We start from the raw sequence: 61,420 nt of genomic DNA on the forward strand, positions 1-61,420 counted from the left end.
CAATCCTCCCAGTTCCTGCAGTAATTCAAACACCTTCTCATATTAAAAGCAGAGGCACTTCCTTAAGACTCAGTGCTTCTTGATGATACAAAGTATCATTAAGAAAGGTCGTCTTTTTTGTATCATGTTAGTGGACAAATGAACATTAGCAAAGATGTGAAAATATCATTAAAAATTTTTTTCCATGTAAACTTAAAATCTTACCTTTAGCCAAAGGTAAGATTGTTAAATATGACAAAATCTACCTCTCATTAGGTTGAATTTACAAACAAGTATTTAAACGCCTTTTCAAAGGGTTAACAAAAGCAACGTCTATCTAGTGGGTAACAGATGCACTGAAAGGGTCCAGGCTCTGCCACAACTGCATGCGGGTTATTTTGAGTCTGAAACCAACAGAACGTTGGGGAGAAGAAACTGTAAAATTGCATAGAGAAGGTTTACTTCTCAAAATGCTTTTCATTTTTAATAGAAATCCATTTCCTGCCATAATGGTTTGATTCCCATTCTAGTAAAGGTCAGGATACGTGCCTCTCCCCAGACTGTGCCACAATGGCACAAGTCTGAAACTAACAGGAGGCTGCTTTGGTGAGCCACTTCTGCATTTTAAAGAAAAAACGTCAGTGTCAGGGCTGGGGTTATAGCTTAGTTGATAAGAGTGCTTGCTCACGTGCACGAAGGCCTGGATTCAATCCCCAGCACGGTATAAACCAGGCATGGTGCCCACTGCTTGTAGTCCCAGCACTCAAGAGGCAGAGATAGAAGGATCAGAAGTTCAAAGATCATCTTTGACTATGTTGCAAGTTCAAAGACAGCCAGGGGTACATGAAATCTTGTCTTTAAAACACCAAGAACAGAGGCTGGAGAGATGGCTCAGTGGTTGAGAGTACTTGTTGCTCTTCCAGAAGACCTGAGTTTGATTCCCAGCTCCCATGTCAGGTGGCTCACAACTATGACTCCAGCTCCTGGGAATTTGATAGCTCTGGCCTCTGCAGGGGCCTGCACTCATGTACACATACTGACACAATTCACAAATAAAAACAATAAAAATTAATCTAAAAACAGCAACTGAAAGGACATTTAAGAATCAACAACTGGGCCGGGCGTTGGTGGCGCACGCCTTTAATCCCAGCACTCGGGAGGCAGAGCCAGGCGGATCTCTGTGAGTTCGAGGCCAGCCTAGGCTACCAAGTGAGCTCCAGGAAAGGCGCAAAGCTACACAGAGAAACCCTGTCTCGAAAAAACCAAAAAAAAAAAAAAAAAAAAAAGAATCAACAACTGGGGCCAGCATTCTAGCTTAGTGGGTAAAAAAAACACACGCTGCATTTGCTCAGCCTGATGGCCTGGGTTTGAGCCTCAGAATCCACAGTGGAAAGAGAACCAACTCCCACAAGTTGTCTTCCAACCTCCATATATGTGCTGTCTTAGTGAGGGTTTCTATGAAGAGACACCGTGACCACAGCAACTCTTATAAAGGAAAACATTTAGTTGGAGCTGGCTTACAGTTTCTGAGGTTTAGTCCATTATTGTCAGGGTGAGAAGCATGGCAACATGCAGGTAGACATGGTGCTGAAGAAGTAGCTGAGAGTCCTACATCTTGGTCCACAGGCAACAGGAAGTGAACTGTGTCACTTGGAGTAGCTTTAGCACAGGAGATCTCAAAAGCCCACCCCCACAGTAACACACTTCCTCCAATAAGGCCTAACCCAACAAAGCCACACCTCCGAATAGTATCATTCCTGTAGGGGCCATTTTCTTTCAATCCATCATACATGCCATGCCACATGCAGTTTTTTTTTTTTTGTTTTGTTTTGTTTTTTAGGTTTTTTAATTTTAAAAATCAACAGCTGAAGGATGAGGTATTTTCTCACTTGTCCTTACCTTCTGAAACTCAAAGCCTACCCCCACCTTCCCAAACTCAACTGCTTTAATCTCTTCTCCTTAGAAGACTCACAGCATGGGAAGATCAACTCTGACAGCCAAAGGATACTCCATGCTGAGACAGCCTCACCCAGGTGAGAAGAAGTCTCCTGAGCAGACATTTTCTTACACAGCCTCCATCATCTCTCCCCCATGTTAATCTGAAAGTTATTTGCTCTCCCAGAAATTGCCTCTTTCCCCCTTGGTTAAAATGGTGGATAGATTTCAAATTCTAACCTTGTGGAGTCATATTATGTTGTATGAAACTATTTTTGGGGAGACTTGAACAAACATCTATTCACCTTAAATGGAGAACTAGGATGGATCAATATACAGACAGATATCATCCAAGTTCAACTGCATGAACCAGTGAGTCTATTGGGTTACTTATAGGAATATGGGTGAGGGGTCACTTACAGGAGCAAAGACAGCTACATCCCCAAAGCCCGCCCCTACATGCGTGACCACTCAAGAGCTGGACCTACAGTCACTTGACTGGGACCAGGAGTCACTTGACTGACAGTGGCTTCTCTCTGGTGCCAACAGGTATGAATCTCTTTTAGGCAGTTCAACTTGGCTGAAGGTGTTGCTCAGCTGTCCTTACTGCTCATTTATACTTGGGAAATCTAGTGTATCCAGTCAGTTTCAGGGACTTCCTGAAGCTTTTGAGTAGTTTATTTGTTGAGTTTAAGGAGCCTTTTGCAGGGTGGAACATTTTACCTCCCCTTAGAACATACTGTTTCTAATGGAACTTCCCTTTGAGATGGAGAGTTTGATCTCAGAAGAAATTGTTCCACAACACATCTCTTTGTGAACTCCTATACAGTTAAACCTGTGTGTTTGTCTGCTCTCTTGTTAATCTGGCTTTTTAGTCAGGACCCCAGGAAGAAACTATAAAAGTACATAGAGAAGGTTTACTTCTCAATAATGCTTTTCATTTTTAATAGAAATCAATTTTCTGCCATAATGGTTTGATTTCTATTCTAGCAAATGTCAGGATAAAGCTTATGGAAGTATAGATACAATCTGAATTAGACACATATCAACACTTTCCTCGGATGTTATGATCCTTGCACGTTCTGGGTTGAGATAATGATATGAAATACAATTGGGAAAATGATAATTTAAAGATCTTTTGTATGTATTGTTCAAAAAGTATGTAAAGTCAAATGTCAGTGTGTAATACATAATGCAACATTTTTCAGGACTAAGTAACAAAATCATAAAGTATATGAGCTATTTTTGCTACTGCAACCTTGGGTATGCTAGACAAAGACCTACCACTAAGCCTATCAGCTTTAACTGTTACACCATCAAGACTTGTTTTAACAGATCTTAACACAAATGGCTCTCAGAAATTACTGAACTGTTGTATGAACAAAGAATGTTGGCCTGTATGTATGACATGCATATTATATGGTTTCTGTCCCTGGAGCCTGTTACTTAACAGTCTTGGGATTTCCTAAATGATAAGAGGGCCTGTAGCTTGAGTTTTTCCGCCTTGCCCACAGTCAGGACAAATCTCTGTCACCTGCCAGTCCCACAGCTGCTCAGACCCAACCAAGTAAACACAGAGACTTATATTGCTTACAAACTGTATGGCCGTGGCAGGCTTCTTGCTAACTGTGCTTATAGCTTAAATTAGTCCATTTCCATAAATCTATACCTTGCCACGTGGCTGGTGGCTTACCGGCATCTTCACATGCTGCTGGTCATGCGGCTGGCAGTCAGTCCTTCTGCCTTCCTGTCCTTTTATTTCTCCTCTCTGTTAGTCCCGCCTATCCTTCCTGCCTAGCCACAGCCGATCAGGTTTTATTTATTGATCAATCAGAACAACTTGACATACAGACCATCCCCCAGCACAGCCAAGTGCAGACCATCTCAGACACCTGCACTCAGGCCCATGGTCCTAATCATCCTCTATGCGGACCTGCTGGGTAACGCCACAAAGAACCCAAGAAGGGCTCCCACAGGACATACAGAACATCCCACAGCAAGGGCCTTTTGTTAAACAACCCTTTTTGATTACACCCAGTGAAGGAGACCCCATCCCAACAGTAAGGGCTTCCTCTCAGATCCTGGATGAGGCACAAACCATACCCAAATACCTGTTTTCACAGAAAGAGATCCTTTATTAAGCAGGAAGAAAAGTTAAAGTGACCATTTTCTGACTAGGCAGAAAAACAGCAGCAAATGACCTTGGAGGGGTCATTTTTTGTTTGTTTTTTGGTTTTTGTTTTTTGAGACAGGGTTTCACTGTGTAGCTTTGGAGCCTGTCCTGGATCTCGCTCTGTAGACCAGGCTGGCCTCAAACTCACAGAGATCCACTTGCCCCTGCCTCCCAAGTGCTGGGATTAAAGGCGTGTGCCACCACCTCCCAGCACAAGCATCATTCTTAAGAAGAGGAAAAGGCAAGGTCTGTGTTAGAATGAGCTAGGATGTGGTGGTAAAGGAGACAGAGGATGAGGGAGAAGGGGAAGGGGACAAGAGGAGGAGGGCAGGGGTATTTGTCCCAGAGGGACAAAGGGCTGCCTGTACATAGAGGAAAGACAGGTGTGACACACAGGCAAATGGCTGTTTATAAAGGTAAAAGGGTGGGGGGTTGGGGATTTAGCTCAGTGGTAGAGTGCCTGGGTTCCGTCCTCAGCTGGGGGGGTAAACGGGAAAACCCTGTGTTAGGGTGAGGTGTTTAATTTTAATTGGGCATGTTAATTAGGTGAACCAAAGGGGGCTTTTGATTGCTGGACTTTGGTATTCAGCCTCAGGAGGAGGAAGTGGCCAGATAAAGGACTAGACCTTGGTGGCTAGCTTTAGGAATGTAAGGCAGAGGGAATGGGGAGAAGGGCCAGGCCTTCCAGAGCCACATGTTCGAGTGGGTTAGCGTCCCTTCACCCAAGTTTATACTAATGTGACGGCTTGGGGTGTGGGATTAGGGCGGCTACACCCCAGCTCTCCCCCCCCCCCAATTACACCACCATCATCTCTAAAAGTATGTTTAACATTACACACACACACACACACACACACACCATGTTGAGTCCTTTTAGGTGACTTGTATGTACACAATTACAGGGTTGACCATCTGGAATTAGATAACCAATCAGGGGCCTCGTTCTCGAGAAAGGCTGTTTCTTCTTTAGAAGACAGAAACACTGACTCTGGGAGATGGCTCAGGCAGTGAAATGCTTCCCACGGAAGCAAGAGCAGTTTAAACTGATCTCTGGAGCCCACACTGTCACCCTGTTATTTCAGAGACAGAGGCAGGTAGATCCCAGGGGTCACTGGCCATCCAGCCTAGCCATATTGGCCAGTTCCAAGCCAGTAAGAGACTCTGTCTCAAAAACAAAAACAAGGTAAACCTGCCTGGCAAGATGGCTGAGTGAGTAAAGGTACTTTTTGCCACCAAGCCTGATGACCTGAGTTCTATCCCCAGGACCCACATGGTGAAAGGAAAAAACAGACTGCTGCAAGGTGTCCTCTCACCTCCACAAGAGCTCTGTGGTACACCCAGGTACACACACACACACACACACACACACACACACACACACACACACACACAGAGTTTTAAAACGAACAAACCAAGGTGAAGGGCAAAAGACATTGCTCTGTGGTTAAGAAAGTACACTTCTCTTGAACCAAGGTGAATGGAATCCTCAGGCACAACAAAACAACCTCTGGCTTCCATGTTTGTGTGTGTGCGCGCACACACATGCACACACACATATACGCAGTGGAGATGCTATGATTGTGAAGATTAAGTCAAGCAGCACACATATTGTGCTAACATCACACCAAGCACACAGTAGATCACATCGCACCAAGCACACAGTGGGTCCCATTAGACAGCAATGATTCTTCTTACCTATGAGATAGCAGATTTCTCCAACTTGTGACGCTAGGCTGATCCTGATGGAAAGTGGCAACCTCTTAATAACATGAGTGAATGTATTAGTCAGGGTTCTCTAAAGGAACAGGACTGATCGAATGAATCTATATATAAAGAGGATTTATTAGAGTGGCTTACAGGCTGTGGTCCAGGTAGTCCAACAATAGCTGTCCACCAGTGCAAAGTCCAAAAATCCAGTAGCTGTCCAGTCCACCAGGCTGGATGTCTCATCTGGTCTTCAGTATATGCCAGAATCCTGAAGAAGTAGGCTCGAACACCAGTGAGCGCTGGAGTGAAAGCAAGCAGGCAAAGAGCCAGGTCTTCCTTCTTCCATGCCCTTTAAATGTGTGGCCAAGATTTAAGGTGGCTCGTCCCACCTCAAAAGAGCCAGGTTAAATGATTTGACTAAGAGCGATCCCTCACAGGTGTACCCGGCCAATTGGGATTTAGTCCAGATGAGTCACGTCGACAAGAATAGCTGCCACTTTTCACCTTCTGCACAAGCTCTCTCTGCCCTCTCTTTTTTAGAAAAGTGGATAAAGGAATACCTAATACCTGACTAGAAAGCAGGTGTGTCATGGTTTGAATGAATGTCCCCATATTCTCCGGCATTTGGATACCTGGTCCCCAGTTGGTCACACTATTTAGGGAGGCTTAGGAGGTGTGGCCTTGCTGCAGGAAACGTGTCCCTGGGGGGCAGACTTTGAAAGCTGAAAGACTGGAACCATTTCTAGTGAGCTGTGCTCTCTCTGCTTCCTGCTGGCAGCAAGTTGGGTGTGAACTGTCAGCTGCTACCACAATTCCCTGCCACGATGGACTCTTCCCCCTCAAGAACTATAAGCCCAAATAAATCCTTTCTTCATGTACATGAGCACAGTGAAACCACCGAACAGGACAACCCCAAGGGTAAGAATAAAAGTTTATTGGGGGACAAATCGCCAGGCTGTCTCCAGAGTATACAGCGCCCAGCTGGGAGAGCAAGTAGGCTGTATATGGCCCCCAAGGCTTATGGTAGATCCCTTCAGCTGGAGAGATTTTTTTCTCCCATTTGGATAGAACAGGCCGGAAGGGAGGGGGTCTGTGCCTGTGGCGATCAAGTCAGTTTATGAGTAGCAGATGTGCTTTTGCCTGTGGCAGATGGCTGTTTAGGGAGGAATGAGGAAACTGTAGTTATCTGGTAAACAAGATCCCTGAGTCACAGGGTCTTTGAGAAAGGCCGGGGGCTAGGTTTCTGTTTCCTCTTGGCATCTAACCTGACTAAGGTCCAGTAGCCAATCTAGGGTAGTGACAGCTGCGTCACCACCTTAGGGGCCCACTTGGTGGCCTAACATTTCTGTAAGTTATCTTGGTCACAGTGTTTTTTTTAATCACAGCAATGGAAAAGCAAGCTGAAACAATGTGTATCCACACACTTGCCCTTACAGATATTCAAGCCAGGTCAGATGGAGACCGGTTACGTTAGTTACTTTCATGTCTGCTGTGGTAATGTTCCCGAAAAAAGCAACTTAGGGGGAGGGGAGGGGAGGAGAGGGGAGGAGAGGGAAGGGCGGGGCTTATTTGGGCTCATTTTAGGGGTTCAGCCCATCCTGATGGGAAAGATATAGTGAGAAGAGCATGAGACAGCTGGCCAGGTTGTTTTCACAGTCAGGGAGGAGAGGCGACGATGGAGGCCTGTGCTCAGCTGGATTTCTCCTTTGTTTTCAGTCAGTACCACAGCTCATATGCTGATGCTGCCCACATTCAGTGTAGCCCTTCCCACCCCAGGTTACCCAATCCTCACAGCCATACCCAGAGGTGTCTCCTAAGTGATTCCAAGTCCAATCCACTTGATGGTGAAGATTAATCATAGTCAATGTCTTTGCTGAAGCAAAACGTAATTAAGCTCAACCATCCCAAAGCAGCAACAAACTTGAGAGTGAACACCTTTCTCATGGGGCAGATCAGATAAGACCCGTGTGACAGTAGCTAAGTGTTTCCTTGTCCATTTCTCTGTGTGTCCTAGAGAGCCTCCGATGGTGCCCTCCCTCAAGGTACCTCCTCCGCCTCTTCTAGTTTGGAGCTGCCCAGTCCATGCATCATGATCTGCACAAATAAACCCTTTAAAATGTTTATCATGTTTTGGGCACAGGGATCTTGGTTCTGTCTGGCTTGATTCTGCATGGGTTTTCTTTTTCCATCCACTTGATGCAGTCTAGAGGATCTTGATCAGGTTTGTTTTCTCTGCCAGTTAAAGGATGAAAAGGCTGGAAAAAATGGGAAGCTCAACAGGCCACAGCCGAGAGGTCTCAAGCACTGAAAACAGAATCAGCAGTTGAGGTGTTAGTAGTCTGACCCGCCCCTTAGGGACCCACCCAGCATCCTCCTGATGCCATCCTACATTCCCTTTAAGAAAAAAACCCCTCCCCCTTTGTTCTCTCTCCTCCCCCTTCCTCCCTTCCCCACCATGAGGTGTACACATCTCGGCTTCCTCTCTTTCCCTCCCTTTCTCTTTCTTCTTCTCTTCCTCTCTCTCTCTCTCTCTCTCTCTCTCTCTCTCTATATATATATATATATATATATATATATATATATATATATATATATATTATACCCCTTTCCATGTGGATGCTGTGTCTGGGGTGTGAGTGATTTTCCAGGGTGCCACATCACCCGCCGCCATGTCTGCACCGCATGTTTCCCTCACCTGCGGGACACTTTGGTCCAGCCAGCCAGGGCCTCCTTTGCAGTATCATTATAGAAGGAAAACATTTACTGGGGGTGAGGAAACGTACGTACAACAGACATACAGAGAAAAAGACCCTCTACCAAGCAGAGGAGGACTTAGAAAGCCGAAAACGGTGTCTCTCCTCGAGGGCTTGGGGTTTCTAAATCCCTCAAGAGTCCTCCCCTGCTTTTGGTTGGTTGGTCAGCAGCTGTCATGTGACAGACTTGTGCTGATCTAGGCTTGAACTTGTGGAGCCAGTCCCTCAGCAAGGCTGCTGATGGGGACTAACGGCGGCCAGACTTCTGTCTGAAGTCACGAGGTTGAAGAAGAAGCCATCTTGGAAATTCACCACCTCCAGCCATGGCCCCTCTCCCTGCCTCCAGGAAGCCTAACTCCTGTTCTCTCACACTGAATCCTTCTTCCAGCAGGAGAAGGAAGAGATTTCCACATTCCAAACCAAACCCTTTGAGCTCGGCACCTCAAGTCCCTGATGACCAAAAGGACACAGAATACTTTCCACCTTCACTTCTATCCAATAAAATAATCCTTTGCAGGGTGCTGTACTAAGTTGACTGCTTTAGTTTCACAGAGTAAGGACTTGAGTTTCAGCTCTCAGGAAAATCTAATGTGCAAGAGAAGCAGTTCATGAAATGGCAGGAGCAAAGGCTGCCGGTGACGCTGAGAGGCAGGGTGGGGAAGGAAGGCTGGAGCAGGGTGGGAAGGTAGACGCCTGGAGCACAGCTTTAACCTCCTCCTGTTCTGTTTTGGAGTAACAACTAATCAAAAACACACTGAGCGTCCATTTTCTTGTGATTATTATTCACTCAGCCATGAGGCTGTCTTCCAGGATGATCTTGAATGGCGATATTGTACAAGTCCTGTTGGGGGAGAAACTGGTTGCTATCAACTTTGACCACAACAGATGTAAAATAATGGACTCCAATATTCTTTGGGAAAGTCTTGAGTTTCTTTTCCTGGAAACTAGAAAAAGACATCTTTTTTTATTGCTGTGCTTCTCTTTGCTCAGGGGTTGTGTGGTTTCCACTCAGCCTGGTCTAAAGAGAAAAGCTTTCTCCTGGGCGACTATTAGCAATGCAAAGGGAAGCGGGTGTCGGAGCTACAGAAAGGAATTCTACGGTGGTGGCCTGCCGCAGGTTTGCCTCTGTGCTTGCTTCCTAGGGTGAACTCATTCAAACCCTGGCTCTTGAAAAGATTAGGAGGAAGACACCGGGATTAATAAGGAATCTCAAAGCTGCTCGAATTCAGTAACTCCAGAAGGACTTTAAAAGAGAAAAAAAATTAAATATGAAAAAAGATGGAACGGTTCTCTTAAACAAATAAACCACTTTATTAAGGATCTGCCTTAATAAAATGGCCGACAGTTCCCCTCCTCTCCCCGGCTCTGGCGCCAGCAACAAAGAAGAGGCCAGGTTTGCACAGCTGTTGCCTTAAGAAATGAATAACAAAAGACTGAAACTTTAACCCAAACTTGGAGGGAGGAGGGAGACAGAAAAACCACTCATATCAAGGAAGTAAAGAAAGTGTCAGGAATCTTTGCAGAGTCAGGAAAACGGGTTTTCCAAAGGGCCGGCTTCTGCGCTTCCAAAGGGAATTGGGCTTTGGAAGTGGCCGTCTGAACAGCGGCTGGAGGCAGGGAGAAACCAGAGGCCGGGACTTGGGGGCAGAGGCGGAGTTCTGAAGCTGGAGAGCTGTTTGGTTCTTGCTTTGGATGCCGGGGTCGAGTGAAGGATAACTTCAAGGGCTGGCCTGCTGCTCTCTCTGACTTCTGGGGTCCGCCTTGGAATGGATCTTCCTGTGGGGGAAGAGTGGGCTCTGGGAAGGCCGGAGAGAGAAAGTCATCCTTCCTTTGCAAATGGTTTTCCAGGCTTAAAAAAACAGTAATGACTGTTCAAAATTCTCTTCAAAAAGGAAGGAGAGAGGAAGTGAAGAGAGGAGAGAAGAGGAGGGGGAAGGGGGTGGGTAATGAGTGTTTTAAACATGAAGTCTCTTGGGAGATACACAAAAGCTACTTCAGGGTATTCATTATTTATAAACCAAAAGACATCAAGGCATCCAGACAATAGACGCTAAGAGAACAAAGAATTAGAACATTAAGTCAGAAGTAAGGAATAAGGTGGAGGGAAGCTCAGGGGAGCAAACTCTCGTGGGGGTAGAGCCGGACAACGCGCCCGCTCTTCCTTCGATGCTGGCAGCCGTCCCCTGCGGCCGTCCACCAGGGTCATGCAGAACCGAAATGCAGTTTCATGGGTTCACATCTTTTTTTTCCCATCTGCCCTTGAGCTGCAGTAAGAAGTGTGGCAGTTCCAGGCAGTCCCAGTCGCATTAATTCAACAAACGTCCTTGGGATGCCTCCTAGGTACTGGGTCCTTCTGAAAGGTCTCGGAATCTAAAGGGAAAGAGAAATAGAAACAGACGATCTCGCTGCAATACAATAGATTCTGGTAGCATTCCCTTCCGTGGGTACTCAGGGGGCAGGGGCAGTTATAAGGCTAGAAAAAGAAACTGCTGATAGGAGAGAAGAAAGGGACCAGCCAGCCCTACTTCATGGAAGAGTAACACTTGGTGGGATTTAATGGGGAAGAACAATTTTCCATAGAAAAGAAGGAGTTCCAAAAGAAACCATGCACGAAAAAGAACAGGAAGACAGAGCACAGTGTGTCCAGGAAACCGATACCATCCAGGGGTTAGTGAGAAGAATAATTTAGGAGGGACTGGGAAATGGCTGAGTGGGTGTCATGTACACATGCTGGTCCAAGTTCAGCACCTCAGAACACACATGAAAGCTGAGTACTGAGGCTGGAGAGATAGGTCAGCAATTAAGAGCACTTGCTGTTCTCCCATAGGACTCAGGTTCAGTTCCCAGCACCCACATGGTGGGTCACAAGCATCTGTCTCTTTAGTTCCAGGGAATCCAAGGCCCTCCTCTGGCCCCTCAGGCACTACATGCAAGTGGTACCCAAATGTGCACTCAGGCACATACACTAAAAATCAATTGAAAAGTTCAGTGTTGTGGCTTGCAGCTATACTAAAGTAAGGCAGAGAGCAGAGGCAAGAGAGTCCCTGGGAGTTGACAGGCTGCCCTAGCGGGTACCCAACATCAGACATGGTCTCAAATGAGGCAGAAGGCAGGAGGGCTGTGGCACAGTGCACACTGGAGCGCACACAGGAACAGACACACATACAGAGCTCTCTCTGTCTCTGTCTGTCTGTCTGTCTGTCTGTCTGTCTGTCTCTCTCTCTCTCACACACACACACAGAGTTTAGAAATACAAAAGATGTCGAAGGCACTCAAAGTCTCTAGCAGTGACATCCTATTGGAGATAGAAGACAACAGAGTGATGTAATGTGGAGAATAAATTAAAGCTGAAATTAGAAGGAAGCTGTCGTAATCAGAGTGCAGGGGCCCCAGACATTTCAGTCAGTACAGCATTAGGGTTGAAGTCCCTTTTCAGATGCATCCTACACTCTTAAGCATCTAACTTTAACTTTTAAAAAAAGCTAAGTTCCTATCAGAGGATGCCAGAATTAATGAGATATGTATATCATCGTAAGGGAGAAACCTTACAAAAGCATGCAGAATAATGTTGACCACTGGCTATCCGGACCTCGCTTAGCTCAGTTGAGTTGCGTTGTGTGTATGTGTGTGGTGGGGGAAGGCCTGGACTAAAGCCCAGAGCAATGAGGGAGTGAGGTTTAGGTTTAGGAAATAATTGAAAATGAAGATGAGAAAGACGAGTGTGAGAGCATCGTGTGGTTGAGTGTGAGCAAGTGCTTAGCAGAGAAAAGGCCCTCAGCTGGCAAGAGACATTAATCAGACTGGTGGGTAAGGGGCTCACATCCTCCCAGGCTGCTTCAAAACGGCCGCACGGAGGCAGGGCAACCAAGTGTTTAGAGCTCGCGTGGTAAGTCAAAGGAAAAGCTAAATTAAAAATAAGTGAATTCTGCTACGAACCCCAGAGAGACTCTGGAGAAGCAAAGTGCCTATGAAAGGGGTGTTCAAGCAGGTAAGAATGCAGGACTATTGGCTGAAAACCTGGTGTAAGAAGAAACAAAACTCTAATCCATTCCCCAAGTTCCTCTGGCTAGGCCTGCCCCTCCACCCCCACCACCAGCCCGACAGGAGACGAGAAGCTTTCTTTTTGAAGAAACCAGAACAGAAGAATCTGGAGCTAGGCATGACGGTGCATGACTGAGGGGCCACACAGGACTCAGAAAGATGCCGAGCAAGTTCTAGGCCAGCGGGGGCTACCCTGTCTCAGAAACAAAACAGAAAACAGACTGGAGGGAGGCCTGCAACCAGGGGGTTTCCATAAAGAAAACTGGGATTCAGAGTGAAATCTCCAATCTGAAAAGCCACATGAATGCCTTTTTCTTATTTGTTCCCCAAATGAGGGATGTCTAGAGTATAAACATCAAACAAGAGACAAGAGAACCATCTTTGAGGAAAATGGCCACAGAGAGGAAACACAGAACTATCGTCTTAGACAGAGATTGGCAGAGCCTCTTCATTGAAAGAGTGGAGTTTGGGGCTGGGAGGTAGCTCAGTAGAGAGCTTGCCTGGCTTTCACATAATCCTGGTTCCAATCCCAGCCTGCGAATATACAGGTGCAGGGGTGTTTGCTTAATTTATAATCACAGCATCAGGAAGGTGGAGACAGGAGGGTCCCGAGCTCAAGCTCACGGGGAGTTTAGAGCCAGCTTGGACCATGTGACTAAAGGTCATAAGGAGTTTGGGGCCAGCCTGAACTATGTGAGATGTCTCAAAACAAACAAACATAAATGGTACAAGGTGAAAATGTCCACCAAATTTTCAAACAGTAAAGTTAAAGATGTCTAAAGGGAAATAAAAGTATTAAAAAGAAAAAAAAAAAAACCACAGAAATAAGCTGAGAAGTAAACATCTACAGGAAAATTCAGTGTTCAAGTAGCAGAACATTCCAGAATGAGAAAGAAATTATTGAGGAAAGTTACTGGAGTTGAAAGAGATTAATTTTAGACTGAAGGAGTCTGAATGGGGAGTACTGTCTTAGGGTTTTATTGCTGTGAAGAGACACCATGACCATGGCAACTCTTATAAGAAAATGTTTAATTGAGGGTAGCTCACTTACAGTTTCAGAGGTTCAGTCCATTATCATCATGGTGGGAAACATGGCAGGATGCAGGCAGACGTGGTGCTGGGGCTTAGAGTCTTCACTGAAAGTCACACTGAGGGAAGCTTGAGCAAAGAGACCTCAAAGCCTGTCCCCACAGTGACACACTTCCTCCAACAAGGCCACACCTCCTAATAGTGCCACTCCCTTTGGGACCATTTTCCTTCAAACCACAAGTACCAACAAATTAAATCCTATTTACACACATCAAGGCTTATTACAGGAAAACACCTTAAGACTTTGCGACATTCAAAAATACTAAATGCATGCAATGTATTTGAAACTGAAAGTGTGAAATCTGATGTGAAGCTTCACCGCTTCCATTCTGAATGCCTGTTCTAACTATATAAAGTCCACCAAGTTGTTAAACTTTGGGTTTGGTTCATTCAGGTGTGTGATGCTTTTATGTATTCACAAGTTTTTTTTTTTTAATAATAAAGTTTATAAAATAGTTTTTAAAAAACACTAAACGTTTACACAGAGAAAAGGCAAATCACACTGTCAGTTATCCTGAATGAAAGCATTCACTGCTCAACAACAGGTCCAGAATTCCCAAAGACAATAATTTTCCGTTTAGAATTCCATTCAAATTATCAGCTACAATTTGAATGAATGAGCAAGTCTCCCAAGTTTCTTCTCTTAGAAGCTTTCTCAGGAAGGTTTCCAAAGCAACTGTAGCCCCATCCCAGGTAACTATTAGAAATGCAAATTAGGGGACATCACATCAGGCTATTGAAGCGGAATCCCTAATCAGGAGGCCTTACTGTCTACATCTTCAGCAGCCTTGCTGGTTCAAGTTAAAGTCTGAGGGATTTTACCAGTGACTGGACTCCTCTGAGTGCTGTGGGATGTTAATGTATGTCCTGTGGGAGCCCTTCTTGGGTTCCTTGTGGCGTTACCCAGCAGGTTTGCATAGAGGATGATTAGGACCATGGGCCTGAGTGCAGGTGTCTGAGATGGTCTGCACTTGGCTGTACTGGGGGATGGTCTGTATGTCAAGTTGCTCTGATTGGTCAATAAATAAAACCTGATTGGTCGTGGCTAGGCAGGAAGTATAGGCGGGACTAACAGAGGAGAAATAAAAGAACAGGAAGGCAGAAGGAGACGCTGCCAGCCACTGCCAGGACAAGCAGCATGTGAAGATGCTGGTAAGCCACGAGCCACGTGGCAAGGTATAGATTTGTAGAAATGCGTTACTTTAAGATATAAGAACAGTTAACAAGAAGCCTGCCACGGCCATACAGTTTGTAAGCAATATAAGTCTCTGTGTTTACTTGGTTGGGTCTGAGCGGCTGTGGGACTGGCGGGTGACAGAGATTTGTCCTGACTGGGCAAGGCCGGAAAACTCTAGCTACATCTGAGAGTGAACCATAGACCATGGAGGAGGAAGACATAGCCAACATAACCCAATGGCTCAATTGGGGACAGAAGCTACATGGATATTCCAAATTACCACTAATAATGTATCATCCTAAAACTGCTCTAAACACTTACCATTAGTCAGTGTTTAAATCTTCCCAATGCCCTTGAAGATAGGCCTCCTTATTTCTCCACTTTTTTAAAACATGTTTTGGTAACTTATCAAGTTCACTTTTTTTTTTTACATTTTATTTCTTTTTATTTGTATTCATTTATTTAGTGTGCACACAGGTACGTGTGTAATATGGACACTCACTTGACACACTTGTGGAGATCAGATGACACTTTACAGGAGCTGGCTCTCTCCTTCTGTCAGAGGGTTCCCGGGAGACACTTGGGTCATCAGGTTTGGTGGAACAAGAGACCTAGGCTAATTTAGAGTCTGTTCAAACACAGCACATTCCAAGTAAAACAGTCAAAATGAACTTAGTTCAGGCTGGGGAGATGGCTCAGTGGGTAAAGCCCTGGCACACCTGAGTTCCCATCCCCAGAACCTTGGGTTAAAGGGAGGCATGGAAATGTTCATCTGTAATCCCAGTGCCTCTGTGGAGAGATGGGAGGTGGAGACCGGAGAGCACCCAGAAGCTAACCAGCCAGTCAGCCACCACACGAGGCAGCAAACAATGAGATACTGTCTTCCACAAAGTGAGAGATGGAGACCGCCATCCAAGGTTGTCTTCTGACCTGTCTGTGGCGTTAAAATGAGAGTAAACTAGATTATTAAAGGAAGGAAAAGTGGTGAGATTAACTTATAAACATTTACATTTGGCTAATTGAAATGTTTCTCTTACCCAACCTGTCAGGGGGTTCTTGTCACAAAGGAGACCAGTGGCTTTTGTCTGGAAGGTTATTTCCCTCCTATTGGTAGTTTTTGAGGAACCAGATTTTTGTTGTCCCTTGGCTTAAGAGGAGTGCTCCCACAGGACATGATGATGTTTGGAGTGGGGTGTGATGTGTCCTCAGCTCTTTCAGTACCCTCCTCACCCTCCCTCCTCACTCTCCCTCCTCACCCTCCCTCCTCACCCTCCCTCCTCACCCTCTCTCCTCTCCCTCCCTCCTCACCCTCCCTCCTCACCCTCCTCTAATCCAGACAGTTTAGCTAAGTCCACTATGGTCCCAAAGGATCACTAATATGGCAGAACTAGAGCTCAGAAATGATGAATTCTCGGCTGAGTTTGAGTCATCGTCTAGATGTAAACAACAAATCCAGACACACTGCCTGCTGCCGTAGGCTGAGGTCATTCTGTGTGGTCAGTGGACCCAGTCCCTGCTCTACAGTGGCTCCACCGTCATATTTATGTTCCCAGCCCCAGCTGTGTGGCTCCGGCTTCCTTATGCTGTAATGTGGCCTTATTTTAATTAAATGCAAGCTTATTTTCCCCTTCTGGGTTGAGTGGAAGGAAAAGCACACAGGAGCACAGTGCAGACACTGCAGAGAGACCCTAGTCCTGCTTTCTGATACTTTGTCTTCATTTTCTCCAAGGCAGGAAACAGAACTTTCAGCCTCAGGTCAGAGCTGAGATCTGGGCAGCCCTCCCTCCCGGACCTTTAGGAGGTACAGCCTGCAACATCTCCATGCACTTCTGGCAGGAGGGTGGCAAGAGAAAGAATTGTTTGGATGCTAAGAACAGAGGAAGACTGAGGCAAAACAAATCCAGTGACCAGAATTGTTTGAGAGACGGGCACATTTTCCTGTGCCTTCAGCTGTCTACAGCATGTGAAGTCCAGTTGACATAACCAACATGACACCATGAACACATTGGCTTTGGCAGTTATCTAAGGCTTGGTTAGCTACCCAAATCACAAATTGAAATACCAGGAACAGTGAGCAGGGTTCAAAGCAGGAAGATGGTCTTGGAAGATGGTCAGCATGAATGAACTACGGGAGACCATCAATGTAAATATACACACCTTAGGTCATTCATGCTGCCATCAGTACTAGAAGATTTTGTGTTAGTGTAACGATTGTTAGAAAGAGTCTCATTATGGAAATTAGTGGAATACAGGATGTCTTATGTAATGAACAAAATGTGAAATCAGCCAGGCCTGGAATCGGTACCCTGAAGGAAAGCAAGCACCGGAGTTTGACCTTCAGGAAAGCAAGCACCTGAGTTTGACCTTTAATGAACTTGAGTCTGATGTTAAGTCAGGAGGGATTGACCATGCCCACAGTTGACTGATATTATATCAACTACCCCAAGAAGAATAGGTTCTCCAAGTGGATATTGAGTTGGAATTTGGGTTCTGAGAAAGTTATATATAGAAAGTTTTCCCATTCCAAACAAGGAGAACAATTTTGGGTCTCTCTCAATTTAATCTCAGAGAATTTTTAATTTAAGACTTGACACCAACCCTGACACATTTCCCCCTCCAGACGTTCTAAGGAGTGACCTCATTGTCCCCAGGCTTTTCTTAGTGATCCGAAGTCTAGTCTGAAGATCAAGAGATGGATATTAATGTCTTGCTGAAAGGTCTTTTTCTGTAGGAGAAGTTCTCTTCACTTCTGGCATCAGATATGTGAATTTTTCCCATACCAAGCAATAATCAATTCTCTGCAGACACCTACTGGTGTCACACAATTTAACTCAATTCTGATACTATCCACCTGGTGACAGCATCAGATCTCATATGACCCCACCACTGCATGCATCTACCAAAAAATCTAAGTTCTTGCCTGTGTTTCAGCCAACTGGCTGTGAATCAGAGGTTCCCTCCTTGGCTAGAGATGCTCAGAGCATGTAGGGAAGTACTTTATACACTAGTCCTGGCTTACTATAAAAAGGCCCAACTTAGGGGCAAGAAAACAGAAAAGATGTCCAGGGCTGGGTGAAGGGCAAAGGACACAGAGCTGGAAGTCAGATCCAGGAATGCCACTCTCCGAGCAGAAGCTCTGAGATTCCAGAGTGCAAGCCATTCTGCTATGGAGCCTCTTACCAAACAGAAGCTCTCTAAGCCCTGCCTGCCCTTGGGCCACTTGTGAAAGCCTCATTACACAGGTGGAGTTGATTAAATCATTAATCACTAGTGATTAATTCAACACCCCCCAGCCCTTCTTCTCCCCATTTGGTAGGGGGTTGAGGGGGGCTGAAAGTTCCAGCCCTTTAATCACTAACTGGTTCCCATGGCAACCATCATGAGGTTACCCAGGCATCCCCAGCCATCAGTCATCTCTTTGTCATATGAAAAGATTCATCACTTTAGAGGGTCTATGTTTTTAGGATCTGTGTGCCACTAAGCAGGGGCAAAGACTATTTGTGGCAATCATTACAAATTACAATATCACACTATTCAAATCATGAAGAAATATGACTGAAATTTATAGGTGTATTTTGCAGTGGGGAAGAGGTGATGACAAATGAGATTTTATGTTGAATCTGCAAGTTGAATTTTATTTTCTAATATAGGCTAATGAAATCATCTTACATTCAGGAAACACCTAACTATGAGCCAGGCATAGTGTGGGGGAAGGCACTCATGTCTCCACAGTGAAATATTATTATCTGATTTCAATAAGGGGAGACAGACAATAATACCACATGCCAAGTGTGCTGCCTCTGCAGGCAGGTGTAGATCTGAAAACTTTTCCGGAGAATTTTCATTCACATTGGTACTAAAATCATCCAGCAGGGAATGACATTTCCAGGCCTGTTAGAGGATGTAGGAAGTCCAAAGTGAAGAGCCTGGGTGGACCAGCATTGGATGCACAGTACAGTCAGATGCTAAACAAATGTGGATACCTTCCTGAAGGGAGTGGCCTGTACAAGGTGAGCCACTCTATCATACAGTCCTATAGATTTCAAAGTGGTAGCCTAAGAAATTTCAGTGCTTCTTTGAATGTGTCCCCCAAAACGTCATGTTTCCAAACTTTGCCTTTGGTTACTTTATTGGCTTTCTAAGAAGGGGAGGAGACTCAAGCTAGGTCTCTGAGTCTGCCTCTGTATTTGATTTCTTCTGCCCTATTTCAATGCATCCAGGAAGCCCTCAATTGCTAGTGTCATGATTCTCAGCTTCCACAGCCACAGACTAAATAAAACTCTATTCTTTATACATTACTGAGTATTTTGTTAAGACAAAAAAAAAAAAAAACAGACCAAGGCACATGTGCTGTGGGATGGTCTGTATGTCAAATCTGTTGCTCTGATTGGTCAATAAATAAAACACTGATGGCCAGTGACCAGACAGGAAGTATAGGCGGGACAAGGAGAGAGGAGAATTGGGGAAACAGGAAGAAGGGGGGAGAGACACTGCAGCCACCACCAGGATAAGCAACATGTAAAGACGCTGGTAAGCCACCAGCCACGTGGCAAGGTATAGATTTATAGAAATGGGTTACTTTAAGATAAAAGAACAGTTAGCAAGAAGCCTGCCACCGCCATACAGTTTATAAGTGATATAAGCGTCTGAGTGATTATTTTATACGTGGATTGTGGGACTGCGGGGCTTGGTGGAACCTGGAGAGAAGCCCTCCAGCAACACACATGGTCAAGGCCCTGCCTATCACTCACCTTTCTCACCTTATTCTATCTTACTTGTTTTCAGTTTTCCTCTCTTTTCTACTTATAGCTTGAAAGTGGGACCCAGTTGTTATGTTTTAAGTTTCAAAACCATTTATACAAGCCACCAAGAATCAGTCACAGAAGGTCTTCAATGAAGGAAGGTTAATGACCCTGTTTATGTTTTAGAAAGTTGACTTTGGCTGGAAAGTAAGATGAGGAGTAAGGAAGGAGGCACAGAACAGGGTGGGGATTTGCCGAACTTATCAAAGGGCCTATTTTAAAGAGTCTAAGTGGAGATGGTGAGAGTGGAAGTGTGGACAGAGAGGGAGAGGAAGACAGTTGTGGTGGCTTGGATGAGAATGGCCCCCATTGGCTCATATGTTTGAACGCTTGATCCCTAATTAGTGGAACTGTTTGGGAAGGGTTAGGAGGGGTGGCCTTGTTGGAGGGGATGTGTCACTGGGGGGTGGGCTTTGAGGTTTCAAAGGTTTCAGCTCTCTCTCTCTCTCTCTCTCTCTCTCTCTCTCTCTCTCTCTCTCTCTCTCTGCAACTTGCAGATCAGATGTGAGCTCTCAGCTACTGCTCCTGAGCTGGACTGCCTGCCTGCTACTACACTCCCTTTGAAGGTCATCAACTAACCCCCTGAGACTATAGGCAAACCCCCAATTAAATGTCTTTCTTTTTAAGTTGTCTTGGTCATGGTGTTCTATCACAATAGAACAGTAACTAAGACAACAGTCAAGAGACCCATAGAGCTTGACTTGCCGCCAGTCTACAAGTGCAGCAATTTCTGACAATTGGGTAAAGTAGGCTGAAAACCAATACATAGTTACTCTTCCACTGGGGGCCTTCAGTAGTTAAGAATAGTTGCTTCCCTTCAACCATGGTTACCATGGTTACTATGAGGCGATGAGGCAGGACTTTTTTGTAACACTCCCAAGCTTCTAGGGTGTGGAAGCTCCTACTCTGTTGACTAATGAGATCTTGTAGATTGTATTAAATTTAGTAACTTGACCATGACTTATCATTTCCAGAAGACTGGTATATTGTCTTTTCTCTTTGTAGTCTTATTATCCTCAAGAGGCTGAGAAAGGAGGAATCTGAGTTCAAGATTTGCTTGGGCTACAGTGTAAGTTTAAAGTGAGCCAGAAAAATTTAGTGAGACTGTTTCAAAATAAAAATTAAAAAAACAAAATAAAAAAAATGGGGTGGGGTGGGCTAGGGTAGGGTAGAAGGAATGAGGACAGAGCTCCATTGAGGAATGTTGGTCTGGCATGAGCCCCGAGGTTCAAATTCTAGTAGACATAAAAATAAGAAACTCGGGAAAGTGAATTTAGTAGAAAATTAATTGAATGAGCCACAGATACTAGCATTATTCTTCCATTACATCATTTTTATTTTGTTCTGTGTGACACATGCTTTGCTAAGACGGTCTCTTACACTACACTGTCATAAGAGGACAGAGCTGACTCCTGACTCCATCATGATCTAGGACGTGGTGGTGAGATGCCCAGCCTTTATGCCATGGATTCCATCATTTGCAAAATACCTCTGCACAAAAGAAGTCTCGTGATTGTGAGGTACCAAGGAGGCAAAAGAATGTGATCTGCATGTGACCTGAGCCTAGTATTCCAACTGTATTCTTAGACAAGGAGACTACTGTCTGATAACTAATTGTGCACTTAATTTTCTCTATATTTGTATCTATTTTATTGGGGTGGGGGAGGCTGTGCCACACTTCAAGTGCTGAAGTCAAAGGACAACCTGCTGAAACCAGTCCTGGGGATCTAACTCAGGTCACTGGGCCTGGCAGCAAGACTTCTCCCCACAGAGCCATCTCACGGGCTTTGTGCACTTAGCATTCTGATAACTCTTACGATCATTGCTTTGAAGCTGAAAAGAGAGTTACAGGAGAGTACAGGACAGGAGACTTCACCCGGATCCTGCTGCATGAAGCAGGAACTTTTGACCTGTGAGCTGACAGACATGCTCCTGCCTCTGTAAACAGGTGGAGTAGAGAGATGGAAGCAGAAGCCAGTGGGAAGCAGGTGCACAGACCCTGTACGGCTGTACAAAGGCCACTGTGCCCAGAGGGCAGAAATGCCTAGCTGGATTAGGCAAGGATTACCATATAAGGATTTACAGGTATGTTGAGGATTGGGTTTTGCCCCAGGCTACACCATTGAGAGAACTTAACAGGAAGCAAATCGTCAGTTACATTTTTTTAAATTGTGTTTATTTCAGTATATTAATTATACATAATAACGGAGTTCACGGTCATTTTCATAATGTATATAATGTAATTTGATCATATTTACCCTTTACCCTCTCTGGTCCCCCTTCTGCTCCCGATGACCCTTTCTTGCCAACTCACCCTTGTCCACCCCACCCCACCCCACCCCACCCCACCCCACCTCACCTCTGCTTTCATGTCATTTTATTTCGCTTATTTTGTTTCTACATGTGACCCAGTGAGTTTCTTTAGAGCTGCTTACTGGAGCGTGGGCACCTCATGAGTGGCTACACCACTGAAGGGAATGTCTCCCCTCCCCCAGGTGCCTACAGATGCTCAGGACGGGGTGAATTCCTCCCCATCCATGGCAGAGTGTTGACAGTCCCAATCTTGTCCATGTCTTAAGCAGTTAGTCATAGGTGCTATGAGTTCAAGACTAACAGGATGGAGGAATGGGTCATCTTTAATTCCGGCTCTCGGGGGACAGAGACAGGCAGATCTCTGTGAGCGTGTGGTCAGCCTGATCTATATCCAGGCCCGGATAGGCCACACAGTGAAACCCTTAAAAAAAAATGTTGCGCCATTGAGTACATTGTAAGTTTACATAGGATCACATTGAGTCTTAGTAAAAAATAAATTGGAATAAGACAGAGATGGATTGAGAGGAACCACATGAGCTACGTTAATAGATTTACAAGAACTTCATACACTCTCAATTGCAGATCCTCATACCAACGATTTAAATCAAGAGAGAAATCTAACTGGAACAGGTTCTGTTTACTGTTTTACTGGGACATCCTAGACAGCAGGATTAGCTTGATGCTCCAGGTTCCAGGCCTGTGCCTGGTGTGACCCAGACCACAAGACTTGATCTTCCCTGCACTGGAGCCATGTTAACTGGTTCTCTGCACAGGCTTCCCTGAAGTCGGCTTCCTTCAGCCTCACGGCACCGGCCCCTAGACACTCCGACCGTTCTCACACACTGGTGGGCCTCTAAGGCAGCAGAGACTCTCTGCTTTCCCTCTCACTCCTCGTTTCTTCTTTGTTTGTTTTGTTTTGTTTCAGTTTTTTGTTTTTGAGATAGAGTTTGTCTGGGTACCTGGCTGTCCTGGAATTCGCTCTGTAGACCTGGGTGGCCTCAGACTCAGAGATCCACCTGCCTCTGTCTCCCAAGTGCTGGGATTAAAAGTGTGTGCCATCACTGCCCGCTTGTTTATTTTGAATAAACTACAGTACCTCCTACTGTACCCCGACTGTATTCTGTTTACCCAGTACCTCCTACTGCATCCCAACTGTATTCTGTTTATCCAGTACTTCCTACTGTACCCCGACTGTATTCTGTTTACCCAGTACTTCCTACTGTACCCCGACTGTATTCTGTTTATCCAGTACTTCCTACTGTACCCCGACTGTATTCTGTTTACCCAGTACTTCCTACTGTACCCCGACTGTATTCTGTTTATCCAGTACTTCCTACTGTACCCCGACTGTATTCTGTTTACCCAGTACTTCCTACTGTACCCCGACTGTATTCTGTTTACCCAGTACTTCCTGTTGTATTCTGACCATAATCTAACTTTGGTCTCTTTTCTACCAACTATTTTCATTTCAGAAATTGATTCATTCCCTGGATTCAGCTTGAAGGTCAGAGTTTTCACCTGGCTCCTCCTCTACGTGCTCCAAAAATGCCTCTAAGCCAATTCAGAGCAAATGCGAGGATCCTGTCTCCACCCGACTTATATTTCTGTCTCCACCTCCCGAGTGCTGGGATAAAAGGAGTGTGGCACCACCACCCAGCTCTGTTTCTCTTTTAGACTAGTTCAATCTCATGTGGCCCAGGGTGGCCTTGAACTCCTGCTCTTCCTGCTTCCTCCTCCCAAGTGCTGGGTTTAAAGGCGTGTGCCACCACTGCCTGGCCTCTATGGTTAACTACTGGCTGGATCCACCCTTCAATCTCCAGAACACAAACAAAATATACACACACAAATAAGTACATAAATGAACATAAAACAAGTTTATATTTTTAAAAATCATGAAGGATCAGTCTTAACAAATGATTTAATCCACTAATGGATTCAAAGTCTGAAAAAACCACACACACCAGGAAGTGGAGGAACAGTGGGAGGTGGGGGCCTATGGAGGAAGCAGGTCCCTGGGGGCCTATCTATGTCAGCCATTGTCTTGTCCTGGCCACCTCCTGCTAATGCTCCACTCCGCTCTCTCTCCTCCTCGATGTGGAGAGACTAAACCTTCTGAAAGGAGGAGCTCACAGGGTCTTTGCTTTAAGTCGTTCCCTTCAAGTATTAATCAAAACAACATAGAGGAACTCCACAGCACGCTGCACTCCCACCAAGAAAGAGAGGACGCGGGAGGGTGAACGGGAAGGAGCCCCCACGGTCACCTGCATCAGGTGTGCTTCGGATTCAGTCTCAGTATTCAGGCCCCGCCCCCTTCCTTACACACAGCTCTGAGCATACAGGTAAATTTTAAATTAAAATATGAAATATAATCCTAGCAGGAGTCAGCCAATAATTCTTCCCTTTCACATGCACGCTCTCTCCTCCCAGAAGAAAACAATTAAAAGATTCCCTGAACTGACCAGATGCATTTCCATTTTTTTCTTCCCTTCTTTGTTTTTCTAGTCCAGGCAAGAAGGGCCCTCCCACGGAAATCAACAAGTATCTCATTGCCGGAGAAGAAAATCTGAAAAGCATTCACAGGCTTCAAGACAACATCTTTTGAAATCTTCCCTGGCACTTCCTTCCAAAGCACCTTTTTTCTAAAAACAGAATTCTCAAGAGTGACCAGAGCAAATGAAGATTGGGTGGGGGAAGAGAATCTTTCTGCCAAGTTGTGCGATGGACATGAATTAAAGTAACTGAAATGTGGGCCTGTGTTACTGGGATCTGAAGCGCTAGCATGTGCCCTTTGCCTAAACCATGCAAAATATTTTCAAAACAAGCACCATGCGATACTTGGCAGTCATATTATCACGGCTCTCCTAGGGAGGGAACTCGTCAAATGGAAACTTTGGGACTGTACTAAAATACAAACACTTGCTAAACTCAGCTCAAAATTAGCCGTATTTTGAGGCTGGAGTGCTGGCTCAGCAGTTAAGAGCCCTGGCTGTCCTTCCAGAGGGTCCACATGGCGGCCCACAACCATCTGTAACTCGATTTCCTGGGGCCCCTACTCCATCGTCTGGCCTCTGGGTGTCTTAGGGTTTCTATTGCTGTGAAGAGACACCATGACCCCAGCAGCTCTCATAAAGGAAAACATCTCACTGAGGTGGCAGCTTACAGTTCAGAGGTTCAGTCATTCTTGTCATGGCAGGGATATAGAGGCAGACATGGTGCTGGCTACATCTTGATCAGAAGTCAACAGGAAATAGACCGTGACACTGGGTGTAGCTTGAGCATAGGAGACCTCAAAGCCCACCTCACAGTGACACGCTTCTTCCAACAAGGTCACACCTACTCCAACAAGGCCGTATCTCCCAAAAGTGCCACTCCCTTTGGGGACCATTTTCTTTCAAACCACCACAGTGGGCACCAGGCACACTGTGACATACATGCAGGCAAAACATACATATTAAAATAAATCCTAAAATGAAAAATTAGACCTTTTTTTTTTCCTTTTCAAGACACCTTCTCACTATATAGGCCACCTGTGTCTGCCTCTACCTCCTGAGTGCTGGGATTAAAAAACAGTAGTTTCCTCTTGTATTCCAGTAAGAACCCTGTGATATTCTCTCTCTTTTATCTTTTTTTTTTTTTTTTTTTTTTTTTTTTTTTTTTTTTTAGATATAGCCTCACTATGTAGCCTCTGGCTGTCCTGGAACTCACCAGGCCTAAACCTCAGAGATCCGCCTGCCTTTGTTTCCTGAGTGCTGGGATTAAAGACCTGGACCACCACACCTGGCTCATATGATCCTTTAAATTACAAGAAACAGTAAAACAACAATGATGATGACCGTGTACGAGAGTGAGCAGTGACTCGAGGTGTTTCCGTTTTGCAGACTTTCATGGGTTTTGGAGTCCCAGCCACGGTCATTTGCCTACTTCAGCGTTTAGTTCTCTGCACTCCGGTCGAGGGTTCTGTCTGGCCTCTTCTCTGGTGAACTCCTGCAGCATGGCTTCATAAGCTGCAGATGAGTTGGATTTCAAAGAGCCCCAGAGGCCAGAACCGCCCCTTAGAAATTCCAGCTCCCGGACTCACCAGTGGAGAAATAAGTGAGGCCTCATGAGAGGCGAGTGGGAGCTTCCCCAGCGACAAGGCCCCTTGGGAATTATGGAAGAACAATAGCATTTGTGCCCAATAGACACACGAGCACCCTGCAAGCCAGGGGCCGGAGCCTTGGTTTTCCATACCACAATAGGCCGGGAGGGAACCTTTTGTTCCTTCCAAATAAGTCCGAGAGGGCCTCTTACCTAACACACGCCCTCCATTGAGTTCCATTTGTCTTTGTTTTCTCATTCCCTTTGATTTTTTTAAATAGAGACTTTAGCCTACGATTCTCATACCTTCTCAAATTGAGCTCAGTGATTAGGGTTTTTTTCTTTTTTTCTTTCTTCTTCTTTTTTTTTTTAATTCACCGAGTTATTTCTGGACATCTGGTAGGTCCATCCGTCCCTCCCGCCCTCCTCTGTCCTGTTCCCCCGCTCCCCGCCTCCCCGACTCTCTATATGGGTACAAAGCAGGGGTATTCAGAGGGCAATCGTTATGTCAGCTTAATCTTCAGAATACATTCCCAGAACGGCCGCTGTCGCCCCATACCTGGGTTGTTAGCCACCGGTGTCACGTGTCAGTAGTCCGCTCCCTACCCACCACTCCACCCACCCCTGCCACTCCACCCCACCACCACTCCACCCACCACCACCCCCTCCACCCCCACCACCTCTACTCTACCCCCACCACCTCCACCCCCGGGCTCCATAGTGTGGGTCTTGAATCCATTCAACAACAACAAATACACATGCTCACACATGCACTCACGCACACAAGGCAACCACTGTTTAGAAAAAAAGAATGCGAAGTCATAAATATAAACTCAGGAACAAAGAACAATACATGTTTGGAAAAAAATAAATTACAACAAAATACAATCTAAGAATCTGAAAACCCCCAGAGCATAGTGGCACATGCCTTTAATCCCAGCACAGACACCCATATTTCTGTGATGTACATAGTGAGTTCCAGATCACCAGTCAGGGCTACAAAGTGAGACCCTGTCTCAAAAAAACAAAAAAAAAAAAAACAAAAGAAAAACTCCAATAAGCATATTAAACACCATATAAAACAGAAAATTGCATGAAGTTTCAGCAATTGCCTTAAAATCCCTCTAATTTCCTTTTTTTCTTTATACTCAAAGAAAAAATACAAAATTAAGAACTCAATTATCTTCTTAAATCATTGTCATACTGCATTGAAATGCATAAATGTGTAATCAAATTACATTGCATATAGTGGAGAAAGTGGTGTGGGAATTGTGTCATGAAGTGTTTTTCCTTTCTCTGCTACTACATTTTTTATTTTATGTTTTATTTATTAGTAGTACACCTGATTTTAGGGGGTGAGCATGCCATGGTGTCCATTGGTGGTCAAGTCTCCCCTTCCTCCTTCACATGGGTTCTGGGGATTGAATTCTGTCATCGTTGAAAAAGCAGCTTTGCCTGTGGAGTCATCTTGCCAATCCTATAGTGCTACACCTTAGTAATATCTTATTTCAGCTTTCCTTCAACACGTGGAGGGGAGGGGAGGGATGAAATCCAGGCTCCCAAGCATGCTAGACAAGCACACTACCATTGATTGATTGATGCTTCTTCATCCAAGTTTGCTTTTTTTATTTTGAGACAAGGTCTCACTTCATTTCCTAGGCTGGTCCAAATTCCTGGGCTCAAGCAATTCTCCTGCCTCTGCTACCTCAGCAGCTGAGACTCCAGATATGCACCACCATGTCAACTCTGAGTGCTGTTTCATTTGAGCCAAATTAACGTTTAAAGCCTAAGTGTGCCAGGTCCACGCCACTGTGTGGGGACAGTCCTCATATGTGTGGCGTATAAACACAGGGACTAAACCATTTTTATCTGGCACAATTCTCATCCAAAAGAGGAGGAAAGCAGTGCATTTATCGTTGTATTCTCCTGACAGGAGAGGGCATCCATCTTGACAGGGGGAAGCTCTGCTTGTAGTCTTGCATGTCTGCAAGTCCCACAGTCCAGCTTCTGGCTCCAAACTTTCTAGACCCTTATCTCCTCCCACTGTCTGGAGCCTTGGGACACACTCAGAACACAGCAGGATTTTTGGTCTCACACTTCCGTGTCACAGTGCCAAGTGAGCAGCTCACACTTTCTGAAAGCAGTTCCTTCAAAGATATGCCTAGTTACACCCAGAAGTAGCTGTCAGCTACCACATTCCCTAAACATACTGTCAATTACCAAACTGCACACCAGACGTAAGAGAGCAGAGAGTCTGAGTCTGACAGTGGTCTTAACCAATCGCAAGGAAATGTTTACATATTCTGTTCTTCATTTATTTACTTTGAGACGGTCTCACTAGGTAGACCAAGTTGGCCTGGAACTCTGAACATGAACCACCACACCAGGTTTGCAAATTTTATAAACATGTAGCCCAGATGATTTGATATCTACACACATTTTTAGCTGGTTCATTGTTAACACTTTCTACAAGTCACACTCATTTGCTTATTTTCCCACCCCAGTTAATATATAAAACCAACATCACCTCAGATAGTTAGTAATCACAAGCTGAAGTTTCATCAGCAAATTCCAGTGTATAGCTTTTAAATAGTAAAATCCTAGAAAAAGGATGAATCACCATACCAGGCTTGCAAATTTTTACAAATATATGGCCCTGGAAAGGCTTTGCTGGGGCCCTTCCCAAGGATTTGGAATAAGCCATGCGGGAAATGTCCTTGACACATCATTAGCCTAGCAATAAAGGTTTGTCTTTAACTTAACTGGATCTATTTTTATTTACTCTGTGTGTGTGTGTGTGTGTTGTCAGGGATTGGACTCAGGATGTAAAGCTATATCCTTAGTCCTCAGCTTCATCTTTTAAAATAGAAAAATGGTAGCTGGAAAGATACCTCAGTGGTTAAGGCCCTTGCTGCATAATCAGAAAGACAAGAGTTCAGATCCAGCACCCACATAACACACACTAACACACATACAGAAAAATAAACAGATACATCTTTATAAATAAAATGGAATAGTTGCCTTACTGTCGATTTATATGTATTAATATTTAAAATATTGTATGTAGACCATGCTTGTATTAGAGCATAGAAATTACAGCTGTTTATTCTTTATTATGATCCTTCTTGGTTTGATTATCCTCTGAGGTCTCATGTGTTGAAATTTAATTTGTGGGGAGTTAAAAGGATGGAAATTTGACCCAACTGTGGAGGTGCTGAGCTAAAGCCTCAGGTGATTAGGATTTGATAAGATCCCTTCACTTTCCTGTTATCCGAATAAAAAGAAAGGCCAGAAGAGTCATAGGACATGCATAGTTCATCTCCAGCCACGGGATATCCTGCACAACTCTAGGTCTCTGCCAGCTAGAAGGCCTTCACCAGATGTGGCCACTCAATGCTGCAACTCCAGAACCAAAATAAACTTATTTTCTTTCTCTTAAAGATTTTAACTTATTATAATTATGTGTGCTAATGTGTCTGTATGTACACATGAGCATGGTGGCCTCAGAAACTAGAGGTGGTAGATCTTCTGGAGCTAGATTTACCAATGGTTGGAGGTCACCCAACAAGGGTGCTGGGAACCAAACTCTAGAAGAACAGTACTACCTCTTAACCACTGAGCCATCTCTCCAGCCTCTAAATCACTTTTCTTTGTAACTCACCTAGCCTGTGGCATTCTGTTACTAGGAACAGAAACTAAACTGACAGATTTGTAAAAGGTATTTACAAACATATTGAAAAGCATAACAAAAATAATAAAAAGGAATGGTAGTCAAATACCAAAACACAGATTTGTGTTATGTCAAACAATGGCTCTCTCCATCATCGAGCTGCTCCATCTGTATTCTGTGCTCAGCAACAAGAACCACAGTAGTCACTATTCTTATCTGCTCTCCTTTCCTTAAATATCTCTCTTTTTGCAGGGTGGTGTTGGTGGATACCTTTGATCCCAGCACTCTGAAGAAGCAGGCAGATATCTGTGTGTTCGAAACCAGCCTGGTCTACAGAGCTAGTTCCCAAACAGATAGGGCTACACAGAGAAACCCTGTCTTAAAAAACAAACAACAAATCTCGTTTTTCTAGATTTTTACTGTTTAAAACACATGCTCTAGAATTTGCTTATAGAACCAGCTTTTCATCATTAATTATCTAAGGCCACATTGATTTCATATATTAACTGAGTTAGGGAAATAAATGAATATGACTTGTCAAAAAAACTATAAATTTGTTAAAACATCTATAGATGAAAAAAGGTTAAGACATCATCTAGGGCTGGCAAGATGGCTCAGTGGGTAAAATGTGGGCTGCCAACTTCAAATACCTGAGTTTGAGTCCCAAGACCCACACAGTGGAAGAAGAGAAACAACTCCTGTAAGTTATGCTCTGACCACCACATGTACACCATGGCATGCATGCACACACACACACACACACACACACACACATCATACACATGTGAACACACACACACACACACACACACACACACATCATACACATATGAACATACACACACACCCTTACAGGTTTTCAAAAGAAGTTGTCTATTTCCCAAAACTATAAACATCACAGTTTTTCCAATTCTTCATTCACTAATTTGGCAAATATTTGCTATGCATAGAATCTGTACTGTTGTGAAATATTATTTTAAGATACATCATATTGTTTATGCTGTGGTATATTTGTTTTAATGATGCAAAGATGTGTTGCATTCTTTTTGTTGTTGTTGTTGTTGCTGTTTGGTGGGGGGTTGAGACAGGGTTTCTCTGTGTAGTTTTGGTGCTTGTCCTGGGTCTTACTCTGTAGACCATGCTGGCCTCGAACTCACAGAGATCTGCCTGGCTTTGCCTCCTGACTGCTGGGATTAAAGGCATGCACCACCACATCTTGTAATCTTTTACGTTGCATTTATTTAACTCTGTGAAGCTGTGTTACTTTGCCTGTCTAAAACATCTGATTGGTCTAATAAAGAGCTGAATAGCCAATAGCTGGGAAGAGAGAGAGAAATAGATGGGGTTGGCAGGCAGAAAGAATAAATAGGAGGAGAAATAGGGGAAGGAAAGATCAAGGAGCAAGAAGAGAAGGAGAGGAGGATGCCAGGGGCCAACCACACAGCCACACAGCCACACAGAGTAAGAAGCAGTGAAAGGTAAAAGCCCAGAGGCAAAAGGTAGAAGGGATAATATAAGTTGAGAAAAGCTGGCAAGAAACAAACCAAGCTAAGGCCAGCCATTCATAAGAAAGAATAAGCCTTCATGTGTTTATTTTGGAGCTGGGTTGCAGGCCCCCCAAAAGAGTAAAAAACAACCAACAACACTGTATCTTGATGGACCAAATAACAATGATTGAAATAATGAAACCAACATTACAATGGGAAGCTGTGGTCAGAGCAATGAAGGAAATCTGAGGACACAATAGTAGGAGACCTGATACAGTTTGTGTTTACAGGGGCAGGAAGAAGGGAGAGAGGAAAGCCTTCCCTGAGAACATGAGGGCTGTCTGGGGTCTGGAATATGATATTATCCACATGGCAAAAAGAAAAAAGAAAAGAAAAGAAAGAAAGAAAGGAAGGAAGGAAGGAAGGAAGGAAGGAAGGAAGGAAGGAAGGAAGGAAGGAAGGAAGAAAGCCAAGTATTACAGCCTGACAGTTGGTATGGCTTCAATGTGTCCCCTGGATTTCAAGGATTGAAAACTGAAGGTCTAAATTAGTATGTCAATGGTATTTGGAGATGGGACTATTGGCAAGTGTCTGCGTCAGACCAGCAGTCCTCATGAATGGGTTAGCAGGTCACTCAGGAGTGGCTTTGTCGTAAGAGCAAGTTCTCTCTAGTTTGTCATCCTGTCCCATCATGTGATGTATGTATTATACCAATGTGTATTAAATGTGGTATATATCATAATACTATGTTATAATAAAGCATGAAGACTTTCACCAAATACTAGCACCATGATATTGAACTTCCCAACCTCTAAAACCATGAGCTAACTATATCTCCATTTTTAAAGAATAATTGATTGATTGATTGATTGATTATGGGGGGAGGGGTGTCTCAGTGTATTGTCCAAGCTATTCTCAAACTCCTGAGACATCCTCCTGCCTCAGACTCCCAAATAGTTACAACTATGAGGAAACCACCATACCCAGCTCTGGTCTTATTTATTTATGTTTATCATTTTAAATAATGTATGTAGATGTAACCAACCATCTTATTAAATAAGAAACACAGAAACAATGTAAAAGAGAAAGCCGAGAGGTCAGAGCTCAGAGCTAAAAATCTCACCCTTCTGCCTGCGGTGTCCCAGCTTCCCGAAAAAAGACCTATTTTCTGTCTGTTCGTCTATTTATAGTATTTTGTTCTGCCTTCTCATTGGTTGTAAACCCAAACACGTGACTGCCTCGTCACTGTCTGAACGTACAGCCCCCTAGGTCTTAAAGGTATATGTCTCCAATGCTGGCTATATCCCTGAACACACAGAGATCTATGGGATTAAAGGCGTGTGCCACCACCGCCACACTCTTGCTATGGCTCTAATAGCTCTGACCCCCGGACAACTTTATTTATTAACATACAATCAAAATCACATTTCAGTACAATTAGAATACCACCACAAATGTATATGTATATTGTCTATGTGGGTGTATATGCATGTGTGTGCAGTGTCCTCAGAGGCCAGAAGAAGGCATCAGATCCCTTGGAACTGGTTAGATATACAAGTGGTTCTGATTAAGAACCCATCTTTGGGTTGAAATGCTCACACCCACAGCAACAGCTCCATTCTTTACACATTATCCAATCTCAGTGTCTTATATTGCCATAGGAAATGGACTGAGATGGGGTAGAGTGTGTGAGAAAGCCTTAGAAAGTAAGAAACATCACTTTCAAAGGACTAAGGAAATGTGTGTGGTTGGAACAGAGGGAGCAGGGAAGGGCCCTGCACAGGAGGAAACTGGAAATTAGGCAGGTCAGATCATGCCGGGGCATTGGGGAAGGAAGTAATTACAGAGTTTGAAACAAAAGAGAGCATGGTCGCTTTAAACTTCTGCAAGATCGTTTTGGGGTAGAAATGAGAGGGAAAAGTTGGGAGCAGTGCTCTTTTCTCGCTTTTATCACTTGGACTTCTGAACCGTGTCAATGTTTTAACAGTCATAAAATAACAATGAGTATATTTTATCCCGTCAAGGGAATACGAACTAAAACAAATGAACCTTACTGCATTTCAAAAGGATAAGATAAGCACACCAGAGGGTGTGAAGGCAGAAAGAGGTGATCCAAGTAATTTATGAACAAGGTATTTTTGACACCATGCCTGCATTCTGAAGACAATGGACTGTAGTTAAATATTGAAAATGCGGCTTTTAATATTTATTGTGAATGAGCAAGAGAGATGAAGAAATAAGGAAGGGATGAATGTGTATGCACACCCCAGGAACTACCAGACAGAATCTACCCAGTAGCAATGAAAACCCATCAAAGTTTAAGCCTCTGAATGCAGTAGCCTAGGTAACATGAGCTAAGCTCTTGGGCAATGGCCCACTCCAGCCAGAATTTAGAAAGCGTGAATGAACCTGGAACATCTGAGGCAGAGTCAGGAGTGGTTCAAAACCAACATGGTCATCAACAGAAGGTCTTATGTGGTCAAATGTGGGTATATGCTCAGAAGAGAAAAGTATTAAATACAAACGCACTGAAGGGGATCGCACATGAATTCGTGTTAAGATCAAAGCATATGAGGAAGAGAGAAAGGGAAACGGGAAGAGAGAGGAGAAAGCAGGAGGTAGACAAGCTTCCATATGGTAGATATCAAAACTTGGACAACCATCATCACCAGTAGATTCTAGACTTGTGGGTGAAACATCGTAACTAATTAAAAAAATCTATGTAGTTCTCCCTGTAATAGAGTGACTTCCCAGAAAAACAGTTGTAAACCAAAAGATTAAAATGTAACAATTTTGCAACAGCATACTTATTAGGTACTTCTCTTGTAGCTCTGACAAAATAAGAGATAATAATTGAAGATGGAGAGGTTTGTTTTGGTTCTGGGTTTAAGACCAGCCACAGTCATCACAGGGAACATGGGTAAATTGGGGGTTTAGAGGGTGAGGCACAGCCCCACTAACAGGAAGACTGCTGGTCACATTGTATCCACCATCAGGGGTCAAGGAGACTCAAACGCTGCTCCTCTGACTGACTCCTTTTTAGTCTGTTTTGTTTGTGTGTTTGAGAGCTTTTGCCAGCATGCCTAAATTCCTGGGTTCTGTCTCTAGCCCTGGGGTGGTGGCCCACGTCTTTAATCCCAGCACTCAGGAGGCAGAGGCAGGCGGATCTCTGTGAGTTCGAGGCCAGCCTGGTCTACAAAGTCAGTTCCAGGAAAGGCGCAAAGCTACACAGAGAAACCCTGTCTCAAAAAGAGAGAGAGGGAGGGAGTGGGTTGGAGAGAGAGAGAGAGAGAGAGAGAGAGAGAGAGAGAGAGAGAGAGCGAGCACGCACAAGACAGGAGGGGTACCAGGCAAGATCTTGAGAGCAAGCACTGCTTTTTCAACTCTGGCCACTTAGTACATTCTGTAGTTGTTGCTGTTACTGTGACCATCTGTGTTATCATCAGGCTTCAGAGGTATTGTTTCATCTCCTGAAGTTTGTTGTCAAAAATGTGAGGGCTGAGGCTGGAGAGATGGCTCACAGGTTCAAGGGGCACACTGTTCTTGCAGAGAACCTAAGTTCAATTCCCAGCATCCACATGGGGCAGCTCAAAACAACCTGTAACTCCAGTTCCAAGGGATCTGGTACCTCTTGCCTTCCAAATCACCCACACTCCCATTCAAATACCCACACAGAGACACACATACGTATACATAATAAAAATAAACTAAGTTTTATTTTTAAAAGAGAAGGCTGTGAATACAGCTCACTAGTAGAACATTTTTTTCCTAGCATCTATAAGGCCCTGAGTTTGATCCCCAGCACCAAAAACTAAACCCTGGGTTTTTTCACACAAGGTGATAAAAACCTTGGGAGGCAGGAGGATCAGGAGTTCGAAGTTACCCTTGTCTACACAGAAAGTTGGATGAAGATAAGCGAAATAAATAATCAAGCTAGCAAGCAAACATCGTTATCAGAATATTTAAGTCAACTAATAGACCAAGAATCTGAAGCACAGCTGCCTGTCTGGTTTGGTCTCCAGGGTCTGCTCTGTTGGTCACTCCTGATGCTTCATGAGCTCATCAGGGCTCCACTTTTTCTGGCCTGCTGAGGTAAGAGTCTCTGCCTCAGGAACTGCTGAAGTGCTTTGCTACTTAAAGGGAAATTAGAATATGACCTGTGCAAGGATATGAAGTAACTTGAAAAGCACCAAAGAATCAAAATCGGAATAAATCCCACGAAGAGGCACTTGACAAGCTTTTAGAAACATGAAAGTAGCAACCTTAGACATGAGATGGGAGAGGCTATTTTGATCCTCCAGCTGGGAGAAGGAGGAATATTAAATGTCCAAAGGACTCACTTTTAGTTAATCTCATCTACCTTTCAAGATTGACATTAAATGGCTGCTGCTGATGGGAAGGACTTTGCCAGGAAACATGCAGCTGAGGCTCTTGCTCTCTTCAGTTTCCGCCATTGATTATCTCCCGTATTTCCCAAACTCCCCTCTGCTAAGCATTACCACCTCAATACCTCAATTCTTATTGCTTTCTGAAGTAGGGCATAATGTTACATATTCCAAGATGACAAAATGAAGGTGCCAGGACCCGACAGATGTTTGGCACAGGTGTTTTTCATCCCCAAACAATTATCACCACACACAAGCAGAACAAGTTACCTTACTCATAGATCATACTACAAAATACGTGATTCCTATGCAGAATTCCAGAAGGAAAATGCTTGCTCCTTCCCTTTGATGCTCTTCCTACACAGACTTAATGAAGACATCTGCCTGACAATAGTCAGCTTGTAAGATGAGACAAGAAGCAGCCAAATCTGCCTTGTCATCTGTAAAAAAAAAAAAAAAAAAAAAAAAAGAATCAGAAGAAAAGATGTCAGAAATATAGAGGCTTGATCTTGCCCTCAGCCCATCCCTTGCTAATTATAAAAATAATGGATGGTGAATGGTTTTACAATTCTCTTAATTTTGACATTCCCTCCTGAAAAACAAAAGATCATTATTACTACTGAAACTCGTGAGCAGCATGCATAAAATGGACTTGGTAGGGAAGGAAATTGCTTACGAGAGGATAATTAAAATACGTGGCCTTTCCCCCTCTCTGGATGTTTGATCCAGTATGCAGAAAATTCTACCTGATAGACAGGAGGCTGGGGTGGGAGCGTTCGCGTGAGAAAACCAAGGGTATCCCCTAAAGGATCTGCAGTGCGCTTTTGAGGGGTTTCCACAGCGCCCACACTTGCCGCTGACAGAACGGCCGCCTCCTCCTGGTTTGTTCCCCCAGCAGCTCTCTTGTCCTTCTCCCCTCCCCTCTCCTCTGCATCTCAAGACAGACAGACAGACAGACAGACAGATAGATATTGATAATGTAAAGGCAAAGAGAAAACAGAGATAATCTCTTATACCCTTTTTGTTGTGTATCTTCTTGTGAATTCTTATTGAAAGACCCCCGCTCCATTATGAGGATATGGGGCGTTGGGCCGATGTTATGCCCCCCCAATAACTTGGCCTTAGAAACGCCATTCTACAGGAATCAGAAAAACAGGAGTTCACAGCCATAGCCAGCTACCCGGCCTTGACAGAGATAGCTATGGCCAGCCTTAAGAGAGATAACTGTGGTCAACAGCCTTGGGAGTAAGACAGTTGATATTTTATGGCTGGCCCCCTGGCCTTGAGGAATAAGCAGCTGGCCTGGACAAGGCCAAATCAGCCACACACATATGACCCCAAGTTCACCCTGGCCTTCTTTGAAACAACCAATAGGGACCCTGTAACTATGCTTCTCGCTTCTGTAACCGCGCCTCTGCCCCTGGGATCCCATAAAAAGTCCCCCTTGCCCTAGGAAAGCGCGCAAGTCCTCCAAGAGACTTCGCCCCAGGTACCTGGTCTAAATAAACCCTCTTGCTTTTGCATCTGATCTGTGGTTTCGGTGTGTTCCTTGGGTTTGGGGTCTCTCCCGGAGAAAGATCTCAGCCGGGGGTCTTTCATTATTATTTAGATTATTTTTCATGACAAGTAAGTGCTAGACAGACATTATTTGGTTGATGGATGGATGGGTGGATGGATGCGTTTGTGACATTCTCCCTAGATTCTACTCTACTATGCTGTTTTAACAAAGAAGCAGTTCAATCCATGACACCAGTTTATTAGAGATTGTAGATCTTTTTTGTGGCTCCAATCATTCACCATCGACTGATTTCCTCACTGTACATGCTCGTGGTAAAAGCATGACTGTCTTTGGGGGAAACAAGTGTCCCTGATCCTTTATTCTGTTAGACCTGAGTCAGAGGTGTGACTTAAATTCACCCAACGAGCTTCTTTCTCCTGAGACTATGAATTCTCAGTGAGTGATGTAAAATGGAGAGAACCTTGTGGAGATGGTTTCCATGGCAACTGAGACAAGAGGTGCACTAAGTATTTTTGGTCGAGGGATGGTTGCTGTTTCTCCTCATTCTTGGTCCTCGAAATCCTCCATTTCAAGCCAGCCCCTGGAGCCTTCCAGCCTGTGGTACCTGCATTCAGAAACACCATCTCCATCACCCACCCTGCTGATGGTCAGTCTTCAATCAAGGTAACAGTGGTCAGTTTCTATTGACCACAGTTATGAATCTCCTCACAAAAATGACTCTCTAGAAGATAATTTGCAACTACTCTAATTTCAGTAAAACTACACTGAGAAGAAACCCTGACCTTGTTACATAGTTGTGTGGGCATATAGGCCACACACTTGGTTAAAAACATTTTTAACTGCTTTCTCTTTTGAATAATTCCAATAGGGGTTGGAGAGATGCTTCAGTGGTCCATAGTGTTTGCTGTTCTTCCAGAGGACCCAAGTTCTCAGCACCTTTACTGAGCGGCTCACAGCTGGCCTGTATATAACTTAGCTGTGGGGGATCTGATGCCCACATCTGGCTTCCTTAGGCCCCTGCACACATAGTGCATACTGACACACAGATATACACAGGTGTAAATATAAATAAATCTTTAATAACTCCTGTACATTCTGTGAAAATGGAAGCCAATTTTTGAAAAGAAGGAGGTAGTATCTTAGTCAGGGTTCCTATTACTGTGATGAACACTATGACCAAAGCAAGTCAGGAAGAAAAGGGTTTATTTGGCTTACACTTCCACCTCATAGGCCATCACTGAAAGAAGCCAGGACAAGAATTCAAACGGGGCAGGAACTTGGAGGCAGGAGCTGATGCAGAGGCCATGGAGGGGTGCTGCTTACTGGCTTGCTTCCCATGGCTTCCTCAGCCTGCTTTCTTATAGAACCCAGGACCACCAGCCCAGGCACAGCCCCACCCACAATGAGCTGGGACCTCCTCATTAATCACCAATTAAGAAAATGCCTGACAGGCTTGCCTACAGCAGTCTTCAAGAGGCATTTTCTGAACTGAGGCTGTGTCCTCTCTGATGACTCTAGCTTGTGTCAAGTTGACATACAACTATCTAGCCCGGGTAGTTTGCTTTGTGAAAGACTGTCCTTCCCATTTATGACAGAAGAAGAGAAGTCATTAATAGATAAAACCAGAGGTTTTGAATGTGGCATAGTGGGAAGCTTGAAAATTCTAAAATGTCTCTGAATTAGAAAGACTGTTGAATGGAAGGCTCTGAGAAATGGCAGTCGAGTGACTGGTTGTGACAAGCAGACCTGCTATCAGTGGCCCCAGTTAAGCCTCCTGTTGACAGGCAGCTGAGTCATGAAAGGGCAGTACCGGGGGAAGCAGAGAGAGGCCCGAGGGTGAGAGAGGACACCTCAGGGACACAGAGACACACAACTCGGTAAGACGCTGCTTGCTCGGGGCCACTATCAGTCTTCACCGTGTCTCTGATTTTACCAGGGAATTACTTCTGATTCATATCTTTGCTGTTTCATTGTTTTCCGTATCACAGGAACAAACTTAAAGGTGATGAATTCTGTGTTATAGTATTTTACCATACCATGGACAAACACAGGGCTTAGATAAAATAGAATGAGAGAGACAGACAGACAGATAGACAGAAACAGAGACACAGAGACAGAGAGAGAGATGGGGATGGAGGGAGACAGACGGACACACACAGAAAGAAGAAGAATACAGAAAAACAGAGAAATGAGCAGAAATCTAAAGCTAAACTGCCTAAATTAAAGTTCATTTTGGCAAGAAATCAAAGCCAAGGTCTGTCTACGAATCAGGAGACCCGGGATGTAGCTCAGTCAGTAGAGTGCTTGCTTAACATGCTTGAAGCACTGGGTCCAGTTCTCAGCACCACACGAATGGCCTGTGGCTGTGCACATCTGTAATCCCAGTACTCTGAAGGTGGAGGTAAGAGAATCAAGAAGTTCAATGCTGTCCTTGTCTACATAGCAAGTTCAAGGACAGCTTAGATACATGAGACTTTGTCTCCAAAATAAATAAATATTTATTGAGAAGATGAGAAATGATCCATACATAATGATCACTGAAAATTAAAGGGGAAAAAATCCCACAATTCTGGCATAAGAACTAGAGAAAACACAAATGCAGACAAAGAAAAGGCAGTCAAAGCCAGTGGGGCGATGGACTTACAGACACACGGAGAGGACTTGGAAAGTTCATAAGCTCCAGTGAAAATAAGAAGAGGTTTCATACTGCCGCACACATTGAAGATGTCACACATCAAGAAAACTCCTGGGCTCTCTGCTCCTCCCTGTTCCAGAGACAGCTATGTCTTTTCATGCAGTGCCAGCCTCATCCCTGAGACATGATGGTGAATTTCGGAGTGAATGGATTTGGCCGTATTTGAATGCCTGGTTGCCAGGGCTGCCTTCCAGTCTGGCAAAGTGAACATTGTTGCCATCAATGACCCCTTCATTGACCTCAACTACATGGTCTACATGTTCCAGTATGACTCTACCCGTGGCAAGTTCAACAACACAGTCAAGGCTGAAAACAGAAAGCTTGTCATCAACGGGAAGGCCATCACCATCTTCCAGGAGCAAGATCCCGCTAACATCAAGTGGAGTGAGGCTGGTGCCGAGTATGTTGTGGAGTCTACTGGTGTCCTCACCACCATGGAGAAGGCTGGGGTCCACTTGGAGAATGGGGCCAAAAGGGTCATCACCTCTGCCCCTTCTGCTGATGCCCCCATGTTTGTGATGGGTGTGAACCATGAGAAGTAAGACAACTCACTCAAGATTGTCAACAATGCTTCCTGCACCACCAACTGCTTAGCCCCCCTGGCCAAGGTCATCCATGACAACTTCGGCATTGTGGAAGGACTCATGACCACAGTCCATGCCGTCACTGCCACCCAGAAGACTGTGGATAGCCCCTCTGGGAAGCTGTGGCGTGATGGCCATGGGGCTGCCCAGAACATCATCCACCAGTGCTGCCAAGGCTGCGGGCAAGGTCATCCCGGATCTGAACAGGAAGCTCATGGGCATGGCCTTCCGTGTTCCTACCCCCAATGTGTCTGTGGTGGATCTGACATGCCATCTGCAGAAACCTGCCAAGTAGGATGACATTAAGAAGGTGGCGAAGCAGGCATCCGAGGGCCCACTAAAGGGCATCCTGGGCTACGCTGAGGACCAGGTTGTCTCCTGTGACTTCAACAGTGACCCCCACTCTTCCACCTTCGATGCTGGGGCTGGCATTGCTCTCAATGACAACTTTGTGAAGCTCATTTCCTGGTATGACAATGAACTCGGCTACAGCAACAGGGTGGAGGACCTCATGGTCTCCAAGGCCTCCAAGGAGTAAGAAGCCCTTCCTGTCCCATCTCAGCCCCCGACCCTGAGCATGTCCCTCAGTTTTCATCCCAGACCCCCAGAATAACAGGAGGAGCTTAGGGAGCACTACTCTCTTGAATGCCATCAATAAAGTTCACTGCACCCATTGAAAAAAGAAAGAAAACTTCTGATAAAGAAAAGGCATTCAGACTGGTTTGTACATAACGTATTATTATAGCATTAATCATGCTCTCTGTTTTTTTTAAACAAAACACATTCATCACTAAATTTGGTAAAATACCAAAAAGCGTCTGGAAGATGCCAATGATCTATTTTGACATTTCATCACAAGTCAATTATTTTTGGAGAACAAGCATGTCTGTATGACAAAAATTACAAAGTCAGGGACATGGAGAATGATTCACACACACACACACACACACACACACACACACACACACACACACACACACACGGGTGCTTCTTTACCAACCTGGAATAAACAAAAGACAGGAAGTCCAGAGGCTGCAGAGATGGCTCAGCACTCGAGAGCAATGGTTGCTCTCTCAAAAGACCTGAGCTCTTTCCCAGCCCCCACATGACAGCTCACAACCACCTATAACTCCAGCTGCAGAAGATCTGAGAACTTCTAGTCTCCGAGGGCATCTGGACACCTCTATGCGGATGCGTGCGCACGCGCACGCACACACACACACACACACACACACACACACACACACACACACACACACACACGGCTGGCTCAGTGGGTGAAGGTGCTTGCTGATGGCCTGAGCTCAATCCCCAGGACCCACATGGTGGAAGGCGTGAACAGACAACTGTCACACACACACACAATACAATCCATGTAAGTTTTTTTAATAAATGGTTTTTGAAAAGGAAGGCCAGGTGTAATATTGTACATGCTTTTAAATCCAGCACCCAGGCATCAGAGGCAGGTGAGTTCGAGGCTAGCCTGGGGGAGCATAATGAGACCCTGTCTCAAAAGAAAAGGAGGCTGAGAAAGAAGTGGGGGAGGGGGCAAAATTCATCATAGACAATCTACATTTTTATAATTGTGTGTGTGTGTGTATGTGTGTGCATCTGTGTGCAATGCCTTCAGAGGCCAGAAAAGGGTGTCAGATCCCCTGAAGCTAGAGTCATAGGCAGTTGTAAGGCACCTTATGTAGATTCTGGGAACCCCAACCTCAGATTCTCTGAAAGAGCAGAAAGTGCTCTTAACTGCTGATCCATTCCTCCATCCCCATCTGGCTTTTATTCTTATAATTTATTTCATTATCCTAAACAAGCAAAGCACTACTGTGGCTGAGTGTGATGTGTTCCCATGGGCTCTCGTGTTCAAACACTCTACCTGGTGGCACTGTTGTGAGCCTTTAGGAAGTAGAGCCTCACCAAAGGAAGTGGGCTGGTCGGAGTCAGCCTCGAAGTTCCTCACCCCAGCCGGCCCACTTTCTACCTGTGCTCACTGGCAGCATGCTCCTGTTGGCATGCCTGTTGTGATAGGCTGTGTTCCTTCTTGAACTGTAAATCAAACCCTCTTCCCCTAAGTTGCCTCTGTCCGGTATTTCATCACAGCCCATTGGAATCAAATAAGCGTGGCTTCAAGTTGGAGCTCAGCTCAGTTATCTGCTAGGAATATGACCTCGAGCAGTTGTTTAACACTTCCAGCTGCGGTACTTTCCTGTGCGAATGGAGCAAACGTCTACTTTGGTGAAAGTTGCATGTGATTGTAATATAAATGCAGTTAATAACAGGGTCTGGAGAGATGGCTCAGCTGGTTAAGGGCCTGCTTTGCAATTATGAGGTCCTGAGTTCAACCCCCAGAATCCACATAAAAATTGTGGGCATGATGACATGTCCCAGCGCAGAGAGGGACAGGCAAGCTCAATATCCCACCTGCCCAGCAAGTTGCAAATTTCAGGCCAGGGAGAAACCTTGAGTCAGGAGACAAGGTGGGGTTGGGGAGATGACTCAGCAGTTAAGAGCAATTGCTGCTCCTAAGATGGACCCAAGTTTGATCCCCAGCACCCACATCAGGCAGCTCACAACTGTGTGAGCATCTGCACTCACTTGCACAAACCCCCACACATGCACATGCACAAACACCCACCCACACCCGCACACCTCCCTACCCCCCTACACACATGCACAAACACACACATGTGTTTTTTTTAATTTTAAAAAGCACAGTGGCATCTGAGGAATGACACAGGGTGGTGGCCTCTGGCCCCACACCAGTGCATTCATACCTGTTAGTTGCTTTCTTGTCGCCGTGATAAACACCAGAACCAAGGCAGCTTACAGGGGAAGGGTTATGTGAGTATGGTTCCAGAGGGTAAGGTTCCGTCGTGGTGAGGGAGGCTTCATGTCGGCAGAAGCAGGAAGCTACGCTCACATTCTCAACTGTCAGCCCAGAGGAGGGGAGTAAGTTAGAAGCAGAACAAGACCTAAGCTTTCCAGTCCTGCCCGGTGACATGCTACCTCCAGCAAGGCTGCACCTCCTAAGCCTCCCCAGATGGTGCTAACAATTGGAGACCATGTGTTCAAACACCAGAGCCTATGGGGGCCATTGCTCATTTAAAACATTACACCTGTACACACACAAACATACATATATGAATATGTTCACACGCATACATAGCTACACAAGATGTTTAATGCCAGAGTTAACGTTTTAATGTCTGCACCTATGCGTGGAGATTTGAGGGCTCCCATTTATTATTTGCTTTCTTTCCTTCTCTTTACCACCACTGACCACTCTGCCTTCTTAGACTGAAGCCCAAGATACCCATCTTAAAACAAGTGTTTGCTAAAGAATGATGTGTTTTAATTTCCTCAAAATACTGAAAGATACACACTAGATACATACAGTTTTGACAGTCATTTATACATATGTTCATTGAGTCCTTTGTTGATCTTAATGGGGGTTAGAAAGACTAGGAAGGTCTACAACCCACTTAAGTGTTGTGCCCCAAGTCCAGACTCCCAAAGACCATAAAAAGACCAAATCTGATGCAAAAGCAAAGAATCTTTTTATTTTGAGTTAACTCAGGCCTCTCCGTCTGTCTGACGCAGCAGCAGAGCAGGAGAGACCCTGAGTAGCAACGGGGCAGGATTTTTATGTGAGATAAAGCAGGGGGTGGGGATCTTGGGGTCTATAGACTACATAGGAACAGGCTCAGGATTGGTTTATGCCAGTGGAAATTATGTTAGTAACTTTTAATTGGCTAGGGTTAGTTGGGGGTTTGTCAGGGCTACAGTTACCCATTTTGGGGCAGACCTGGACAAATTCCAGGCTTTGTCCTTGAGCTGTGTGGAGGCTGGCTGGCCTAGCACGAACTGACTGTGGGGGCTGGCTCAGTGGCCCAGGCTTGGTGTGTCCTATCTCCCTGTTCCTGCTGACAGGGGCATCAGCGATTATCTTTTGTTCATTGCCCTCCCAGAAACTGCTTGCTCAGTCTCAGGAAACTGAAATTGAGGCCTGATCTCTGAGAGAAGACTGAGCAGCCTGTTATGGCATCTGCTTGGTCCTCTCATTAAGAACCAGAGGCTTCAATGAATCATCCTGAGAAGGAAAAAGGGATAAAGAGGAAAACCTGACGCTGGGATGCAGTTGAGCTAAGGCACAGCACAAAGACCAAGATGGTCAATAGTTCCAGCGCAGATAGAGAGGGTCTCTGAGGCTCCACCCCGACTGAGGGACGATTGCAATTGATAGCTGGTGGAGGAGAGGAGTCATCTTTCTCTGGGGTGTGGTTGCTAGAAGTGTGTCAGTGTGTGCAGACAGAGCCGATTGGACTCAGTGCATTAAAAAAACGAGAAAGAGGATGCGAAAGTGGGAGGGGCGGGTGTGGCGGGGTCCAGACAGAGCGGGAGGGAGGAGCTGGGTGGGTATGACTAAGATACATTATACAAACATACCAAGTGTCAAGGAATACATAAGAATATTTTAAATAGCTATAATAAGGTGAGCTCAGTAAGTAGGTAAAGGTACTTGAGTTCAATCCCCAGGACCCAGACAGAAAAAGGAGAGAATCAACTCCTGAAAGTTGTCCTCTAGCCTACACACACACACACACACACACACACACACACACACACACACACACAGATACATGCACATATACACATATACATATACTCACATACATACACAGAGACACATGCACATACACATATACATATATATACATACACATATGTACATATATACACATACACACATGTACATATATACACATACACATAAACATATATACACATACACACCATGGCAAGTCCATGCCCACATATATGCAGGCACACACAATAACAAAAAAGCAAATGAATGTAATAAAAAAATTTAAAGCAGTAATAACATGGGGGGGCAGAGAAAAATCCATTCAATATTCAACAATTATGAGTATTCAGGAGGCCATGATGGAGGACTGTGATATCTTTTATTAAAATCAGACATTCATGATACATCTTTATTTATTCTTAGCCCCTTTCTCATGAGACCTGGCTGTCACATTCCGATCCACCCTATTTATCTGCACACGTGTGTCACTGGAGTGTGTAGGGAACAGGCTCCATTATCTTGTGATTACAGATAGAGAAACGAAAGCTGAGAGAGATAAAGCAATTTCTCCGTGGCCTCACTCCCTGGAGGTGGTTGAGCAGGAAACAGACCAGTCTGTAATAGATACCTCTTCTGTCAGATAAGGACATCGCCCTCCCACCTCTGCTGGGACCAGCCTTTTCCCCAACCCTGAGTGCTGCTGATGGAAAGCTGGGAAATTGGGAGGTCCTATTGAGAGAAAAGAAAATGAATACTTCAGTCTCCAACCATCACTGTAGATGATTGCTGTGGATTCAGAGACTCTTGGATGAGCCCAGACTTAAGGCTGAAGTTCAGAATGGGTTTTTTTTTTTTCCATTAGATGAACAAGTCTGTATTATGAAGGACAGCCACCCTGCCCACCAGACCTCTTTCAGTTCCATCCTGGCGCTGCGGAGCAAAGCACCGCTACAGCTTGCACACAGGTGGATGCACTATTGACCAACTCAGGACCGCACGTGGGCCACACCTTAAGGTAAAACTGAAGCACCCCGAACCCTGGGACCCAGCCAGTACCTGAAGCAAGACCTTCGATTTTTTTCCATCAGTTTCTTTCATTTTGAAAGTTATTGTTTAGAAGAAAGCAAAGAAGAACCTGGCACATATGGTTCCATACAAGGGTTAGTAACCATGACTGATACTCTTATTTTTGTTTACAAAGTCTGCTTCCTTGTTTCTGGAAGGGGAAAATAACCCAGAAATGGTAGATAGTCATTAAAAGCTTAATGTTTTAAACAAAATGATTGGGATGACAAATTTTAGGTAATTGTGTAAAAAGATATGAAAAGCTGAAATCAACATTTTTTATTATTGCTTATATTGTGACAAATGTGAATTTAGGTGAGAGAAACTAGGTCAAAAAATTGTGAATCACTTACATATAAAGACTTCATCTAACACTTACAGAAAACTTTTAGGGCCAGGCATGGTGGTGCATGCTTTTGATTCTAGCACTTGGGAGGCAGAGGCAGGCTGATCTCTTGAGTTTGCGAACAGCCTGCTCTACATTGTGAGATCCTGTCTCAAAAATAAAGCAAACCATTTACCTTTTTCTTTGGTGTGCATGTACATGCCCATGTGTGCATGTGTGCATGTGTACGTGTGTGTGTACGTGTGTACGTGTGTGTGTGTGTGTGTGTGTGTGTGTGTGTGTGTGTGTGTGTACATGACATGCATGTGGAGTTCAGAGGACAGCTTGCAGGAGATTGGTCTGTCCTTGGCATTGAACTCAGATCATCAGGTTTTGGCGGCAAGTGCCTCTACCCTGAACCATCTCACAGGTCCCACAGAAGAGGATTTTAACAGTTGGAATAAAAAGACAGGAAGTCAATAAGGACAGAGAAACTTCAAATAACAAGATAGCAAATCTGACCTTTTCCAGGACACGCAGAGTATTTACAAGAATTGCTCTCTCAAGAAGTTAGAAAAGGAACAGGAAATTAAATTACAAAGAAACTTCAACTAAGGAAATATTAAAGTTAAGAGAAGAAAATGTGGCCTCTGTTACATATTCTCATGTTTCTGTTGTTTTGTTTTTAACAACTCTTTCAAAGTCTAAAAAGCATTCTTAGTTTATTGGCCTCAACAAAAACAGGCTTGGGCAAGATTTGCCCCAAGAACCCTCACTTTTTGACTTCTATTTAAATGACAAGGACATTCTAATGACCACAAGAGGAAATTGGGAAAAAATATGCCAATAAATTTTAAATTTCAGGTGATACAGATGTAAACACACATCATCAGACCTACCACAGGAACAGATCATCTAAACGCCTATTAAAGAAACCATGTTCTCCATCTAATTCCATCCCACAGAGAAAACAATGGGCCCAGATGGCTCTGCTGGTGAATTCTCCCGAATGTTTAAACAGACTTTTCTAGAGAACAGCAGACCAGGGCCTGTTTCTCATTATTTCTGAGTGAACTTCATAACCTTGATATGAAAACACCACAGAAACATTATGGGAAGGGTGAATCCATGCCAGCATCTCTCAGAGTACAGACTGGAAAATCCTAAACAAAATCCTAGAAAATCAAATTTAGCAAAATATATATAAAAAAAAAATCTGACTTCATTGTAGATGCAACCAACCGTCTTATTAAATAAGAAACACAGAACCAATGTAAAAGAGAAAGCCGAGAGGTCAGAGCTCAGAGCTAAAATCTCACCCTTCCTCCTGCGGTGCTCCTAGCTTCCCGAAAGAGAGCTACTTCCTGTGTGTCTGTCTTTTTATAGTCTTTTTGTTCTGCCTTCTAATTGGTTGTAAACCCAAACACATGACTGCCTCATCACTGCCTGTATGTACAGCCCCCCAGGTCTTAAAGGCGTATGTCTCCAATGCTGGCTGTATCCCTGAACACACAGAGATCTACCTAGCTCTTCTACCAAGTGCTGGGATTAAAGGCGTGTGCCACCACCGCCACACTCTTGCTATGGCTCTAATAGCTCTGACCTCGGGGCAACTTTATTTATTAACATACAATCAAAATCACATTTCAGTACAATTAGAATACCACCACACTTCATTGCAGGAGAGCAAACTGGCTAAGATTACAAAAAATCAATCCAAACAATTTGTAATATTAATGGTGTAACGGAGATGCCAAGTGATGAACAAATGGAGAGAAGAACTTGATGCTGTGTGTTATGATGCACACTGCAAACTCGCAGCACACTCTCAGCAAACTCGGGAAGAACGGGAGTTGTTGATTTTGACAGGGTATCAACATGAAATACACAGTAACAAATGGATGGATACTTTCCCACTGAGATCTGCAACGAGTCTATCTGTAATCAGTGCTGCATTCAACCTGGGATTGAAGGTCTCAGCCAGCATAGAAAGAGACCTGCTAATGCAGAGAGAGTGAGAGAGAGAGAGAGAGAGAGAGAGAGAGAGAGAGAGAGAGAGAGAGAGGGACGGAGGGAGGGAGGGAGAAAGGGAGAAAGGAAGAAAGGAAGAAAGGAAGACAGGCTACACTGAGGAGGTTGAGGTAGGAGGATTGCTATTAGTTCAAATCAGCCTGAGCTATAGGGTAAGACTTAATTTCAAAAAAATCAATCAATAAATAAAATAGTAAATAGTACAGTTGCTTAAAAAATGCAACTGATGAAACAGATGCAGACCCACAGCCAAACATTAGGCGGAGTTCGGGGAATCCTGCAGAAGAGGAGGAAGGGTCGTAGGAGCCAGAGGGGTCAAGGGCACCACAAGAAAACCCACAGAATCAACTAACCTGGGCTCACAGAGACAAAATCGACGATCAGGGAGCCTGCATGGGACTGATCTAGGCTCTGCATATCCGTTGCAGTTGTATAGCTTGGTCCTCTTGTGGAAGACACTGGGAACAGGACCTGTCCCTGACTCTTTTACTGGCTTTTGGAACCCTACCCCTCATACTGGGTCACCTTGCCCAGTCTTAATACATGGGGAGGTGTTTAGTCTTATTGCAACTTGATGTGCCATGTTTTGTTGATACTCAAGGGAGACCTGTGCTTTCCTAAAAAGAAACGGAGAAGGGGGGGGGGGACAGAGGGAAGGTGGGAGGGACTGGGAGGAGAGGAGGGAGGGTAAATTACGGCCCGGGTGTAAAATAAATAAATACATTCATTATTTTAAAAAAAAGAGAGAGAGAGAAAGAAAATAGTTTGGTAATACCTAGTGTCTATAGAAATGAATGAGCACTGAGGTGTAGGTGTGCATGACTGTGTACACAGGAACACCAAGAGACACTTAACATGTGCTTTTGTCCTTGGTTTTGACTTGGATTCTTGGCTTGTTTGCTTACGGTGCTGGGGACTGAACACAGGGCCTTGACATATGCTAAGCAGGTGCTCAGCAGAGCCATGCTTCCAGCCCTGAAGAGAAAGCTCTTGTATTATTTGGGTATTTGTTCTATTCTCAGACTGAAACATTCAGGTGCCTATTAACAGTAAATTGAACAAATGGATTACAGACTCATTCATAATGGAAGATTGTAAACCAGTGTAGAAAAAAAAAGCACAATTTTGTTAGAAATCTAGATAACTTTAGCAAATGTGTTGAACATAGAAGCCAGTCACGGAAGTATTCACACTACGTGATCTCATTTTCTATAAAATTCAAAGCAGAAAAAAATTTAACTGCCGAGTTTGACAACGTGTGCCTAGTGTTAAAACTCTAAAGAAAAGTAAGAGATGTCTATAGCTGTCTCTGAGGGAAGATGGAGGGTCGAGCAGAGGCTTTGGGATGCAGGCAGGATTGGGATGCAGGGTGCGACTGCATCAGTCATTATTTAGACCACATGTTTTTGTTTGGTATGACTTGTATGTATTTCAATTTCAAATTTCCAAAGCTTAAAGTATGACATAAACCAGTTGATGGTGCCCAGAGATGTGCTACTTCTAGCAAATGACCTGTTAAATTCGGCCCTGGCCTTTTGCACCTTAAACCATCCTATGCCAAAGGGAAACTGAATTCTTCGCTAAAGCTGTCGTCTCGGTGACTTACACAGAGACCTCAGACTTTTGTGCAAAGCAAATTGTAAGGGTTTCAGAAGAGAAAGAACAGCAAACATTTCAAACCACGTGTAGTTTTAATTAACACTTCCTAAGTAGAGAAAATACATCAGCTGCTCCATTTGTGTGTCTCCTGGGGGCTCCATAGGAGTGCTCTGCTTTTGCAAGGAGAGCTGCTGGGTGCACATGCAGCACAGTGAGAGCCAGCAGCAGAAATCCTGCCCCTGTGGCAGCCACAGTTGGAAGAAGCCCTGAAGACGGTAAGTTATCGCTGTACTGCTGAGCCTCTCGCCACCCTTGGCAGACCCTGTGCATCTGGGGCACACTGGCTTTGGCAGCCTCACCTCCTTTGTCACGCCAATTAAGTTATTAAAATTAAAGTGCAGGGGCCGGAGAGACGGCTCAGCGGTTAAAGTGCTTGCTGTGCAAGAGTGCAGACTGGCCGGGCGGTGGTGGCGCACGCCTTTAATCCCAGCACTCGGGAGGCAGAGCCAGGTGGATCTCTGTGAGTTCGAGGCCAGCCTGGGCTACCAAGTGAACTCCAGGAAAGGCGCAAAGCTACGCAGAGAAACGCTGTCTCGAAAAACCAAAAAAAAAAAAAAAAGAGTGCAGACTGGGGGTTCGGATCCCCAGAACCCATTTAAAGGCTGGGTGGGCACGGGGGTCCCCCTGTAATTCTAGTCTCAGAAGGCAGACACAGGATATCCCCGGAACAGACTGACTGTAGAGACTAGGCATTCACACACACAGAGCTACGCTTATACAATAGCATTGAAGGAATAAACATCCATGTGGTACCATGAAAAATGAAGAAACCAAAGAAGCTACAAGAATACAAGGATAACCTTTAGGGTTTTTGTTTGTTTGGTTTTTTTTTGTTTGTTGTTTTCTGTTGGGGTTTTTGTTTGTTTGTTTTCTGGGTTTGTTGTTGTTGGTTGGTTTTGGTCTTGATGTCAATTAACTGGGGAGGCATCTTGTGGATATGGAGGTGCTCTGGATTTGACTGAGAGATCCTGACTCAATGAATAGGATGGATGAGAGATCAAGGATGCTCCCTAACATCAACCTCATGCCTCTACACACACACACACACACACACACACACACACACACATACACACACGCTCACATACCCAAGACATGAAAACACACATAGAAAAAAAGTGGAAAATAGAACTACGAGAGTCGATCCAAGATGGCGGAGACAAGCAGACGCAGGTAGGCCTGTGGCAGCGGCCCACGGAGGTGGATGGGCCCGGCGGCAACAGCCGACAGGGACATTTAGACCCGGTGGCAGCTGGCGGAGACATTCAGGCCCAGCGGCGGCCCACAGAGGTGGACAGGCCCTGTGGCAGAGATAAGTAGACGGAGGTCAACAGCCCGGCGCCAGCGGCCCACAGAGACATTCAGGCCCGGCAGCGGCGGCCCACAGAAATAGACGGGCGGACGCAGGTCGGCGACCTTCGGAGGTGGACGGCCTGGTGGCAGCGGCCGACAGGGACATACAGGCCCAGCGGCGACCGGCGGAGACATACAGGCCCGGTGGCGGCCCGCAGAGGTGGATGGGCCCAGCAGCAGTGACAAGCAGAGGTGGGTAGGCCCGCAGCGGCAGCCGGCAGAGATATACAGGCCCGTTGGTGGCCCACAGAGGTGGACGGAGCCAGCGGCAGCTGACAGGGACATACAGGCCCAGCGGTGGAGACGGGCAGAGGCAGGTGGGCCTGTGGCGGCAGGCCACAGGGGTGGACAGGCCCGGGGACAGAGAGGGGTGGACGCAGCTTGGAACGGGGATGCCCCTAGCCCCAACATCTGGGGAAGAGGCTATCTCCGTGGGTCAGAACCAGGGCGAGTCTGGACACTCCGTCTGGGGACAACCCAGGGCCCAACTGCTGATCCTGTGAAACCCAACAACTTGGAGGTATTGGTGAGACTACCCTGCTCAGCTGAAACCCATCTGGGAGAGGATTCAGATGCCTACAGTTTGAAGTCTGAAGAAACAAGATCAGCTGAGGAGTTGACAAATGAACAAAACGTGATCTGGGAACACAGAAGAAGGAGCTACCCAGCCACTAAACCAGATCACCAGAATCATAAGTATATACTTCACCGACTGAAATCAGCTGTCCCTGAAGAAACAGCCCAATAGCACCAATTTAACCAAGAACCCCTACTAAACCAAGACTAAAAATTAGAACAAGAGAGGCACTCTCAGACACAGACACCACCTGCACCGCACAGAGGAAAAGATGAGTAGACGCCAGTGCAAAAATACAGGCAACAACATAAAGACCTATATGGCAACATCAGAACCTAGTGATTCTACACCTGCAAGACCTAAACATACCATGACAGAAGAAACAGAAGAGATCAACCCTAAAAATGACTTTAAGAAGATGATAGAGGCCCTTAAAGAAGAAATAAAACATTCCCTCAATGAGGAAATAAAAACTTTCCTTAAAGAGGAAATGAAAAACTGCCTTAAAGAGGAAATAAAAACTTTCCTTAAAGAGGAAATGAAAAACTCTCTTAAAGAGGAAATAAAAACTTCCCTTAAAGAGGAAATGAAAAACTCTCTTAAAGAGGAAATAAAAAACTCCTTTAAAGAAATGGAAGAAAAAACGAACAAAAAATGGGAAGAAATCAAATCAAGCCAAGAAAAAGCAATTAAACAGATGAAAGAAACATTCCAAGACCTGAAAAATGAATTTGAGACAATAAAGAAAACACATGCTGAGGGAATGCTGGAAATAGAAATCCTGACTAAACGAACAGGAACTACAGAAACAAGCATAACCAACCGATTGCAAGAGATGGAACAGAGAATCTCTGACACTGAAGACATGATAGAGAAAATAGATTCGTCAGTCAAAGAAAATACTAAAGACAAAAAAGTCGTAACACAAAACGTCCAGGAAATTTGGGACACCATGAAAAGACCAAACCTAAGAATAATAGGGATAGAAGAAGGAGAAGAATGCCAACTCAAAGGCACAGAAAATATATTCAACACAATCATAGAAGAAAACTTTCCTAACCTAAAGAAAGAAATACCTATGAAGATACAAGAAGCTTATAGAACACCGAATAGGCTGGATCCAAAAAAAACGTCCCCTCGCCACATAATAATCAAAACACTAAACACACAGAACAAAGAAAAAATATTAAGAGCCGCAAAGGAAAAAGACCAAGTAACATATAAAGGTAAACCCATCAGAATAACACCAGACTACTCAATAGAGACTATGAAAGCTAGAAGATCATGGACAAATCTCATGCAGACACTAAGAGACCATGGATGCCAACCCAGACTATTATACCCAGCAAAACTCTTAATCACCATAGGTGGAATAAACAAAATATTCCAGGATAAAACCAAATTTAATCAATACCTCTCTACAAACCCAGCCCTACAGAAAGCACTAGAAGAGAAAATTCAACCCAAAGAAGCTCAACACATCCATGAAAAATCAAGCAATAGATAATCCCACACCAACATACACCACAGAAGGACAACACAACACAACCACAAAAAATAACAGGAATTAACAATCACTGGTCATTAATATCCATCAATATCAATAGTCTCAACTCACCTATACCTGGAGATCTCTGAGCAGGCTTCAGTTTTTGACAGTTGATGAAAGATACGACAAGCATTAATGTGTGGGTGAAAAGCTTGGTGAAATTCTGAGTGAAGTTTTAGTTAAAGTTGGTTGAACTTGGGATTGACTGGGAGGCCAAAGATTTAAAAAGCAGAAGATTCTCTCAAGACAAAAGTTGTGTGATAATAGTGTGTTTTGTGTGTGTGAATGACAATTTGTAAATGTTGAATTCTAGGCTTCGACAATCATTGTCAGTGCAGATCAAGCTGATGTTGAGAAAGATGCATCACAAGCACAGGCTGGAGGCTGGGGGCTAGATGGTTTTGAGGAAGAGGTCTTGGTGGACTCTTTCATGGAGCAAAGGGAAGCAATGCCTTCTGGGAAATGAGCTAAGTTTTAATCTAGTCTTTAAGATTAGAAGTCGAAAACAAAAATATTAAGGAAAGGAAAACCTAATTGATCTTTGAAGTATTGTTATGTGGAATTGAGTGGGACTTTTGAGGCTTTTCTTCCAGAGAACAGGGACTTGGTTGTCAGGCCTATGTTAGGCCTAAACCTTGGTGCCATGTAGTTGTACTTAAATCATTTCAATGGAAAGTGTCTTAGTGATTGGAACTTCTAGTGCAGTTTGGAGTTCTTCCATTTGAAAAATGTGATATTTGCATGGGATTGTTTGAATTTTGTTTTCTAGTCCCTCCCCATCACCACCCTCATAGTCTGAAGGTAGATTTTTCTTTCGATAAAGGAACAAAAAAAGTGAACATCTTGTTTGTAAATGGGTATCTAGTAGCTAGTGGTAAACTTGAAATGGTAGAATTCTTTAAAGCCTAATTCTAGGTAGTCTTAAGAAAATGTATCTTAATTATTTTTGAACCTGTATTCACCTTGTTTTTTTCAAATATCTTAAGTTATATTTTCTTTTTCAGAGCTGCTTCTTATTTGGGGCTATTTTTTTTAATTGAGGCATAATCCATAAAAGGGTATATTGTTTTGATGAGACTCTCTACAACTGTGGCTGGATGTCTTTCTTTAGTCTTCCAAGAAGGACCATTTTACTTTTTTAGAGTTACTTTTTAAAGTCATGAGATCAACAACTTGGACTACTATGCATGTAAGTACTAATGCAAATTAAAGCCCAAGTTGACCTCCAGCAGCAGTTCATTCTATGTTGACAGTGAGAAAACACTTTGCCTGTTAGGATACTGTTACTCGTGGACTGAAATGCTGAAGAAACCCCTCCCCCTATTTTGTTTTTTGCAAAAATCAAGGTATATTCTAGGGTTTCCTGGTTGACCTCAACAGATAAACTGAGATGATAGTTTTAGTTCATTGATCTGAATTGATCTGAATGTAGATTTACAGTCTACGTGTACAGCTGGCTAAGTGAGATCGCTTTCACAGTTCTGCATGTATCCCATCGGCTCCCCATTAGTCACTGAACTCTTAAAACTGGTATTGTAACATTACCCCAATGTTTTGCGCCAATTTTATAAACTTTACAGTGCAATACGTGTTCCTTTTCTGAGGCAAACTAAAGGTATATTTCTCAAGGTTCTGCTTCTATCAGCAGGGTTGATGGAGGATTTTTTATACATTTGTAATAGATAGAAATAAACCAGAAAAAAAAAGAAGAAAAAAAAAAGTGGTGGAGGAAAAGGTGAACACTGCAAGAATACTCAAAAGGGCTGAGAGTTGCAAACGCCAAGAATGGCTTTGCATAGTAAATGGAATAGAACAGCTCTGAACTATAGCTTACTTTTCCTGGTTTGGTCTGACAGAATGATTGAATGCTTTTGTACAAAAATCAGAGCCTTAAAAACAAGGATTTGGTGAGATTGTAAAATGGTGTGCCACTTTGGCAAAACAGTTTGGTGGTTGGTCAAAATGCAAAACATTGTTACTCTGTTACTCAACAATTCTACCCTTAGGAATATATCCTCAAACTACTGAAAATGTGCACCTATGAAACATGTACATGAAGGTTTACAGCAGTGTGTTGCTAATAGTAAAAAAGTTAAAACAACTCAAATAGCTATCAAATACTGGAGAGAAATAAAATGTGGCTTATTCATACAATAGAATATTATTAAGACATAAAAATGAATGAGAAACTGACAGATTAAATGACTTTGGTGAACCTTCATAATTTCATTTGTAGATCTTTCCATTTCTAATTTATAAATACATTTGTGGTTATAAATTATAAATGTACTGCCTCCTGTCAACATTGTATACTTCTATTTGATGATTTCTGTGTCAAACATTATATGGAAATGTTTCCAAGTATTTTCTGTATTAACTGTGAATGAATAGAACAAAATAAATTGCCTGTGATGGAAAAAAAAAAAAAAAAAAAGTGGAAAATAAGTAAAATCAAAGTACAGTGCTTAATGATGTAACTCTTGTGAAATCATTTAGTTCTGTTGATGTTTTTAGGTTTTTAATTTTTTTTAAGACCAAGGTTTTATGTATCCCAGGATGGCCTCCATTATATCCCAGGATGACCTTGAACTCCTGACCTTCCTGTCTCTACCTTCAGAAACTGCTAGGTTCATAGGTTTGTGCCACCAAACCCAGTTTTAGGCCTTGCTGGGAATTGAATCCAGAATTTCACACATGCTAAGCAAAGATTAAAAGAGGAAATTTTTAAATTTTCTTTTTCTATAATATTTATATATTTATTGTGGTGGAGGAGGGGAGGCATGCTCATGGGAGAGGTCAAAGGACAACTTGCAGGAATTGGTTCTCTCCTCCCACCGTGTCCAGAGATTGAACTCAGGTCATGAGTCTTGACGGGAAGAGCCTTTACTTACAAAGCCATCTCACCAGCCCCGTGGCTGGAATTCATAAAGGTTCGAAACCCATGGCCTGACTTCTCAGCAAGAGGCCTTCCCAGTTCACTGACCTCAAAAGGAAGAAAAGCTAAAGGTCCCATCTGTGTTACTGTAGTTTCACTGGTTTCTCCAGTTGTAACCATACTAGATGGATGTTTCCCCCTCCCCTCAGTGTTACTATACATGCATGTCTGCGTGTGTGAAAACTATATATAATGGGGAAAAAAGTGTGCTCTATACTTTAAAATGTTCAGTCCCCTTCACCCTCTGCTTTTCTCTGACCCAAACTTCAAAACTGGTAGAGTAAGAGAGAGATCTGTCTACAGGAAGAGATGTCAAGCCAATTAGATTGTTTTTTCAATTATTAACTTATTTTTATGTGTGTGAGTGTTTTGTTGCATGTATGTACCATGTATGTGCCTGGTACCAATGAAGGCCAGAAGACGGCAATGTGTCCCTTGAAACTGGAGTTACAGATGGTTGTGAGCCACCATGGGGTGCTGTAAATCAAGCCCGGGTCCTCTGTAAGAGCATCCATGGCTCTTAACCACTGAGCCGTGTCTGCAACACTGCCAATAGAAACTTGAATGTGTTCGTTACAACTGAACTACAAACTGTGGGTTTTCTGAAGGAAAGATGCCCCCCTTTCTTGTTGTCATGCCTGCTCCCTTCTGGAATGAATTTCTACCGTCAAACCTAATAGTTGAGGGAACAGCCTATTTTTGATGCCAGATAGAACAGCATTTTAAAATAAGCTAAATACTAGAGGGTTTCTTAATGAAGATATTTTTCAGACTACAGGAAACTCCTGGGGGAAACGATTTGAAGTGGCATAGTTTGAGACACTTAAATTAGAGTAGAATAAAGCACTCAAGCACGCCATGAAGAAACGCTCTCTGTAGAACTCAGGGGAAAATGAGCTGGATGTGTAAGAGACGACAAAGAAGTGAATGCAGGAGGCAGGCCTGCTGTTGAATAAGTGTCATTTTAAATGGAGAGTGGCCGCACTGTAACCCAGTCCATTCTTCTATGGAAAAGAGCATGAATGAGTAGGCCGGCCGAAAATTAATAAAGCAGTCCGTCTCCTCACAGGCCCACCTCATTACGTAAGGTTTTACTCAAGAATGACACACTTCTATGCTCATTCTCTTTAAACTTCTTTTTCAATGTTATAACCCCCAGGACATCCAACCCACTTCCTCTAACAAATCAATCTGTCATAGAGAAGTTCTGAATGAACCCAGCTTTGAATTTCAAATGCTTACATTTAACTCTGACTTTTTGAGGTGAGAGGAATTTGACAGTGAATTTCTCATGCTTCCTCACTGTGGTGCTGACCCAGCACAACCTTAATTAAGCATATACAACTCCCTGAAGAATCAATCACTTATTAGGAATCATCAGCTCCTCTACGGTAGAAAACCACCTTTCAGAAAACCCTCATTTAAAAGAACAGTTACCATATTCTGTAAACCTATTGATTTCTCTTCATCATGGGGATGGCAAATGCAAACAGAATTACATATTTACTCATTTTCTCTTCTAGAACCTTTGCTCCATGACCTCAGTAGCCTGTCCCTTGTGTATGAAAGAAAGGCTACTTCCGGAGTTCTCCATGACTGGCTAGATAAAATTCTCCTGAATGCTTCACAATTAGGAGTTCCCTTCACTTCAAGGACATATAATACTAAATATAAATATGTATGGATGTGTGTATATTTAGTTTTGGTCCCACTCTCTTTTTTTCTCTTGGTAATTGCTGGCATTTGACAGCCACTGGATAGGCCACCTGTAACAAATGGCTAACTGAATTAGAGTTGGGGAGATAATGAGCAGGTCTGTAATATAATATAATATGGTAGTTATAATTCACTTCATAGACCTGGAGACATTAATAAGGAGAATGTGAAGGAAAGGCTACTGGGCCTAGGAAACATAGAGTGATTGTGGCATTTTGGAAATATTTCTAAAATGCCTAGATATTATTTATTCACAGAAGGCAAATGAAGATGGATGAGACAGATGGAGATGAGTCTTTAGCTATGTGGGGTGTGCAGCCTGCAGACCAGACATCTAAACCCAGAGTCCTAAAATTCACTCAGCTCCACAGTGTCCCACATTTGCATGTCCAGTATGGCAGGACCCCATTTGCATCTTGATGTTCTTATCCCCAGCACTCCAGTTATGAAGATACGTGTGCATACTTTCAAATATGTGCTGTGAGGAGCCAGGTGTGGTGGTGCCCACCTTTAACCCCAGTGCTCAGGAGGCAGAGGCAGGTGAATCTCTGAATTCGAGGCCAGCCTGATGTACAGAGTGAGTTCCAGGACAGCCAGAGCTACACAGTGGAACCCTGTTTAGGAAAACAAAAACAACCACACACAAAAAAAAAATGTGTGCTGTGAGTTCAAATGAATTGTTGTGCAGCAGTTAGTGCAACATCCTTTCTTTGGTTGCCTCACCTGAGGGAAGGCGGAAGGTAGTCAATGAAACTCTGCCAGTTACAGCCATTCAGTAAACATTGTTTAACTAAAGGCACAGTGCTGGGGTCAAAGACGCCTACAGATAACAAGGCAGCTATACCAAATGCACCACCACTGAACTATTCATTGTATTTTTTTATTTTGAGACAGGTCTCACTCAGTTGTCCAGCCTGGCACTGAACTCTGTGGCCCAGGCAAGGCTTGAACTTGCAGTCTTCCTGCCTCAACCTCTAGATCCATTTCCTTCCCTCCTTGGGGAGTGATAACCAGGATGGACAGTAGAAGCTAATGGGAAACAAGTACACACTTAAGAAGAATGGCCGAATGCATTTTTATCCCAAGACTCAGGAGGCAGAGGCAGGCAGATCCCTGAGTTCCAGGCCAGCCTGGTCTACATAGAAAAACCCTCTCTCAAAAAGAGAAAAAAAAAATGAAAAGAAAAAGAAGAGCATTATTTGATGAATGCCCCTCAATAGACTATGAACGTTATGATTGAATTCCAGTGCTATGACACATAGTGGGTGCTTTATACGTGAATTATATGGATTAGTAAAGGAAGGAAGGAGTATATCATACAGTTGCATAGTGTAGACACAGGTCACTTCTGGTTGTGGGAGTCTGGAAGTGGCTTCTTTAGGATGTTGTAGTGAATGGGTAAGGACATAGAGGGTCTGGTGGGGGCTGTCCTACTCGCTCTCTATCGCTCTGTCAAAACACTAGGATCAGAAGTGGGAAGGAGAAGGCTTATTTGGCTTCTATGTCCAGATCACAGTCTGTCATGGAGGGAAGTCAGGACAGGAATTCAAGGCAGGAACCTGAAGGCAGGAACTGAAGCAGAGGCCATGGAGGAGCCGTGCTTACTACTTTGCTCCTCATAGCTTACTCGACCTGCTTTTTTTTTTTATTTTTTTTTTGGTTTTTTCGAGACAGGGTTTCTCTGCGTAGCTTTGCGCCTTTCCTGGAGCTCACTTGGTAGCCCAGGCTGGCCTCGAACTCACAGAGATCCACCTGGCTCTGCCTCCCGAGTGCTGGGATTAAAGGCGTGCACCACCACTGCCCGGCTCGGCCTGCTTTTTATACAACTTAGAACCACCTGCCCAAGGGCGGCACAGCCCACAGTGGGCCGGCCCTCCCACATCAGTCAGTAATCAGGACGATGCCCCACCGTCTTGTCTCTGAGGCGCTCTCGTGGAGCCGTTTTCTCAGTCACTGTTTCCTTTTCCCAGATGACTCTAGTGTGTGTCACGTTGACAAAAGCTAACCAGTACAAGGTCACACTCCAGAGATGGCTCAATCATAGGCACAAAGATAAAATACAGGATGGATGTAGGTGGCACAGTTAATCCACTTTTGAGAAATGTGTGTGTGTGTGTGTGTGTAATACTTGACCTCTGAAAGCAGGTTACGCGTTTTAGAAAGCAGCAGGGAGGGCTAGCAGGATGGCACAGTGAGCACAGGTACTTGACGCCTGATGACCTGGGTTCAATCCCCAGGACTCACACGGTGGAAGGAAGCTAGCTGACTCCTGCAAGCTGCCCTCTGACCATCTCGTGAGCACAGTGGTTCATGTGCACACACGTGCATACACTTTTATTAATAAATATATTTTGAAAAGAAACATACAGGCAAGAGAAGTGCTGCTCCTCACATGCACCAGACCTCAGGACCAAGAAAGGCCGTGGTCAAGCACACAAATCCGAGGGAAGTACCAGGAAAACACATAACATCCCCTACCCCTACACAGTCCCTTGAGGCTACAGAGACTAGTAACTCCTACTCTTCCTTCTGCCACACAGTACCACATGGAACCTTCTAGAACAGGATGCTCGGAGCCCTTCACCTGCCGGCTCAGCACAGCTATGCCAGCGATCCATTCCTCAAGTGTGCCTTTTCTGTCTCATTTCCCTTCTACTCTGCACACGTGTCTCGGGTGGTTCTGTTTCTGGCATATTGCTCAGCTAGGATTCTGAACTGTGCCTATGTTCCTCCTCCAGGGCATCTTTACCATACTCTTCAGGCACATCTCACATCCTCCCCTTTTATTCCAGAGTCTTGTATTCTTTCTCTCATGCTTATCCTCTCTCCTTTTACTTCTTAGCTCTAACCTTCTTCAGCTTTACAGTCTCTAAAGTCTGTGCATCCGACCAGGATTCTAATTTTCTCCTCCTTGCTGCTGTACACACCTCAGATTTATTTTTTATTTTTCGAGTTGAGCTAATATTTAATCCTATCCTTACCCATCTTATTTCCCTCCCATTACTAATCTTAGTAACCAAAATCCAAGTATACTCCATACTACCCGCGACAGTTATTAAAATCAAAGGTCACTATTAATTGGCTGGCAGGACAAAGGCACAGAGGTAATACCAAACACCTGCAGTTGCTCTCTTAGTGAATATCCTACTCAAAGAATATACTGAGTTTACACCAGGCACCCAAAGCAAGGGTCTGAGGAGTTATTTCCTAAACTACATACTCAATGCTACCAAATC

At 44.2% G+C, this 61,420-nt stretch overlaps 1 pseudogene; it reads left to right on the forward strand.

The window, feature by feature from the left end:
- Positions 1 to 39,929: 39,929 nt before the first annotated feature.
- On the forward strand, positions 39,930 to 40,924 carry LOC102906387 (glyceraldehyde-3-phosphate dehydrogenase pseudogene; annotated as a pseudogene).
- The last annotated feature ends 20,496 nt before the right edge of the window (positions 40,925 to 61,420 follow it).

This window comes from Peromyscus maniculatus, chromosome 3 (assembly GCF_049852395.1).
Source record: "Peromyscus maniculatus bairdii isolate BWxNUB_F1_BW_parent chromosome 3, HU_Pman_BW_mat_3.1, whole genome shotgun sequence".
NCBI classification, from domain to species: domain Eukaryota; kingdom Metazoa; phylum Chordata; class Mammalia; order Rodentia; family Cricetidae; genus Peromyscus; species Peromyscus maniculatus.